This window comes from Mirounga angustirostris, unplaced genomic scaffold (assembly GCF_029215605.1).
Source record: "Mirounga angustirostris isolate CCGP_5_RB_7025 unplaced genomic scaffold, mMirAng1.0.hap1 SCAF_6, whole genome shotgun sequence".
NCBI classification, from domain to species: Eukaryota; Metazoa; Chordata; class Mammalia; order Carnivora; family Phocidae; genus Mirounga; species Mirounga angustirostris.
In genome coordinates this window covers 62,953,581-63,024,803 of record NW_026991714.1, presented here as the reverse complement: position 1 = coordinate 63,024,803, position 71,223 = coordinate 62,953,581, and the positions used below count along the sequence as shown (strand labels likewise).

At 42.7% G+C, this 71,223-nt stretch overlaps 1 long non-coding RNA gene across 2 annotated transcripts; it reads left to right on the top strand.

The window, feature by feature from the left end:
• Positions 1–20,451: 20,451 nt before the first annotated feature.
• Positions 20,452–44,216, top strand: LOC123846300 (uncharacterized). Of its 2 annotated transcripts, XR_008506298.2 has the most exons (4): positions 20,452–20,795; positions 30,982–31,118; positions 41,283–43,268; positions 43,530–44,216. It is a non-coding gene; the product is annotated as an uncharacterized LOC123846300 (long non-coding RNA). The 2 variants fall into 2 exon arrangements; XR_010412373.1 differs by lacking the exons at positions 41,283–43,268; positions 43,530–44,216 and adding an exon at positions 32,313–33,164 and having other exon boundaries at positions 20,456–20,795.
• Positions 44,217–71,223: the final 27,007 nt, after the last annotated feature.

Here is a 71,223-nt window from a genome sequence, read left to right as displayed (position 1 = left end):
TAATGCCCAGCCACAGAGCCCAGCCTAGAGCCCTTCCTGATTCCTGAACACAACCTGTGGCTTCACCCAAGCAGGGAGCCCAGACAGTGACCACACCCAACTGTGGAGCAGAGTCTTTAGCTCCGCCCAACTGTGGGACACAGCTGGAGGCCCTTCTCAACCACAGAGTCCAGCCTGCAGGCCTGCCCAACTTCAGGGTCCAGCTTGAAGCCCCATCTGATAACACAGCAAAGTCTGAGGACACATCTGACTGTGGAGCCCTGCTTGTGGCCCAGCCTAAACACAGAATCCAGTCAGTGGCACCAAGGGGTCTGGGACCACAGCCGGAGACCCCACCCAACCAGGAGTGATTGTAGAGCCCAGCTCACAACTCTAATTCATCACAGAGTCTAGCCAGTGGCACCACACTTCCCACAGACATAGCTTACAACCTCACTCAACTAGAGGGGATTGCAGAGGCCAGCTAGTGGCCCAGCATGACTGCAGAACACAGCCAACAGCCCTGCCCAATCAGGCAGCCCACCCAGTGGCCCTGTTTGAATGTGGAGCCCAACCAGCAGGCCCACACAACCACAAAGCCCAGTCAGTGGCACCCCCCCCCCCAAAAAAAACCCCTCCAACCTCAGATCACAAGCCGTGGCCTCTCTCAACTAAAGACACAAGTAGCAAATCCAGTCAGCCCATAGATGCTACTAGCTGATCCACCCAGTAACTCAAGCTGAGCTGACTGGTGAGGGTCTTTCCATGCCAAAGTAAACATGTAAAGTCTGGAAAAGTGGAGACCACTTACACAAATGTACAGATATTGACACAAGGAATCAACTATCATGAAGAATCAGGTAAACATGACTGCACCAAAAGAAATGAATAAGCTCCAATAACTGACCCTAAAGAAATGGAGATCTATGAAACATTTGACAAAGAATTCTGAATAATCCTTTTAGGAAGTTCAGTAAACTTCAGGAACACAGACAGGCAATTAACAAAATTAGGAAAACAAAACAATGCATGAACAAAATGAGAAGTTCAACAGGTAATGGAAATCATAAAAAGAGAAAGAAAGAAAGAAAGAAAGAAAGAAAGAAAGAAAGAAAGAAAGAAAGAAAGAAAGAAAGAAAGAAAGAAAGAAAAAGAAAGAAAGAAAATCCCATATAGAAATCCTGGAGCTGAAGAATACAATGACTGAACTGAAGACTTAAATGGGGAGCATTAACAGCAGGCTCAACTAAACAGAAGAAGGAATCAAAACTGTCTCTCAGAAGTGAAGGAGAGATAAAGACTTTCTCAAATAAGCAAAAGCTGAGGGAGTTCATTAAAAAACAACAACAACCAAAAACCCAAAAAACAAAATCTGCTAGAACTAATCAACAAATTCAGTCAAGTTGCAGGATACAAAATCAACATGCAGAAATCAGTTGTGTCTCCATACACTAACCATGAAACACTTGATAAGGAAATGAAGAAAACAATCTCATTCATAATAGCATTGAAAACAAGAAAATACTTAGGAATAAATTTAACAAAGGAGATGAAAGATCTGTATACTGAAAACTATAAGACTTTGAGGGCAGGACTTAAATAAATGGAAAGATGTGTTCATGGAGTAGAAGAATTAATATTGTAGAAATGTCTGTGCCATCCAAAGACATCTATATAAGCCATCTCAATGCAATACCTATCAAGATTCTAATAACATATAAAAAGAACAGAAAAAAACAATCTAAAAATTTGTATGGAACCGCAAAAGACCAAACAGAACAATCCTGAGAAAGAAGAGAAAACCTCAAGCCATCACTTCTTGATTTCAAACTATAGTAACTGATTACAAAGTAATCAAGTAACTTGATTACATAGCTATAGTAATCAAAACAGAATAGTAGGGGTATAAAAACAGACCCATAACTCAATGGAACAGAGTAGAGTCCAGAAATAAACCCATGCATACCTGGTCAACTGATATTTGACTAGGGAGCCAAGGATACTGAATTAGAAAAAGATAGTCTTCTCAATAAATGATGTTGGAAAAATGAATATTCACAGGCAAAAAATGAAACAAGACTCCTAACTTACACCCTTACAAAAATTAACTCAAATGGCTTAAAGACTTAAATGTAAGAACTGAAACCGTAAAACTTCTAGAAGAAACATAGGGGAAAATTTCCTTCACATTAGTCTTGCCATTGATTTTATGGATATGACACCCAACACATAAACAATAAAAGCAAAAATAGGCCACCCCAAACAAAAAAGCTTCTGCACAGCAAAATAAATAAACAAACAAACTAACTAACTAACAAATAAATAAGATCAACAAAATGAAAAGTTATCCTAGAGAATGGGAGAAAATATTTATAAATCATATATCTGGTAAGAGGTTAATATTCAAAATATACGTAGAATTCATACAATTCAATATTTGGCAAAAACCAAATAATCCAATTAAAAATGGGTAAAGGAACTGAGTAGACATAGTTCCAAAGAAGATATTCAAATGGCCACAAGTACATGAATCACTAATTATCAGCATCACTAATTATCAGGGAGATGCACATCAAAACTGTGATATCACCTCATACCTATTAGAATGGCTATTACCAAAAAGACAAGGGATAAAAATGCTTGTGAAGATATGGAAAGAAGTGAGCACTTGTACAACTGTTGGTGGGATTGTAGATTGGTGCAGCCACTGTGGAAAATAGTATGGAGGTTCCTCAAAACATTAAAATAGAACGACCATATGACTCAATAATTCCACTTCTGGGTATATCTAAAGGAAATCACATCATTATCTGTAAGAAATATCTGGGGGTGCTGGGGGGCTTAGTCGGTTGAGCGTCTGACTCTTGGTTTTGGCTCAGGTCACAATCTTAGGGCCCTGAGATCGAGCCCTATATTGGGCTCCATGCTGAACATGGAGCCTGCTTAAGATTCTCTCTCCCCTTCTCCCTCTGCCGCTCCCCACTTGCTCTAAATAAATAAATGAATAAAAAATAAATAAATAAAATAGAGATACCAGCATCTCCGTATTCATAAGCTTTGTTTACAGTAGCCAAGTCATGTAAACAACCTAAGTGTCCATCAATGGATGAACGGATCAAGAAATGTGGCATATATACATAATGGAATATTATACAGCCATAAAAAGTGAAAGAAATCCTGCCATTTGTGACAACAGGGATGAAACTTGAGGACATTATGCTAACTGAAATAAGAATCTAAAACAACAGCAACAACCACAAACCAGACTGTACATTGGCGGGTGTCACCAGGGGTGGATTAGGGTCGGGGTGAAGATGGTCAAAAGATATAAACATTCAGTTTTAAGATGAATAAGTTCTGGAGCTGTAATATACAGCACAATGACTATAGTTAACAATACTGTGTTGTATATTTAAAAGTTGTTCTCTTAAGAGAGTAGATCTTAAAAGTTCTTGCCACACCAAGAAAAACAAACTGTAAGTATGTGAGGTGATGGGTGTGTTAACTAACCTATTGTAGTAATCATTTCACAATATATACACATATGAAAACATTACATTGTACACCTTAAATTTACATGTTTAATAAAGTCAGTTAGATCTTCCAATATAGGAAAATTTACACAATGTCAGTTGCATCCCAATAAAGCTGGAAAAAATATATTTCCCTATCTGAACTAAAAATTTAAAACAATCTAGCTTCAAGACTATCTGTGTCTTAAAAGCTGAATTAAATAATTGGTATTAATATTCAATCATGGTCTATATAAACACAGACTAAAACAAGAGGTCATCCAGTTAATAAAAAGGTGAAGTAGCTGAGAAAAAAGTCATATTAATAAAAAAATGAGCATCTCAGTGAGACTTGACCCTCATCTTCATGGTACTCACCACAAAAAGGAACGAGTTGATAAATCACTGATATTGCTTCCTCAGTTTGAATGTTCCTGTCCTTGCAGAGACTTCAGAGGTTTAAAAATTAATAGTTGATTTATTAAAATTAAAAATTCACCAGTTCAAAAACCTCATTTTAAGGTTGAACCTTAAGCTTTTAAGTTCAACTTACAAATCTTTTTATTCTATTTATATGTTTGATACATTTTTACAGGCACTTTTAAGAAAACTTTCACTACACTTAATTGAATTCTCTTAAATAATTTAAACTGTATTTATAAAAATAATATACTCAATTTCTTCATTAAATGCTTCAGTTGTCTGATTAATAAACAACATTTTTTCAAGTACCTGCATTGCTCCTTTGAATCTTATAAAAGGAAACTTCCACACATGATGAATCATAAGTTCTTTGAACTGTTTTCATATTGTTTACAGCCTTGGTAATAGTCTCTTATATTTTTTAACTTAGAATCATTAAGTCAACCCAATTAATGTCATATTTTAAATTGAAATTTGAAATTAAAATGACATTCTTTTACATACTGAAATGTGCTTATTTCTCTTAAATATTCTAAATATTTGCTAGAACAAATGTACACACGTATTTTCCAAATGTAACTAAAACCTTACCATATTTGTTTGATTTATTTCAACATTTAACTAACTTAATTCTGTATCTTCCCAGGGTGAAAACAAACCAACAAACAAAAACCTTACCCACTAAAGAAACTTTGTCATCCCAACCCAAGCAAATATATTGAGGTTTCCTAAAGACTTAGAGTTACCCCTCATCAGATCATGGCACTTGATTCTTGCCACCATCATGACAAGACCAATGAGATCTCATTGTTGTCACTATAACATGTGTTCCTAAACTTAATAAAAGGACTGTGCTCTTGTCCATGTCCCAAGACTTAAATTCCATCATGATTTAATTTTCTCTTCAGTTCCTGAAATCTGCAATCCCCACCAAGATGTAATGAATTTTCTCCACTGCCTCAATTGGATTTGTGTTTCTTTGACTCTTTTGAGGTAACTGAATATTATCTTAATGGATCCTGAATTTCTCCCAAGTCTGCCTGCCCGATTCTGCGTACAACCAAAACCATGCTAATGGCAGCAATGTGTCACATTAAAGGCAATGACAGAAATATGCAGAGATGATATACCTAACCCAGCCTGATACATAGGAGCTAGCGAAGTAAGGATAGAAAATACCCTGGTTAAATCCGTGTTCAAGAGAAAACACCAACAGGGATACCAACAGGTACCAACAGGGATAATTTATCTGACAAGACTGAAGGCAGGGAGGTGATTGCAAATATCCTGGGGAGTGATGATATTAGGCAGTGAGAAGTATACACAAATGAGGGGGACAAATATACACACATTTAAGAAGTAAAATTAGCAAGATGCTGATAGGAGGGTAAGGAAGAAGAGCCAATGTTTTCCAAAATCCAAAGTCTTAAGCAAGCTTCCAAAACAGTTGAGTTTGGGCTGAATTCTTAATTTTTTTTTTTTTTTTTGGACTTTTGGTATTTTTCTTTTTTTATTATTAATTTTTTTTATTCTTATGTTAATCCCCATACATTACATCATTAGTTTTAGATGAAGTGTTCCATGATTCATTGTTTGTGCATAACACCCAGTGCTCCATGCAGAACGTGCCCTCCTCAATACCCACCACCAGGCTAACCCATCCTCCCACCTCCCTCCCCTCTAGAACCCTGTTTGTTTTTCAGTCCATCGTCTCTCATGGTTCGTCTACCTCTCCGATTTCCCCCGCTTCTGAATTCTTAATTTTTAAACAAATATCTGTAGGTAGATATTCCATGTGGTTGCTTGAAGTGAGAAGAGGAATTTCTGAATGACTGCTGTATTAAGTAGGAGGATCAAGCTGTTATTTTGTCATGAACATTCAAGAGCCCAACTTGTACTGTCACTCTTTCTGAAGGTTTTCTCCTTTAGCCTAATGGTCCCTTCCTCAGGAGGGGCTTCCCTATTCTCGGACTCAATAAAGCAGCTCCTTCACACGCTCACAACCCTCTTTCTGCCTTCCTTGAATCATATTTCCAAATTTATTGCTTGGACAATGTCTCTCCCACTGGATGAGAACTGGGACCCTATCTGTCTGTTTTGTTCTCTGATAAATCCCCAGCACCTAGCATATCAACAACTATTTGTTGAATGAATGAAAGGCTATGTGAATGAATGAATGAATGAATGAATGAATGAATGAATGAATGAATGAATGAAAGTGATAGACAACACAGGCCCCTGAAGATAGAGCAATCCAACATGTTCCTTACAATGGTGCTCTGGATTTTTTTCAGGCACGTGTGGTGCTTGGGAAGATGAGTGTCAGAGCAATTAAAATCATTGGGTTGGGTCAGGCAAACCAAACACCCAGGGCCTTTACCCTAAGCTGGGTGATCTCAATTCATTTAACCCCTCAATACTTCAGTTTTCTCATTTTTAAAATGGGAATGATTATGATATGGGGTGTAGGTATTCAGCTTTATTTCACATAGTAGAGGATTGTATATAAAATATTTTTAAGCAAAGCCAATGCCTCAAAATCAGCCATTTAGTATTCACCTCTATTTTACTTTGCCTTATATGTAAATGTATAGAACCTTTTAGAATGTAGGCAAGGGTGTCAGTTTAAGGACTACAAATAGGAGGAAGGAGACTGGGGAGAGGAGTCTTTACACCTGAGACCCTTAGAGCATGATGTGCAGCTCTCAAACACAATCAGAAGAAAAATAATTCCCTCATGAATTACGTTAACAAAATGATGAAAAGTAATACTACATTGGACACATTTAAGTAATATTATAACAGAGGGCGTATGAGTAATTTAACCCCAATCTCTCGTGTAAACATTTGTCACATGCATCCAGCATAATAACTATTTTGGGTATTACGTTTAAAAAATAACAATTGTAGTAAATATTTTTTATCACTGGGGAGTTCTGATGCCAAGCCTTACGTGAAAGGTGGCTTCTTGAGTTTATTGCCAGGTTTATGATACCTGATTTATAGTAACATTTTTAAAAATACAAATTGTAGACATGTCTGCTATCACCAGGGACTTCTGACTCCTACCTGAGACTGAATGTGGTCTCTCAAGTTTACTGCCATGTTTAGATTTTATGGCCCTCTGACTGATAGCAACTGGCAAAGTTACTATACGGCATTCTGTTTTGTTTTATTTATCATAATCATCTTTGAATGTTTATTTACAATCACATTAATATTGTACTTTAGTATTTTTGTGCCTCTGAACATTTCATGGCCTGCAGAAAGGAATCCATGGGACATCCGCTCTGCCAGTAATCCCTGGCTTTCTAAAGCAACTGATCTCATCCAAATTTATTGACATGGTACCATGACATCACATAAGGCAGTAATGAGGGGCTATATTTTTTTAATTAAGTAGATATAAGCAAATGACTAATTCCATCAAACACTTTTGGACGTTATTACAAATATTAAGAGGTCAGAATCTGAAATCAAAGGCCACATGTAGCCATCCACAGATCACACCTTGAGACTCCTGGTATCTTAGAGAGAGAGAGAGAGAGAGCAGGGGGAGGGGCAGAGGGAGAGAGAAAATCATAAGTAGACTTCATGCTGAGCATGGAGCTCGATCTCATGACCCTGAGATCATGACCTGAGGCAAAATCAGGAGTCGGACACTTAACCGACTGAGCCACCCAGGTGCCCCTTAGAACCTCCTTTTAGCAGCAGGAAGGAAGAGAGTTACCAGGAGGGGCCAGAGTGCCCAGTGTCCCCCTAAATGTGGTGCTTGTTGAATGCTATTCCCATTCCAGCTGGAACTGTCTTCATGAGAGCAGTTTCGGGGTGGGGGGAACGGCCTACCGGGGAAAGCCCCTCCCCAATGTGAAAGTTCTGGCTTGCCCATACTCTACACAGAGGACACACTTTCTCAGGCCAAGATGCCAGTGAAAACCTGTGACCCAACCCACCTGCCCGGTGGAAAGGCGATCAGAGCTCAGAGTTCTTGATGGTGCCTCACCCACTGCATCAGCAGTCAAAGGAGAAAGGGGCCTATCTGCCATTCGCTCAGAAGTGTGGGCTTTCCAAAGATAAGGCCGTGAATTCACTGTCATGCAAGGGTCTTTGTTTTGATGTCCTACTAAAGAGGAGTTGGGTTTTCAAAGGTCAGAACACTGGCCTCAGTGAGGTGGGCGTGGTTCCTGTGTGTAGGACACCGCATTTCGGGAACAGGGCTGTGGAGGAGATGCATGTGGTCAGCTGGAATCCTTCCCTGGGGTCTCTACCTCTCCTGAGAAAATCAGCGCGTCTGTGGATACTTTGATAATTCAGCAAACACAGAGAGCCCACCCAGCCTGCTGTGTCTTTAAGGGAGGTGTGACTCCTGATCTCACATTCGGCTTCTGGAGTCTGTGTCCTCCTGGGCGGCTTCCCCATTGCCTTGGAGGTAAATGCACAGACCACACTCACTCCACTGTTGCCTCTGGGAGGGAAGGGTGGATCAGCAGCACGTTGAGTATATTCATGTTCCATTGACCAAGGCCCCCGGTCGTCCATTCCTGTTGGCATGTCCGGTAGATTGATGGCTAAGGCCAGAAATTCAGTCTGTGGCATTTCCTCCCGGCTGTGCTGTGTGTGGCCCTAGGTCAGCCTCTTACCATTCCTTCTGCGTCAGTGTCTGCATCTGTAAAAGGGGAGGAAGGGCAGTGGGTGGTAAAGATTAATAACATGTTGCTGTTGAACTGATGGATGGGAGGCCCTCAGAGCCACACCTGCTCCTTAGAGGATGTGGAGCGATCCAGGACGGGAATCCTCCTAGCATCTTCTTAGATCCTCCACAGAGGATCCGCATCCCATTTCTGAACCAACCTCATTTTTCTCCTCCATTCTTGGGCGTCCCTGGCCTTATGACACTGGCCTCCCACTGCCAGGAATAGGCTGACATCCCCGCCAGGGAGAGGCTGAAGAGGTGGAGATGGGGAGACAGAGACAGACAGAGGCAGAAAATCAAGCCATGCCCAGGGGCTCCATGTTTGAGGGGCATGACATGCCTTACAGGAGACAGACCTGGGTTCAGATGTTCCATGCAGCCGTGACTTACTGCCCTACACTGGGTTGTTTCTCATCAATGAAATGGAAATGACAGTGGTGCCTACATCAGAGCATTGCTGGGAAGACGAAGCCCACAGAGCTCTTTGCTGGTGGTTGGCATTCCATAAACAGTAACCAGTTAGGATTATTACTGTGCTCACCCAAACCTGCAGCTAAATGTGGAGGGTTTTTATTTCTTCTTCTTCTTTTTAAGATTTTATTTATTTATTTGAGAGAGAGAGAGAGAGAGAGCACAAGCAGGGGGAGGGGCAGAGGGAGAAGCAGACTCCCCGCTGAGCAGAGAGCTCTACCCAAGACTCAATCCCAGGACCCCAAGATCATGACCTGAGCTGAAGGCAGATGCTTAACCGACTGAGCCACCCAGGAGCCCTGGAATTCTTATTTCTTAAATACCTTTTTCTGTAGACATCTTGTGGCCCAAAGTGGGAATTGAGATCTAGCTGGGAAAAGGAAATCTCGATTTATTTCTTGTACATTCTTTAGGCACCTTGCAAATTCACCTACCTTCCCAGTGATTCAGTGTGGCCCAGTCACAATAAAGCATCATCAGCTCTTGGTCTTCTGTGGGAGCTGATTTCCTCTGGAGAAGAGGCCCTGGGTGTAGCCAGAGGGCCTGGAAAAGCAGCTGGGCATAGGTTCATATGTGCTATGGAGGACGTGTGCCTGGAGGAGACTTCCAGGGGAGAGATCACACATTGCATGACGTTATGGTCGCTTGTCAGGTGCCTTCTCTGAGTTGTCTACTTCTAAGGGCAGGGACCTTACTTCCCAGGGGTTTGAAAGAGGTTTGTATGTAAAGTACTGACCTCAGCGACTGGCACGTAATTCTCACAACCTGGTACCTGTACACACTGCTGCTGATTTTGATGTTTATGACATTTACGATGTTTATATTCTTAGGGTTCGGCATTTAGGAGGCACTCAAGAAATGTTTGTCAGACTTTTTTTTAGGTCTGTGGTGATCATTTACAGAGTCTATTCCTGTACTGCCTAAGTGGTTTGACATTCTTGAGCCTACAAAGTAAAGAATAATGGAAAAAATTCTATTTTGTCTGAAACTCCAGGAAATGTTGTGGTTAAATCTAGGGGGATGGTTTCCCATCATTCACAAATGAAGGCAAACACAGAGGAAATTCTCACAGCCTCCCCTAAGCCACCCCGTGTCACAAACATCCAGATGCATTCATTCTCAGCAAAGTGGAAGTTGAAAAGTTGTTTTGGTTTCCAATGAACATTGTTCTTTCATATCCATTCATATTATGTGGAGTCATTTCAACCTCCTATTTTGTCGTAGGTCAAAGATTGGCATCATAGTAATAGAGGTGACTTTCACAAACATTTACTGCATGGAAATAAATGAAGAAACTGATTAACACAGATGGGTTTCAATGTCCATTTTGTCAAACGAGAACCTCACGAGAGGCCAACAGTTCCCACCTCACATTCACAAAGTCATGACCAAAATGACCTACATTTTCTCTTTCTTAACATCAGCCTGTATACATGTTTGAAAAGATTTTTGTCTTAGTTTTGTGATTCATTTTTTTTTCTAAGGCTCACTGTGGGAATTATATTATCACTGAACAACAAAAAATTTTTTTTTTAATTTAGTAGAGACTCAGACAGAACTTACTACTTGCTAGGCACTGCTCTAAGCACTTTATACATATGAATTCATTTATTCTCTTAACTCTGAAATAGTTACTATTTTTTTTAAGATTTATTTATTTATTTGAGAGAGAGAGTGTACATGCACGAGCGGATGGAGGGGCAGAGGGAGAGGGACAAGCAGACTTCCCGCTGAGCACGGAGCCTGACTCAGGGCTCAATCCCAGGACCTGAGATCATGACCTGAGCCAAAATCAAGAGTTGGCCGCTCAACTGACTGAGCCACTCAGGTGCCCCAAGATAATTACTATTATTATCAAGGTTTACAAAAGAGGGAACTGAGGCATAGAGAGGTGAAAGAAACTTGCCCAAGTTCACACAACTATGAAGTAACAGAGGCAAGCTATATATACTTCTCACTGCTGTATCTCCCTTCACACCGAAGATGGCCACTAACATCATGACCAACGACCAATGAAACACACGGGTGGGCTAATATCGAATTTGTCATGTCTATCAAAAATCATCAAGTCCATACTTTTACATTTTCTAAATGGTCAGAAAAATTGGAACGACTACCCAGCTTATTCAATCTATTCCATGTAATTTAACATATTGATGCAAATCATGAGAAAAGATTCAGATATTTGGAAATGGTTTTGTTGGCATGTGTGCCCATTTTGGTGTGGTACATGTATTAGAGAAAAAGATTCCAAAAGATATCTAAGGAAGCTAGGTACCAGAGAAAAGTATAGTTGAATTGCAGCTTTACTGCTTATCAGCTGTAGGACCTTGGAGAATGTACTTGACCTTCCTGAGCCTCCATTTTTCTTCTGTGCACTGCATGTAGTAACACTTAGCTTCGAGTTGTACTCATGATAGGAACTAACACAGGCACAGTGCCTAGAACAGTGTCTGGCTCATGGTATGTGATTAACACATGTTCATTCCATCCCCACAAACTTCCAGAGCTTTCTAGATTGGCTAGTAGAGTCCACCATGCTCAAAGAAAATTCCTCTTACTCATAATTCTACCACATGATGTTTTTTCTCTGAATATCTTTTCAACAATTATAAGAATTTGATTCCAATACATTAAAATTGTGAGTCATTTGTTCAGGGGGTAATTAGAAAATAAGGAAATAAAGTTTAGAAATTGAAAACAAAGATGCAAGAGTAGTTTTTGCAAGAAAGTCTTAGGGAAAGATAGGCAGCTAAGGGAAAGGAACTAAGTTCTTAAAATTAGTCTTTTTTATTGGAAAGGAGAAAATTGAGCTGTGTCAGTGAAGCTGTGAGATTTTGATGGCCAGAGTGACCTATATAACCAGGTGCATTGTAGCAAGTGGCATAAAGCCTTTTCCAATTTAATAATTCCAATTTCTATAAACACCACAAAATGTGGAATGTGAGAATCAAAATGGTACAATTTAAAATATTTGGGTGTTTGAATGGAGAATCAATACAGAATTACAGATACAGTATCATTATTATTTGCAAGAAGGAGGTATGAATATATATCATCTGATTAAAATGTTTGAAAAGGAAATCCTAGCAAACAATGCACTGTAGAAAAAAATATATTTCATAGGGGCACCTTGGTGACTAAGTCAGTAAGCATCTGCCTTTGGCTCAGGTCATGATCCCAGAGTCCTGGGATTGAGCCCTGAGTCGGGCTCCCTGCTCAGCAGGGAATCTACTTCTCCCTCTCCCTCTGCCCCTGCTCGTGTACTTTCTCTCACTCACTCTCTTTCTCAAATAAATAAATAAAATCTGAAAAAAATTAATTTCATAGTCTTCATTATTACTAGCAACATCATTAATGTCTATCATTCATTGCTATGTTATTTTATTTCAGGGGATATAAAAATATGTACAAAGCTTTCCTACGTTTAATCTGTGACCCCTGTCCCAATAAACCTATTTTTCCTACAAGATCTTAAGTTCCTCAGCTGTGGATTTTCTACCCTTCAAAGCAGGAAACCAACTCTTACCATCTGAGGACACACCAAGCATTTTGTTACATTATTTGTGTATTTCAGCCACCTTGGAAGGACTCTTTGCCACACTTGATTGGTAAGTCTGATGGAAACTTTGAAATTGTATAGCAGTGAGGAGGAACACTTTGAATGACTTGTTCACCATTGTTTTGGGTGCTCAATAAATACTTGGTGAAAGAATGGTGTACTGCTATTTTTCTTTTGGTCACTTGAAATAGCTCAACATCATTAAATACCATGCATGCCCCTCCTGCCAGGAAGTTGAGAGCCAAGCTCTGTCCTTGGTTGGTGTATTTTTTCTTGACAGGATGTCTTGACCTAATCTTCCCCCTCCTCTCAGCTACTGCTATGTGGTTTTTTTTTTTCCTTCAACCCTTTGTTGATGGTTTGGGGCATTGTTGTACCTATGCTTTTATTAAAAGTTTCTGAAATGCCCTTCCCTCTTTTAAAGATGCTCATGGTATATAAGTAATTAAATGGCAATTTCAAATCCTAATATAGATGAGCCCGGGAGACATTGTATGGTTCAGGTCTTTGTATTTATTCATTCCCTTTTTTCCTTTTTTTGAAAGTGTTGGGTTTTAGGACACTTATGCTGGACCCATGTTTCACTATGCACTTATTTAGCTGACTGGACACATTTATATTCAGTGATTTTTGCCTGCATTTATAGACCAGGTTTTTCAATAGTGCTATTGACTATTTAAATGAATTCTTTGTGAATACATTTAGATATGCTTATATTTGCATTTAATATAGATGCAAATCATGGCTCCAAAGATTGCATTTTAGCCTGTAGTGAGTTATAGACTCATAATGAATAGCAGTAATAGCATGAAAGAAAAATTCCTAAATTTATGTACAGGTAGCAAATGCTGAAATCATAAATTAAAAGACAAGAAGCAACTAAAGTAGTCATCAAAACTCTTTGCTTGCCTGCAACCCAAATCCTAACCTATATCAGCACAGAGTATATCTAATCGAGCCATGGAGCCTTCTAGAACCAGCCCCTGTATCTAACAACAGCAATTTCTAGACAGCTTAATTGAATTAAGGAGAAGATTATTCACTTGGCAGGATGTTGTGTGTGTGTGTGTGCGGCGGGGGGAAGTTGTTGCTCACAGCGCAGCCATATTCAGGCACAATTGGTTGCTGCTATCAATTTAATTAGTAGTACAGATCTTGTCTCAAATAGTTCTTCATTCCAGTATTTGGTGTTAAAAGAAGTATCAACCATCCTTGGTCTGTTTGATTGAGTGTGTAAGTTACTTCTCTGCTCTTCAAAGATCCCATGTCTTTTTCTCCCCCTGGCTCAAAGATGAACACCCACTATGCATGTAGCTAGGAACTGGGGATACAAGACGATGCAGAACCTCAAAATGTCATTGTTCAAAGCCATTTAGATCCATTTGAAAGAAATCTTGCTTTGCCTCCAGAGAACTTTCTTTTATGGCTTCACTGATAATTTCAGGTTTTGTTTTGAAAATGTGTGCATAAGAACTTATTAAAATGCTTATGTCAGAATCCTAGGATTTAAAAAATCATTATTTTACCCTCTGATTTCAAAATTGTTTCCCAAAATTGCTTCATGTTCCATTTCCCCAGATTGTCTTCTAACATGTTGCAGGTGGAATTGGGACTTCTCGTAGAGGTCATCCCACAGAGCAGGTTGGCTTCACAGCACCCTGAACTGGCAAGAGCCAGTCTAATCTGGTTTGAAGGGGCTCTAGGCACAGCTCCTGAGCCCCCAAATCCCCATCTCTCACCTGTCTTTTTCCCAATCTTTCAGCATCTCAACTTCGGGTCTCGGAGGCTGAGGTGACATCTAGAGTTCCCTTTTAAATGAGAACTCTATTGGACAACAAGACTAGGACAGGGGCACAGGGGGTGAGGGGCAGAAACCTGGAAAGAGGGGAGACAGAGGAACAGGAAGGGGGCCCAGGGTCCTCTACAGCTCCACATCTGGTCTATCTTACATCCTTTTATCTGGAGATGTTTAGAGGAGGACAGAAGGAAATATGTGGTTTCCCCTTCCCCTTTTTCAAAGGAGGGGTTTCCCTTCCTGCTTCTGGCGAAGTGTTTGATGGTCATTAGCATCCCTTGCATGAATACCCTCCAAAGACCTGCTAGGTCATAGCCATGGTACATATGAGCATGAGTCCAAGGAATGAACCTTCTTCTTGGGTGGTGAACTGAGCCATCTTGCCTCCAGGCTCAGGTCTCTTTGTAACTAGTGGCTTCACCAGCAGCGGAAACAGACTGATGGGTGGGTCCCAGAGCCACAGAGACTGCTTTTTGTGATAGCGCATCAGTATTTGATTGGGTATAGAATGGAGCCTCACCAATCCCTCAGCGAGACCAGGTAGAAATCTTGCACTCCTGTGCTGCTTTCCCAAAGGGGCTAGAGTAGCCTCTTGGGCACCTGGGAATTAATGCCTGCAGGTAGCAGCCCAAGCAAAGCTTTCGCTCCATAATTTTAGGGTTGTCAAGCAGACATGTTCTCATATTCAATGGTCCTTAGCTAAGATGAACGTAATTAAAATGAACATCTTTATTTGTATATACATAGTAACTGATGAGAGTAATTTGCTTCAAAATAGAAGCTATGACTGATAAGACAATCTATGTGTTTAAGCCACTTGGGAAATGTTGTAATTATGCTTTTCAAAGAACTTTTTATATGAGAGAATGTCTTACATGCGAGAATATATAACATTAGCCATGTACCTATGATTCTCTTCAATGTTTAACGAATAAGTATAATACGTAAAAATGATTTATGCAATAATGTCAATTCCATAGGGGCATTTGGGTGGCTCAGTTGGTTAAAGTGTCCGACTCTTGGTTTCGATCCAGGTTGTGATCTCAAGGTGTGGGATTGAGCTCCGCATCAGGCTCCCTGCTCAGCAAGGAGTCTGTTTTTCCCTCTCCCTCTGCTCCTTCCCCTACTCTCTCTCTCTCTTAAATAAATAAATAAAATCTTTTAAAAAATAATGTAAATTCCTTAAACAGAGGGTATTCTGGTCATCGAATACTCATTAGGGGCATAAAACATCCACAACAATCAATGGTGATGATTATGATGATGATGATGGTCTTCCATGTGTCAGGAGGCTGACTGGGGGTCCAGTAGACGCTCTCACTCAGGGTCTCCCAGGCTGATATAACCAGACAACAGTGACATGGGTGGGAGACACCTCAAAGACCTCCACACATGTCTGGTGGTTGATGCTGGCTGTCAACTGGTATATTGAACATGCCTTTTTTCCCCCTAAAGATTTATTTATTTATTTTAGAGAGAGCAAGAGAGCACTTGGGGGAGAGGCAGAGGGAGAGAGAGAAACCCAAGGAGACTCTGTGCTGAGCATGGAGCCTGATGCGGGGCTCAATCCCACAACCCTGAGATCAGGACCTGAACTGAAAGCAAGAGTCAGATGTTCAACCAACTGAGCCACCCCTGAACATGCCTTTGTAATCTGGAGCTTTGACATCTGGGCCTTGCTGACCCTGGACTGCCCCTCCCAGGACTAGCTAATTTCAAAAGATAGCAAATGGCTTTCCAGAGCCCACACGACTGACCCTGGTGCTTCTTCATGTTGTTCTGTGTGGTATGTCATGCCTCCCATTTACAGGGATCTGTGAATAAAAACCTCTTCCTTTATGACTCATTTTTGTGTCTGCAGATCTTACCATATCTGATTAAATCTTGGGTCCATTTGAAAACAGCTGGGACCTCAGCCACTGGCCAGGTCATCTCCACGTGGCATCTTCATGTGGCTTGGGCTTCCTCCCATTATGGCAGCTTTGTGGCAAGCGTTTGCATCCCAGAAGAGAGAGCCAAAGGGAAGCAGGATGGCCCTTCTAACTGAGACTCAGGAGTCTCTCAGCTTCTTTTCTGCCATATTCTCTTTGTCAGAAGCTAGTCAGTAAGGCCAACCCACATTCTAGGGGAAGGGAATTGGACTCCACCTCTCAGTGGGAGGAGTGCCAAAGAACTTGCAGCCATGTTTTAAAACCACCACAGATAAATTCTGTTCATGGTCTATTCATGGGTCCTTAAATAACCAATGAGCTCAGTTTGAGGATATTTTGCTCAGTTCAGATGTTTCCATGTTTTTGTCATCCACTTTTCACTATTTCATCATGGCCATGTGCATATTCAAAAAACTGTACCTCCTTTAAGATTTTATAACCCCACCATGATCTTTAATGCCATAAATAGCATTAAATTATTCAAAATAGTCAAACATTATTTTAAATTCAAATCTGAAATTTTATTTTCATCTTCCTGTCAAGCCATTTTTTTTTAATTAGAGAGAAGGGGGTGGGAGGGTCAGAGGGAGAGGAAGAGAGAATCCCAAGCAGGCTCCACACCCAGTGGGGAGCCCAATGTGGGGCTTGATCCCAGGACCCTGAGATCATGACCTGAGCCAAAATCAAGAGTCAGTTGCTTAACCGACTGAGCCACCCAGGTGCCCCTTCCTGTCAAGCCACATGGTTCACACAATTTGGAGAGAAGTATTTGCCTAGAGAACTAATTGTGGGCCAAAATTCAATACAAAACAAAACTTAAAAAAAAATTTTAAAGTCAATCAATGAAAATATTACAAAAATTAGGCTGTGCAGGGTGTGGAAAGTGGAGAGTAGATTTTAGCCAGAGTGCTGCTTAGAAGAATTTATGTTTCCCTAATCTATTTGTTGGTTTTATTTTCATTAGTTGATTTCAAAAGGATTTGAATAAAATGGTAGAGAGAGCATTCAATCTCCTAACTGATGCTTTATTAGTAATGCAAACTTCTCAATGATTCTTTTAAAAGACAGTAAATAGGAAGAGGGGTAGGATGCTACAGGGTGGTTTGGTTTCATTGGCATGTAAGACCAAAGTAACTGAATTTTCTTCAAGAAAGTATGATAAGGGCATTAGAGAGGTCCACCTCAGCATGAACACGGCTGTTTGGAGAAGCCCTGAAAACATAAGCAACATGAGATGAGTATTAAGGTTTGGAATGAAGGAGAACAGTCTAGGCATAAAATCACATAGATAAATCAATAAAACCAATGCAAGAAAAGAGATGTTGCTTAATAAAACCCCAGGAGGAGACAAAAACACTCTTCATGGAAACATGCATGAGAAAAGGTGGAGAGAACACTTTCCCATTAGTGGAGGGGTCTTGTGTGCAGAAGACATTGAAAGGCAGGCCTTTTTAGTACAGCTTGGTCCTCAGTTAAATACAAAGATTATTTTGAAATCTACAGATTCTGAAGGCTTCACCGCTTAGGGAATTTTTCTGATCATTGTGGAGGTATGGCTCTCCTCTTTGTGACATGCTCAAGTAAAATTACAGAAGGATCAACACTGTGTTTGATATCACTGAGAAAAATGAAATGGGAAAATCTCTAGGAAGCCAGTCTCCTAATCTCAAGGACTGACCATTTATACACTCAGCTTACTCAGCCAATACCACCCTTTTCCTTCCAAAAAGCCACAAGATCCATCCATATTGTTGCAAATGGCAAGATCTCATTCTTTTTATGGCTAAGTAATATTCCATTGTGTGTGTGTATATATATATATTTATACATCTTCTTTATCCATTCATCTATGGATGGACACTTGGGTTGCTTCCAGATCTTGGCTATTATAGATAATGCTGCAATAAATATAGGGTGCATATATCTTTTCAAACTAGGTGTTTTTAGATATATTTTTGTGTGTGGGGGGGTAAATACCCAGAAGTGGAATGATTGTATCATGAAGTATTTCTATTTTTAATTTTTTGAGGAACCATGGTATTGTTTTCCACCATGGCCGCACCAGTTTGCATTCCCACCAACCATGAACAAGGGTTCCTTTTTCTCCATGTGCTCACCAACACTTGCTTCTCGTGTTGTTGATTTTAGCCATTCTGACAGGTGTGAGGTGATATCTCATTGTGGTTTTGATTTGCATTTCCCTGATAATGAGTGATGTTGAGCATCTTTTCACGTATCTGTTGGCCATCTGGCTGTCTTTTTTGGAAAAATGTCCACCCAGGTCCTCTGCCCATTTTTCAATTGGATTATTTCTTTTCTTAGTGCTAAGTTCTTTATATATTTTGGATACTAACCCTTTATCAGATATATCATTTGCAAATATCTTCTCCCATTCGGTAGGTTGCCTTTTTGTTCTGTTCTGCTTCGCTGTGCAGAAGCTTTTTATTTTGGTGGAGTCCCAACACTTTCATTTGGCTTTTGTTTCCTTGCCAGAACAAATGATCTTAAAATTTGTATGAATAACGAAAGCAATCTTGAAAAAGAAGAACAAAGCTGGAGGCATCACAATCCCAGATTTCAAGATCCACTACAAAGCTGTAGTAATCAAAACAGTATGGTGCTGGCACAAAAACAGACACATGGATCAGTAGAACAGAATAGAAAGCCCAGAAATACACCCATGCATTTATAGTCAATTAATCTATGACAAAAGAGGCAAGAATATACACTGGAGAAAAAGACAGTCTCTTCAACAAATAGTGTTGGGAAAACTGGACAGCAACATGCAAAAGAGTGAAACTGGACCACTTTCTTACACTGTACACAAAAATAAACTCAAAATGGATTAAAGATCTAAATGTGAGGCCCAGACCCATAAAAACACCTAGAAGAAATCATAGGCAGTAATTTCTTTGACATCAGCTGTAGAAACATTTTTCAAGAGAGCACCAGTCTTAACTACTTCACTCCATAATTTTCAAACTTCTGCAATATTTTAGGGAACAAACATTTCTAAAACACTGTCTCTCCTACTTTATTTTTTAAAAAGGAAGGAAGAATTATTGGCACACATGTAACAATTGATTCCCCTGTATTCTTCACCTGTTGTTGTTGTCGTTGTTTTTAATCCTACAGTGTCAGAGACGTGCGTGCATTTTGTTGTGGTCTTTGATTTTCAACTATCTGAAAGTAGTAGTCAAGAAAAGCGAGCAACAGATTCAAAGAAAGAGGGAGAAGTGGTTCACACAGAAGCTGCTTTGGCTGGTGGGGGTAGGGAGCACTTACAAGTCCAAAGTGAGAATCTTAAGTGCCATTTGCCTGGAAAAGAAAGTATCAGAGAGACAGATGTTTCTCTCATTATTTTTATGAAAAGAGACCAGCGCTGCTCTGATAGGTCACTGTGCGAGAGGACCAGAGCAGAGCGGAACGCCTGTGTGTTACCTATTCTTGTGACTTCCGCTAGCGCCCAGGGAAGGAATTGTAGCTTGCATTTTGGCTTTAGAGGCCACAGCTTTTAGGAGAAAGATATTAAGCAATCGTTTGTAATGCCACAAGATCTTTGTTCTCTTTCCAACCAGTCTCTTACTCTGTTGCTCTTGAAGATAGAGACTTTGTAAGAAGCCAAAAACTAAGCAGGGAAAATGGGCAGTGCCGGGGTCAAATGTATAGCTCTCTCTTCTTTTAGTCTGTTTTGAAACATACCTGTCATTTTTTTTTAGATCCCAAAGACCCAGCTAGTTTATGTTGGGGTTTTTTTTGAACACTAGCCCCTTCAGACATGGGTAATGACTTTCAGGTTTTCTTAGTCAGAGACAATGTATCTTTTTCCAGATTCCCTCAAGCCCACCCTGAGTGCTAGATCTGAGCAATGACGGTCCAGGAAATGCTGCATTCTTGTGTGCGTTGGGCAGGATATCCTGCAAAGGGTCAAGAAAACATATTTCCCCATTGTCTTTGTTTAAACTGTAGAAAACCCTTGTGTCCAACTGGAGACTCTGTTCGTCACTGCCATGGCAACTAAGGAAGATGGGCAGGTCACTCTTTGGCACTGACCTCCACCCTCACAACAAAAGCAAATGAGAAGACAAGGTGTTTCTGAATGTGTCCCTGGGCTCCCCATGTCCCACTCCCCTCCATCCACCTCACTGGGAGAGTGGAAAAGCCACAGCCGGATCCAAATAGGAACCAGCCAGCAAAATAGGAACCAGCACACAGGAGGGGCAGTTAAGCTTAATAGCGTTTCTTATGATGCATCTCCTTGGGAATAACAGGAAGAGGATCGGTGTGTAGGAAGAGGGGAGGGGAGGCTCTGAAGTAGCCTGTGATCCTTGAAGTGATGGACTCAAAGCCTTGCCTCTAGGAGGCCAGTGTGACGATGGGGAGCCAGCAGATGGATTAATGACCTAGAATACGAGGTGCCAGTCCCAAGGTAGGTACAGCGTCTAACACTGAGTTGGCAGCAGTAAAAATAACAGTATTGAAGTAGGGAGCGGAAAATCTTGGATATGACTTTCCAGCTCAACAGCTCTGAGCTCTGCCCACCACAACCTGGAGCTTGCTTCCTGTGCTGCAATCGTCTGCCAGCTGGGCTTCTCTTACTTTTCAACCACTGCCTTCCTACTCCCCAGATGCCCTTTGAGCAGCTTGCCATGCTGTGACTTTACAGAATTTGTTTGGGGCTATTTAGAGATGGACATCCACAGTGAATACACTGGGGCCATTTGCTAGGTCAGTGTTTCCCAGAATGGCTCTATTACAAACCTACATTTCAGTGGTGTATTTCCTTATCTCTTGGAACAACTCACTTGCTAGGGTCCTGAGTGCGTGGTGGAGGTCAATGCCGACCTGAAAAAGCAGGGCGGGGAAGGCTGACAATGAAAGTGACTTTTATAGAAAGATATTTTCAGTAGGGTTGCACGTTGGTTTTTGACCAAGGACCTGCTTGGCTTTTAGTAAGAGTTAATGCTGATAATCTGTCAAGAAGAAAACAACAACAACAAAAACACAAAAAAACAAACAAGAAAAGAAAAAGGAAGACAAGAATAGGCAGTGGGTGTAAGTATCAATAGGGTTATGGCAGCTGGGTGTTTCCTAAGTTGGAGGGGAAGAGAAACCACTTGCCATACCATCACTAATGGGACCCTGTGGCACTCTTCTCTTGTCAATCAGTGAAGTCACCAGAAGGAAGCTCCAGGGCTCAGAATAGTGTTTCAGTTAAATTCAAAAGGTCAGCAGTAAGTTAACTCCAGTCTAGAAAACTGTCCATTAATACTATTAGGATGGAAAAAAAAAAATAAACCTCATTTTTTATTCTCATGCACACTTTCAGAAGTGCTTAAATTAGGCCATGATAAATTTCACACACACACACACACACACACACACACACACACAGTAGCATCCTGGAATGATGACTAGAATAAAAATCTAGATCCCCATCCTCAGACAAGTTCCTGGTTAAGGCCCTGAGTCCACTTCTCCATGAGCCTGCATGAACTGGAGGGGCTGAGGAGCACCCAGTTTCATATATTCTGTCCAAGATACTGTTCTAGATTCTGGCTTTTTCTACCAGGAAGTTATATAAGTTACATTCTCATCATTTAAAATTTAAAAAACCCCCACAAAATTTATAAAATATAGCAATCCAGGCAGAAGTTTACAAATGCCTAAAGATAAAAACTGTGGGATCTTATTTATATAAAGTACAAAACAGTCAAAGCTAAAGCTAATGTATACTGTTACATGTCAGGATAGGAGTTATCAATGTTTGGAGGGTGGGGGTGATTCTAAGGGGTTTCCGGGGAGGGGCTGATGGCATTCGGTTTTTATCTGGGTGCTGGTTACATGAGTATATTCAGTTGTAATAATGTAATTTTACGCACACTTTTTTGCATCTATGTTAAGCTTCGATTACATTTAATTTAATTACCCAAAGGTAATACAGACCTTAGTACAGAAGTTCCGAGGAATCACGGGCCAGGGGCTGGCCTTCATTATGGAAGATGGCGCCTTTGAGGCAGGGATTGGATTGATGGGAAAGCTTGGAACCCAGAACCATCTCCAGCATACAGCAGGCTCTCAGCAAACGGTTGCTGAATAAGTGAATGAATAAACAGACAAATGAATGAAACACATTTGCTAAACAAAAGAGTCAATGACACAGTTTTATAGCTCAGACAACCAGATGGAGCTTCCAACGTGTCATGTTCTAAACCTACTTCTCAGTGACTGCATTGTGGCAAGTCAACTTCCTGTCACGATGCAATTTTTATAAAGTTCAGGACCTTCCATGATGTGCTAATGGATGTATGGTTGTCAAAACACATGCAGATACACACACTCTCCCACATGGAGCTAAGTTTTGTTTGTTGGGTTCATGCAGGATGTGAGCTAGGCAGGCACCTGTCAGACTCCCCAAGCTGCCACACAAGTACTTCTTAGAGCGTGAGCCCCCGGTGGCACAATCCTGCTTTTTCCATCTCTAGTTATTGAGAGCTGGTCCAGAGCCTGGCGCACAGTCGATGCTCAGAGCATTCCTGCTGAATGAATGAATGAGCCTGAGTTCATGGGCCAGACTGATTCTATCACAGGGCCTTGTCCACCTCCGATGTGGGCTCGATAAGGATGGTCAAATGCTAATATATATATTTTTAATGTTTGGGGGTGGAGAGCGAAGGACAGGGAGAAACACTAGCCAATTATATGGAGACATATTTACACCAAAGATGAGAACATGTACTTCATTAGAACTTCTTATTTTGAGTCTAGGAGTTTTCTTGAGAAATTAAATTAGCATGAGAAGGTTGTTTGGTGGGGCGTCTGGGTGGCTCAGTCAGTTAAGCGTCTGCCTTCAGCTCAGGTCATGATCTCAGTGTCCGGCTCCCTGCTCAATGGGGAGTCTGCTTCTCCCTCTCCCTCTGCCACTCCCCTCTGCTTGTGCTCTCTCTCTTTCTCTCAAATAAATAAATAAAATCATTTAAAAAAAAGAAGTTTGCTTGGTGAACATGCTCAGGGTACAGGGAGCAGGCTGATCTTGTTCAACATGCATTTAAATTTTATTGAGCACCTATTACAACTCAAGCACTGTGATAGGTTCCAGGTACTTTCACATGTTATTTCATTCAACCTTACTGAATTCTCATAGTAATCTTCTAAAATTCATGTCATGGTATACAGGAGTTCCTAGCAGCATTCCTAGCATCATGACCAAACATAAATAGACAAGCAACAAGTGCTTATAGAATGAATGAGTAAATTAATGAGTGGAAACCCATTTCCCAGAAAGTAAGTGGCAGAGATGGAATTTGAACCCTGGTCCTGATCCCAAGGCCATCACTCTTGAGATAGGAGAGCTTGATGTGCTCATGGACATCACCTGCCAGTTAAGTTGGAATATCTCTATCAAGCCACTCTCTTCCCCAGCTAATTGTGGAGATATGTGGATGCATTATTTTTCTCATGCATGTGTTCATTCATTTCTTCAAGAAAGTTTTCATGAACACCCACTATAGGGCCAGCATTGTTAATTAATCACTCTGAGATTTAGATAGATGGTATGCAAAGCATAGTAATTGCTACTGTAAACTGTTATCATAAGAAATAACTATTTTGTTTATATTTTGTGATATTGTTACATTTTTGGGACAAAGAAATTAAAGAACAGCTCCTGCCCACAAGCAGCTTAGTCTAGTAGAGAAAAGACAAGAAGCCAAGTGAATATGGCAAGATTTTCTAGGGAATTTGTCTCAGTCATTTAGGCTGCTATTACAAGACTGGGGGTCTTATAAACAGCAGAGAGTTATTTCTCACAGTTCTGGTGACTAGAAGCCTGAGATCAGGGTTTCAGTGTGGTCGGGTTTCGGTGAGAGCCCGCTTCTGGGTTGCAGACTGCCAACTTCTTCTTGTCCTCACAGGGCAGAGAGCAGAGAAGGACGGAGGCTCTCTTGCGACTCTTACAAGGACACTGATGTCATCTACAAGGGCCTCACCCTTGAGAACTCATCAATTTCTTACTTACCTCCCAAAGGCCCTCCAGTCAACATCACATTAAGGGATGGGTTTCAACATATAAATTTTAGAGGGACACAAACATTCGGTCCATAATGGAATTTGCAGATGAGCCTTATGGGAATATTATTTTTCTTTGTTTTGCCTTTCTGTTGTATTGATGATTGCTGTCATTTAAAAAATAGTTTTAATATCCACCATGGTATTATGGTATCGTTTTGCTTCTAACGAGTGCAGGGCGGCAAGGGATGATATCATACCCGGTCAGGTAAGGCCGAAATCATCACCACCATGATATGGCCCTGAGGCTGTTTCTTATAGATATTGATGAAAATAAATAAAACCCGGTATCTCTGCCTTTTTACATAAGCCCAGGTTAAACTGGAGAAAATGTCAGAGAAAAGAAACAATTGATAAGTCCTCTGTATCTTTGTTTCTACTTTTACTTTTGAACATCAGGGGATACAAAAGCCCCAGTGTTCTTGTGTGACCTAGACCAGCCCCGTGGAAATATAAATCCAATTAAACTGTCTGTCCTCTCAACACATCAGGCAAGGTAGATAATTCTGGTTGCAACCTTACCAAAATGTGACTGTGCATCCACACAAAAACTTTGTTTTCATGCATCTCTCAAAGCTGCTTATAATAGTCCTAAGGAAAAGAATCCATATACAACTGTGAAGCCACATGTCCTGGAAAACATTCAGGAGACTTCTAATTTGGATCAGAGAAGGAATATTGAAAGAGTATCTCTGTCAAATAAAATCATCCATTCCAGAATCATCAGCATTTCTTTTAAGCATTTGAAAAAGGTCATGGAAGAATTGGCTAATAAGCCTTTTCCCTTAAAGACCATCACTGACATCTTTCAATGTATCTGGTCCGTGGTTTTTGTCCAGGAGATGTGCTCTGATACTATCAGAGAATTCTTATTTTGGGCAGGCCTTTTGGAAACCTCACAGGGCATTGACGTCTTCAAAACTGTTAGACGTATCTATCTATCTATCTATCTATCTATCTATCTATCTATCTATCTATCTATTTATTTATTTATTTGCCAAACAAGGGTCTCACGTGGACACAACATCTTGGTATTTGCTGAGCTGGTGAAGCACATGCTATGCTTGGCATCAACCCACCTGGTTTTACTTCTTTGGTAAATAAAGAGGCACAACATACCCATGTGTCTTGCTGCTTTTGACATTGGCATGTGCTCATATCAAAGACTTGGCCAACGATTTTGCAATCGTGTCCACTACTACATAACATTTGTTAATTTTATCAGCGTCAGAGCCTTGAATTATCCATTAACTATGTGTAATGAAGAAGAGAGACAATCCAAGAGACTCTGTCAAGGAAGGGAAAGAGAATATGACATTCTGCCTTAAGCCATGCAAATGCAGTGACTTCCCAAAAATCATGTCTTGAAGTATTTGGTTGGACCCTAGGCAGAAGTTGTTTTGTTGCTGTTTGCTTGTTTGCAAAGAGAAGAAAGAAAGGCTCTCTCTCAGAACATAGAGATGATTATTCACGGACATGATTTACTTGGCAGATCATTTTTTTCCATACTAATGATATCAGTCTTTCCATTCGAGGTTCATACTTTCATTATGGGTGTTGCTGCTCTGGAAGAAGAGAATGTGGGCAGACAGTTATGTCAACTTTCCAGTTCTGAAGGAAGTGTTTCTGTCACTTGAAGTTAAAAGGGCCAACCTTATAAATGTCTTTGAAGGAAAACCATCTACTGTGTGGTAATCAGCCTCCAAAATGGGCCCCCATGAGTCCCACGTCCTAGTATCATGCTTTTGTGTAGCCCCCTCTTACAAGTAGGGGTGTTGGTAACCAACAAGATATTACAGAAATGATGGTATACCATTTCTGGGACTAGGTCACACAAGGCATTCAGTTTCCATATTCGTTTGTGTCGATTCTTATTAGCTTCCATTTCTAAGTGTACTATTTTGTAAAATCATACTCCCATTCCAGTGGTGCATTTCTTCTTAGGCTTACGGCTCCCATGCACTGGGTATCTGGAGCCCCCGAGGAGGAAATCAGAGTACCAGCAAAGGGGACTGGGAAACTAGATGTAACTTCAGTGTCTGGCTCTATGTGGGGATGCTGCCTAGTGACCTGACATCATGGGAACGTCTTCCGACTTCTTTGATGTTGCCTAATTCTGCCTGCCCCTTGGTTGGGGAGAAAATCTGTTTAAAAAGAATCACTGAGGTTAAGACTTAATAACTCTGAGAAACAAACTGAGGGTTCTAGAAGGGAGGGGGGTGGGGGATGGGTTAGCCTGGTGATGGGTATTAAAGAGGGCACGTATTGAATAGAGCACTGGGTGTTATACGCAAACAATGAATCATGGAACACTGCATCAAAAATTAATCATTTAATGTATAATGATTAACATAACATAATAAAATAAAATTAAAAAAAGACTTAATTAGGGTCAGGATTTTATAACTCTACTTTCTGTGCAAAACACAAACAAATTTCATGTAGGTATGAGGAAAACAATTTTTAATCTTTCTCCCAGACTGAAGGGTATTTAGATATGTTCAGACTTCACATTTTACTTTCCTTTATTAATTAGTGGGGACATCTACATTAACACAGGATCATTAATTTATGATCTAGTGAGTCTTTTCCACCTCTAACTTCCCTGATGAAAGAGAATGAGACAAAAAGGAACTGTTTGATCAAGACTTCTCCCACAGATTTAAAATATGGCCCCTGAATAACATTAAAGATATTGATTTCACTGTCGTCTACCTAGTTTTCTGTGAGACAAACATACTAACCAAAAATAGAGGCACTAGGACTCGGATTTTGTATGACTACTTGCTCAATCATTAACGTGAAAGCATATTGCCATTCCCTTTAACTTATAAATAAAACCGACGTCAGCAATACCACCCCAAGTCATGCCATTTCTTGAAACTAAAATCACAGCTTCCTCTGAGGGGTCTCAGAAAATACAATTGAAATGATAAGTAGTCTTGTCACACTTACTCATTTGGGGCGCATCCTTATTCTTACATATCCATTTTCTTCCCTGTCTGGGTTTGAGAGTCGGTGAGTTTTCCAACACAACATTCTAGAAGCAGTCGGCGTCATGAATTCGGAATAGAATCCTCAGAAACAAAAAGAAACATGTATCACAAGTGTATTAGTTTTCTATTGCTGCTGCAGCAAGTTACCCCAAACTCCATGCTTTAAAACAATGTAAATGTGTTGTCTCATGGTTCTGGCTCACCGATGTCTGACCCAGGTCTTACTGGGCTAAAATAATGGCATCCACAGTGTCCTGTCCATTTCCTTGTCTCTTCCAGTTTCCTTGACTTGAGACCCTCTTTCTCCATTTTCAAAACCATCAATGGCAAGTAACATCCTTCTTGTACCGCATCACTCTGACCTTCTTCCATAGGAACATCTTCCTCTGAATCCTCTTCTACCTCCCTCCTCTGTGGTGAAGGATTCCTGTGATTACATCAGGCCACCCAGATCATCCAGACTGATCTCCCCACCTCAAAACCCTTAACTTAGTCATATCTGTAAAATCTTCTTTGTTGTGTACGGTGACATATGCACAGTTTCTGGGATTGAGAGGTGGGCTTTTTTGGGGGCCATTATTCTGCCTCCCACAATAATTTTTAGAGTGTCTAAAAATAACATTCCAACATTCATTTAGGATGCAGTGCCTTCTCCCTCCTGAAAAACTGTGTTTTATCAGTTACACGAAGCAAATGGATCCCCTAGGTCTGCACCCACGAAACTATCATCTAGGCAGACAATGGCAGCCGGCATGTCACGGGGGCATCTGCTTCCTTTGCAGTGAACTTCCCTCTGAAGAAAAGATGAGCAGGGAGGTGCACAGTCCATGAAACGGCACAGTCTAGAGAGGGCCCATGCCTTCCTGTCGTATGTTTGTTGCTGTTCTTCAGATTCCATCCCAGTACCAAGCATCAGTCCTGTGAGCGTTACTGTTACCTTGCGAGATTTTTATTTTTTAAAATACTTGATCCAAAACGAAGAAATTTATGTCTTAAATTTGTCACATATGAGAGAAAGAGGGAGGGCAGCCAAGAGTTCCTTCCATTTGGCATTGTTCTAGTGTCTCTCCCCAAGAGGCAGGCATATCATGGATCCATGTTTTGGAGATGATATTAACCACTTTTCCCAATAGTTACTAATTATGGACTTGAGCAAACAGCACACTACTTTGCCATGCCCTTTTCCTACTAATACTTATAATGTGGTTTCATATGCAAATTCATGTGTTCTTATTTGCATGATATATAATTGGTATTTTTATAAAACTGGAACAGTTTCATAACTCTGACAGTATGGTATATGCATGGTAATTTACTGCATATACGAAATTCATTCAATTTTGATCAGATTAAAAAAATATATAAGAAAACAGAATAACTACAATTACGAAGGACACATGTTGAACCAGCTGTAAGTTTCTGTCTGATATAGAGTCCATATGTGAATGTAATATCCTGAAAATGCTACCTGAGATTCCACATGTGCAATAAGATGAAACAGTGTCCATTTGGGCTTCTCAGATAGAAATCAGGGCAAAAGTGAGTAAAGGAAGATTTATTTCTTTGTTGGGCAAATGGCACAGATTTCCTTTTGATGGTCAAGTGTTTCCAACACAGTTAGAGTGAGCCCTGGTGTTGCAAACTCCGCCCTTCATCATGAACATTCTTAAAGTTACACTAAGGATAAATGGGAGACATGTGCAGTCCACATTTTTATTTCTATAAAAGTATCCTGGACAAATGAGAAGGAAAGACAAAGTGGGTTTTCCTACCCAAATCCTACAGGTGGTTTCAGTTACTCAATATGTGTGTCTAATTGCTCAAATGTTACCTACACAATATTGAGAGCAGGTACTCTTTTACCAAGTTTCTTCATTAGCTTCTGAATGTTGCCTGTGCCATCTTTAACATAAATCCCCTTTTCCTGCCTGCAAAGGCTGAAATGCGCTGTGTTCTTGTCTTACCCTTTGCCATCCAGTCTTAAGAAGCTGGATCTGACAAGCATAGCATTAAAAAAGGGGGGGGGGGCAGGGGACCATCACCAGCTGTTGCTAATAAAACAAATGCAGCCCCTGCATCAGTTGCTTCCTCCCCTAACTTCATATCCCCGTGGTGTTGGCAGTCATTGGAAGGGGGGTTACTGGGGCATTCCTCTCTCCAGGGAGATAATAAGAATATTAATATTAATGCACTAGCTACCCCTTCAGATGGGAATGGATAAGATGGAATGATTTAAAGAAGGCTTGATCAATCATTCCATTTCTTGGCAAGAAAATGATGCCTTTTGCATTTAAGAAAGAACATCTGGGTGGAATCACAGTGGTTGCACCTCCTTGATGGAGTTCAATTTTCCCTCCCGTCTGGGACTTCTGGCCCTGCGGGGGGACAAAAGCAGAAGTTTGAAATGCTTACTTGAAAATATGGGCTTACATTTCTGCAGTCTGTCTGTGACCTCGCTGCTGACTGATTTATTAGCAGGGTCTAAGAAGGCATCTGGGGTAGCTGGTCAACTTGTCTGATTCTGAAGCAAAGGGTGGCCACCCTGGGAGCATTTGTGACTCTGTGACCCCACATCTGGCCCACGGAGCTCCTTCTGCTCCCAGAGCGGCTTGAAGAGTGTCTGCAACCATGAGCTCTTTGGAGCAACGTGGACAGTTAGGCAAACCTGTCAAAGCCTGAGAGAGTCAAGAGGTTGCTGCCTGCTCGTGACCAGGGCATCAGCAAGGTGGCGGCACAAAAGGCCCTTGCACATGGCAGATAGACACGGGTTTCTCAAGACAGTAAATATTTCAAGGTCTCGCTCCTGAAAGCACAAGTGGAGCCTTGTGTAACAAACAAAGATGTGTGGCCTCCGGGAGGGGGTGGGGGACACTCTGCTCCTTTTACTGTTCTCTCTCTGAATAGTGATGACCCAGCATGGAGACATTCGTGACCTGCATCCCCTCTGCCAGATGCTAGACAACCATTAGGGAACTAGAGGAGCGGCCCTTCCAGGGACACGCCTGCCACGCATCCACACTCCCGGCTTTAGGAGTTCGGGGGGGTGGGGTGGGGTGGGGGATTGGAGCAAGGTGGGGCTCATCAGGGCAAAATCGGCACACAGAACAAATGCAGAGGATTACAGGAAGGCAAAGGCACCCGACTCAAATCAAAATAAAGAAGAGGGAGGTGTTCAAAGAGTCTTTCAACCGAATACCAGTTTTAAAGATCACAAGCACATCCTAAGTGACATCCCGCATCTTCCCAAAGAGCATTCGCTCGCACAGAACTCACCACTGCCCCAAGCCTTTATGTTTATCTGCAATCCTTAATTGTATAACCCCCTAAAACAACCTTTCCTGCCTGTAATGCGAGGCTCATGCTAGAACAACCCAGGAATGACAGTATCAGTTACTACTATTCCTAACCCCCTCTTCCCATTAGAACTATAAGCTCCATGATGTCACCGAGTCCCCAGTGCCTACAACCGCATCTGGCATATAGGTGTTTGATAAATATTTGTTGACTACATGAATGAATGAATGAATATAAATCTATTCTCTACCCTCTCAGAGCACAGAGCCTAAGAAAGTATTACACACATGACCAAAAGCAGAAAGCCGACATCTAACCAGGCGGTGAAATATGGGGTCAAGTTCCATCTCATAAGATGATCCATCACCATTGTTCCATTTTGGGGCCACAAGCAGGTGAGTTCTTCAAAGCCCTTCCTGGAAATGTGCACCCATACACGTGGTTTCTAAAGAAACACTATTCTACTCTTTAGTACATTATGTTATTGCTATGGAAACAGCGATATTTTAAAGAAGAACACTGGAACTTTCCAAATACAGTATTTATTCTTCTTGTACTAGCAAATAATGTGTTTCGCCTAAGAACTTGTTAGGTGGCCCGCAGCTAAATATAAAGGGACAGATTCTCATCATGTGTAAGTCTACTGGAGAATTTGGACCACCGGCTTTTCAAGATACATTTTAAAATAAACCCAGCACAAAACTCTAGACATAATTGGGGCTTTCAATAAAACACTTAATATGTCAGATTTGTTTTTGAGTTAGAAAAACTATTTATATTGGAGACCCAGAAAAACCCTCTGCAGGGTTACAAGCGTCCCTGTCTTTGGATTTTCAGAGGACTGACCCCACTCATTAGTTTTGTTTATAACCATCAATACCTCTGTAATGCTCAGCTGGATAATATGACCCTAACTTTCCAGGACTAGCATCACATTTTAACCGAAAGTTGCTGAGAGAAAGCATAAACCCAGCGTAGGTTCTAATAGCACAAGAGAAAAAGAACCAAAGAAAATCGGAGGAGTGTTAGCAAAAGGGGTCCCTCAACTCTAGCACACACGTGCAAGTTCAGTAAGTGCCAATTGATAATATCCTCTTGTACAATTTTGCCTTCCTTACAGATCCATTTTAAAAGCAAAACTAGATGGATTCATTTTAAAAACCTCTCTTCCTGCTGATAAAAATAAAAATTGAGAGCAATTTGCTGAGAGCCACAATTCCAACATTATAGTGATCATAATTTCTACCTTGCATTACATGCAAAATTGACAGCGTTGCAGCATTTACTTTTAGTTTAGGCAAGTTATCCCTGGGCAGAGGTGGCAACACTCCCCTTCTTTCCTAGTGATGGAAAGAACATAGACTTGAAGCCAGCCAGACCTAGATTTGTGCTCTCTGGTTGCTACCTTTAAGCTATTTGCCCTGGAGCAAATTCCTACCTCCCTCAGCCTCACTCAGTTCCATAACTTAGTGGATCACCCAAAATAGAACACACCTAAAGATCCTAAAACAGGTCTCACTAAACATTTAATTCTCTTCTTTTCCCTGATAATATAAAATAACCATTCCATTTCTCTTTCTCGTTTTCAGCCTGCTAAAGTGCAAATATTTTTAAAGCTTCCAGAAGGTGAAAGATATAAGAATCACGTTTCCATGGACATAGTTCACTTAAAGCAAACAGTTCTCCCACTGGTACTTTAGATCAACACTTAATTGACAAAATAAGATTGCTCACATTACTATAATTTGTGCTACGTGTCATCTCCTGTGCAAGAGCTCAAAGGGCATTACAAATACAGAATGCTTGCAATCTATAAAGATATAGGTAAATATTATGTTTCGTTGGTAAGGTAAACTGATAATAACAAAGGAAGAAATGTGCACAAGATTTGGTGACATCCCTGAGCAAATACCCAACTTCCATATTCTATCTACACTTCACGAGTGGCAGGAGGCACCACGTACTCCCCACCCCTCCTCTGTGACCTCGCTGCTGTCACAGGTTGACCATCTTACATGGGTCCCCACACACATCCTTCAGCACGACACCCCAAGCAGCATCCAGGAGGTAGGCGGAGTGGGTTTATCGGTTTAAATCCATCTGCCTTCCTTGAGTGGGTTATTTTCCAAGTGTTGTCTACATTAGGAGCGAAGTCACATGAAGGAACTCAAGAGTTTTTTTGCGCGCTTCCTTTCCGGTATTTTAAAATATTCATTAAAATATATCCTTAAAGGGGCACCTGGGTGGCTCAGCCGGTTAAGTGTCTGCCTTCGGCTCAGGTCATGATCCTGGGGTCCTGGGATCGAGCCCCACATCAGGCTCCCTGCTCATCAGGGAACCTGCTTCTCCCTCTCCCCCCCTGCTTGTGCTCTCTCGCTATCTCTCTTTCTCTCAAATAAATAAATAAAATCTTAAAATATATATATATCCTTAAAAATGTACTTATTTGTCAGTTTTATCATTGGACCCGGCACAATGAAATTCTCAATCCATTAATCTTCAGAGACAGGAAATTTGCTGAAAACCCTGCCTCTCTCCTCCTCAAGGAAGATAACATCCACCCACTTCCCCAAGAACCCCCTCCAACCCAAAACTGGCTCCATCTTTTTACTTACTGGGGTTCGCCACCAATCTTGTCCCCTGCTTGCCACCTCACCTGGCCCCCATCATACTTCCTTTTCCTGCATTTTCCCTGCTCAGATTTTTAGAGGAAATCACTCTCCCATCTGGCTCCGTTGCAAGCGCATGATTCCCCATTTCAGCCGGGCCCTCGGGACTGCTTAGCGATTCTACAGAACCACAGTTGGCCCCTTTCCCTCTCCGTTTCATCAGAGCTTCTAAATCTTCATCAGCCTTCTCGGTCTCCAACCCCTGGCTCCGTTGACTCAACAGATGCCAACCTGTCATGGAAAACACAGACGCCATTAGGTAGGGTCTCCCCAGGCCCTGTGAGCTCTGCCTGAACCTCTGCATGAACTCATTCTTGGCTTGGCCTCTCCTTCTCTCTCTGCACAATGTCCATCCCTCCCCCCTGTCCCTGTGCCCCTCACCTGATCCAGGACGCTCTGCCATTGTTTGCCTGCCACTCCCTCAACACACCTTTGAAATCTTTTCTTGGACAAATTCCTCTGAGCCTACGAATGAGATCAAGAGTGTTCCTCACCACAAATAAACAAGCAAGAGAGCAAGCAAAGCAGAGCCCTTTCTTTGACCCGAAGCCTGACACTTGAGTTCCGTCCCACCCCCGAGGGCTTTCTCCCATGCTGCCTCTGCCTGAGGTAAAATCCTACCTGTTCCTGTACCTCCAGATCCTGCCCACTCCTTCAGACACAAACCCACATGCATTTCCTTCCCGACCTCTGCGAATGCGAAGAGCCACTTGCCTGCATGAATTTCAAAGCACCTGTGCCCCTCTCCCCAGCTTTCTTGTGTCATGATCACTGGCTCTTCTGCTCCCAGAGCTCCTGGAAATCCAGCAAGGCCAGAATCCCTCTCTCATGCATTTTGTATTCCTCAAAGTGTCCAACATGTCTTGTGTACAACAGGTGCTTATTTAGTCACCCCCATTTTAGAGAGATTAGGAATCTTTAGCCCCATGACCTAAATCACAAAGCTTGTAAACACCAAAGTTGCCACAAATGTTAGTGTTCTTTCAACCCCTCGTGCGAGTTCCCTATTCTTAAACAACGTCCTGGAACTAGGTCCCCCTCATCTCATTTCTGTGGTCTGGAGCAAGTTTCTTTAAATGTCTACTTTCCAAAGGCTTTCCACACATGTTTGTTTCATGTTGCACGTAGTAGGAGCTAAAAAATGTTGACCGGATGAATAAGTGAATAGGTTTTAGCTGATGATATCCAGAAATAGAAGCGAGAAGCCTTCATTGATCTTGCGGTTATTTACGGTAATTGATGTTCACCAGGATCTAAGATTGGTTAAGTTCATTAACAGTGGAGATCAGAAGCCTTCTGGCCGGTGGGGGGCGGGGGTGGGGGAGCCCCACGGGCGGGTCACTCTGTCCCCTGCCTGTAACGCACGCATACTGAGGCCAAGTGCTGGCTCCACCCCGGAAGGCAGCCAGCCCCCCTGCCCTTCAGCCCGGCCAGGGATTCCATTCTACCTGTGATACAACATTTCCATTGGTAGGCAATTTACCATATTTTAAAAATTACAGTGTAATTGTCATCTGTTTTCCAAATCAAGTTGTCCAATTCTGATCCTTAGGGTCTGAGATAAAAGCCTCATCAGTCATAAGGAGAATGGTAGGAGATGATCTATTTCCCCTCCCACATTGCCTACCAAAGAAACAGCTCCAAATGTTGAGTCAGGAGAGCCATTCCAGATGATTAAAGAAAACCAGGCCAGGCCATTTTACGGGCCACCTTCCCTAAGACCAGGTGGAATGAAAATTTTAAATATAGGTACAGTTGGCGACCTCTCTGCTAAAGAGAAGCTAGAGGCCTTCGTTGATCTTCCGGTTATTTACAGTAATTGATGTTCACCAGGATCTAAGTTTTATTATATTTGACAATGATAGGATTATGTAAAAATCTCCTGGAACTGCAGGTATTTTCAGGAGATCAAAGCACAACCCCTATATAATAAGCAGTTTGCGAGTGCTGAGGAATGTACACTTTGTTACGGATGGTACACTTCGTGATTCTGAATAGGGCTGGTGAAAACAGTCACTTGAACCCAAAAGAAGAGTCTATTATCCAAAGAGTGTAAGAACACTACTGCACTTTAAAAAAAAAAGAGAGTTTTAGCTGCAGACAAGAAAGGGAGAGTATTAGCCCTTCAGCAGAATCTTCAGTAATTGCCTCCCTGAAAAGGCTCTAAATAGAGTAATCACATAAAGGTAAACGTAATGGTATAAAGAAATGATTGAGCACATTTAGGTGGGACAACTGAAGGCTGGATGCATTTGTTTTTCGTTCCTCACTGAAAGGCAGAAGCCGTGTTTTGTAGATGTAGGAAGGAGCCAGAGGATTAAATACAGAGATTAAAATACTTCATAATTGCTTTAGTCAAATGAACAGATTTTGTATATAAAAGGGACCTGTAGGCATAATTTAGGGCAGGTTTTGCATGGAAATGAAGTATCAGTTACAAATCCAGTACCCAACCACCTTACACAACTTGTATCCCTAAGATGGGTATTTTAAATCTCTAACTTATTAAAAGATGAAATGTTGGAATGTTGGGTAGATTGAAATCATTTGTCAGATCACGAAGTCCTCATAACATTTCTCAGCCTTAATAACACATCTGCTCTTAGAATGTGGTCTCTTGATAATAGCTGTCTGAAAGTGTCTGAATTTAGGGATTATTTGAGACAACAGATTTCCTTCTATTTGAAATTGAACGAGGCATCTGCTCCCTCACCGTTAGCTTTGTGGGATAGTCTCAAGGCATTCATAAAAGGGCTGTTCATTTTGAGCAAGACAAGAAGAAGAAAAGACCTCTGTTGACAGTATAAGATCGGCAAAGAGAAATGAAGAACTTTTAAAGGTAGTATTGTATATTTAGAAATAATACTCCATAGTTCCTTTTCTGATCTGGGGAGAACACGGTGGCTGGGATAGCAGGACACTCCAAAACCAAAAACTTAGAGAAGACTTTGCTGGAACGCCGAGTAGGGATTCACAAAACGGTGTCTGATTTGATTCAGTATAACCAACAGAACCTAATGGAAATGGACAACCACGATCATTCCAAAGACCTCAGGCCAAATTCATGTCCAAGCACAAGAACATATGAAACAGAATGGAAAAATAATACCTGAAAGTCACCTTCTCCATTTTACCTCCATGACAGAATATTCCAGAAGGTGAAATCATAACAAAACTTTTATGCAAGTTCAAAGGTAAACCATATATACAAAGAAAGGCAGGTTGTGCGTCGTTGAAGGTCCTGGACTGATAAGGCAAAAACCATTATCAACTTCTCGACTCCATTTAACTATAAAAGTTACCATTTATAGTTGGGCAAGTTCATTTTAAAATGATGGTATGCCCTTTCATTTCCACACACACCCACAAAAATATTCTTTACATTTAGAAAGAAGTAAAAGGCAAATTTTAGCCACGTTTCCTGATATTTGCATATTGTCATCCTACAGATGGCTCCACATGTCTTACATGTGGATACAATGTATCCACTTAATGGCTACGTCATGGCCAGGAGACAACACTTCAATTATAAAAACCACATTCTTCCTACGAATCAGTCCGTATTACATGTATATATGCAAACATGTATACAAAGAATTCATAGATTAGCTACGTGGCATTTTTAAGACAACTGGATTCTCAAATCACCTAACTGTCCAAACGTGACTGTAACAATGAAACATCAAAATTGAGCCCTGCTTGAAAAAAGTCCATCCAGGTTCCCATACAGGACAACACCTAACTGTTTTGGAATAATGAAAGGTGTGGTGAGAAACACTTCCCCAGTTGTCTTTTGGTTTTGGGGGGGTGTCCTTACTCGTTGATCTTTCTGCTCCATTTGGCACCACTTCTTACCTTCCTTTGGGGAACCTATCTGCCTTTGGATCTTCTGCCACACTCTACCTCTTGGCAGCTCTTGGATAACTCTTCCCCTGAATCCAGATTTTCTTCTTCCCCAGAGGAGTGCTCAGTGGTCCTGTGTGGGAGGGTCAGCCACCAATGGGAAGAATTTGGGTATGTGTATTGCCTTCCAACTGTCCCAGTGGCTGTGAAGTGCCACCGGCATTTAATGGGGGTCAGGTGGGGAGGGGCGGAGAGGAGCAAGAAGGCTAATTTTCTGAGCCACACAAGACAGTTCCACGTGACAAAGGTTTGTTTTGCCAAAATGCAAACAGCATCACACCTTTGAGAAACACCGAGCAGGGAAATCAAATTCTTGACCTCTCACTCATTATTTCTGAACCCCTACTCTGAGCCCTTTGCTTCAACGGGGCTCAGGCCTCTCCTCTACACACAAGACGCTCCAGTGCGCTTCTACCACTTGTCCTTTAAAAGCATCACTGCATGTCCCGCCTGCCAATTGCAGCCGGAGATCGCCTGGCGAGCAGGTCAGACTTAGATCCACCCAGAAGCCGGGCAGATGTCTAGTCTGCTTTGCTTCTTTGTCCTTTAGCCCCATGTCCAAATGATTGGGTTCCGCCAGTTCTCTTCCTCTACGATGCCTTTTGGAAATGCTTTACCTCCAGCGCCACAGCTAGCCTCAGCAGATGCCTCTGCTGACCCTCTATTGATCCCGACCAACTTCCCAAAGGAAATCCGTGCCCTTTACCGGCCATCCTATACACTGTTGCTACAATTGTTTCTATGGAACATTCCCCAACATTTCTGAAAATCCACCGTGACGAATCCTGCCTGTTCTCACTGTGACTGTCATCCCACCCCCAAGGGTTCTCACACCTCTTCCCCCATTTCACACTTCATCTTTCCTGTCCCCTTGGTAGCACCCGGTCCCAGCCATGCTTCTCCACCTGACAGCATGTGCGTGCATTTCCCCTTCCTTTCTCAGTACCTGTGTACCCATCACTCATGCTCACCCCACCTCCTTCTCCCTCCCTGCTTCTAGGCTCCAGTGACAGGACCGTGTGGAGCCACACTAGAGTCTGAGAAAAAAAGAAAAAAAAATCTGTAATATCAATCTTGTTCTTCAAAATCCTGACATTTTGTTCATTAGTAATTATTTTGTATTCGTTTTTTTTTTTTTTTTTAAATACTGCATTAAAATATTCTTTATCTTGATTACTGAGTTTCTGGCAGCCCCTCCCATTTTGCATTAGAGGCAAATGCCTCACTCGCCTCACCCTGGGCCCAGCCCTGTTGTGCGGCCCCCTCTCCTCCCACTCTGCTCCTCCTGCAAGGCCTCCGCGATGGAGGCTTTCAGTGCCGGGACCCGCCTGGATCCCATCCTCGGCTGTCTGCCGGCAAGTACACTGTGGGCGTCTGTTGCCATGGGAGAGCGCCTGTCATCTGCAGGTTTGGGGCATTTGGTCCCCCTCTAGGACCAAGGCTCGTGTGCTGTGCTCTTCCCTGCCCTCCACTCAGTGCATGCTCCAGAAAGAGCTTTGAGCCCAGAATACAAGAGCTGGACAGTGATGGGAACCTCAGGTCAGATATCGAGATGCGATAATAGGAATGCTGGCTTAGAGAACGGAAGAGAAACAGACCCAAAGTCTTCTTGTTATTCCACTGCTATTTTTCTTTGACTATTAGTTGTGGATAGGGTAGGTTTCGCTCATCAGGAATCCAGGAGGTCCATACCTAGAGAAGTAAACCGGTGGTGGAAACATCACAGTGTCAGGTTGACTTGGAGGCATGCCTGAGCCCCCCGGGCCTGTCCCAGGGGTCGCTTGCAGAGTATCCCGACCCCACAGACCCTCTCATTCAGACAGCCCACCTCTTCCTCTAGGAACAGGAGTCCGCACAGCTCCGCCCACCTTGGCGTGAAAGTGGGCCGCGATCAGATAACAAGGTTAAGTATTTCTGAGGCATGTGGCAGAATAAATTAGTTTCATCTCGCTAAGAAAGAAGACGTGCCCTATTTGCAGATTAACACAGGTGTGTCCGGAAGCGGGGCTCCAGGCACTGAACCCGCCCCTGGTGACACTGTTTGGCAAATGCATAGGGTCCCATCTTTGGGCGCCAACTCGATGCTCTTGCGCAAGTGCTCCTGGCCGCCCTCCCCTCTGGCACTGACCTGAGTTCTGACGTTCGCAGACCGGGCAGCTGGGAATGTAGGTCAAACCTGCTTACTTTCTCCTCTGCGCCTCCTGCGTCTCCCTACCAAATCCTCGCTCGCTCCCTTCCAGCTGCTTCCTCACCTTTCCCACTGAACCCCTTCCACGTTCCCAGAGAGGCCTGATGGGCCCCAGCAGCGCCAGAGCGAAAGCCGAGTCAACCTGACGGCAGTGAATTCTTCCTCCGTGTATCCACCTTTCCAAAGAGTGTCAAGGAATGATACTTCGTTACACAGAGCAAACACAGAAATTATATATGGGGCTGTTCCAGGCCCTTGTAAACTGCAGTCACTTCTCTAAGATTTGATTATTTTGAACATTAGACAGGCGGCAATAAAAAACCTCTTTCGGGCGCCTGGGTGGCTCAGTTGGTTAAGAGACTGCCTTCGGCTCAGGTCATGATCCTGGAGCCCCTGGATCGAGTCCCGCATTGGGCTCCCTGCTAGGCAGGGAATCTGTTTCCCCCTCTGACCCTCTCCCCTCTCATGCTGTTTCTCTCTCTCTCTCAAGTAAATAAATAAAATCTTTAAAAACAAAACAAAACAAAACCTCTTTCAACTAAAAAGGAGAAAAGAGGATATTAGTGAACATGAATGCTCTATTGCTCTTACATTGGAACCCACTTACCTGCACAGTTCTGATAAAGTTTTTCAAAGGGGGCATTAAATTGTCCCACAAAAAGGAGGCAGGTTCATTGGGAGGTGTAGGCTGCTGGAGACAGGGGCTGTGCTGCAGAGGGGGCTCACTCTGGGTCTCTGTGCTAACACCCTCCCCTCCCAGCACAGCCTCTCCCCGCCAGGTATTAGCTTCCCTGGTCTATTGGCAACCACAGCGCTTCTAATCAAAATTTTGAATCTACTGAACAAGGGTTCTCTTACTTTAAAAACAACTGGTAAGCATTCTTAAACCATCAATATTTGAAAAGCCAAGAAGAAAGACATTTGAAAATTATTACATATCTGTCCAAACAATGTTTTATGTTTTCTGACCTCTAAACGATGCGATTAAAAAAAAAAAATTTTTTTCCACGATGGTTAGCAGTTTGGCTAGCTCAGATGTTAAAACAAAACATATGGAATGTGGTTTTCTTTGTTTTGTTTTTTTGGGGGGTTTTATGTTTATTTTTTATTTAAATTCAATTAATTAACATATAGCGTATTATTAGTTTCAGAGGTAGAGGTCAGTGATTCATCAGTCTCATCTAACACCCAGTGCTCATTACATCACATGCCCTCCTTAAAGTCCTGGAATGTGTTTTATGGAAACACAAATAACATGTATACCCCCCAAAAAAGGAAGGAGGAGCATACGACCCCAGGAGATTACAAAAGAGTTTCGAGTTTTCGGAAACATCGAAGAATAATGTAAGAGAGTGTATCAGTTTCTTGTGGCTGCTATATAACAAATCACCACCAATTTGGTGGCTGAAAACCACAGAAATGTAACCCCTCACAATTGCGGAGGTCAGAAGTCCAAACTCAGAATCAGGAAACTGAAATCCAGGTGGGCAGCTGTGCTCGCTCTGGAGGCTGTACGGGAGAAGCCAATCCCTTGCCTCGTCCAATTTGGGGTGACTGTGGCCCTCCATTGTCTAAGGCCACATCACTCCAATCTCTGCCAGGTCACATTGCCTCTCCCTCTTCCATTTGTGTCAAATCCCCCTCTGCTCCGTCTTATAAGGACACGTGATTCTATGTAGGATGAGGTCCTCATCTTAAGATCCTCAAATTCATCCCATTTAGAAAGTCCCTTTCCCCATATAAAGTAAAGTTTAGATTCCATGGCTGAGGACCTGATATTTTTGTGGGCCTCTATTCAGCTGGCTACAGGAGGTGGAAGCCCAGTGCGAGCTTGCGAAAACACCAAGGAAGACAGCAATGGCTCATCGGGCCACATTCAGAGAGAGATGAAGAACAAAGAAAGACTGGGCCTATTTATCCTTTTTCATATCGCTTCTAGTTTTTCCAAAAGGGAGAATGGTCTTCACATTGAAAATGGCTGAACACATCACCAGATGAACACCAAGCTGAGTGAGGAATTACTAAATGTGTGTTGAGTCATTTCGGGTGAATTCAGACCCACAGGTCAGGGTCTAGAAGCAGTGGTCCCGGTGGGCTCAGGATTCTGCTGCCAAGAAACTTCTTGCATTGCCTGATTTCTCATTATTCAGGTGGTGGCTTCAATGTCAGTTCTTCAAAGGGTGGTCCCTGACCACCCTAAGGATTTGTCCATCCCCCCACTGGCCTGTGAACTCTACAGGACAGAGATTATTTCCTCTCTCGTCCCCAGTGTATACCCAGCACCTGGCATAGTCCTCGGTACATAGGAAATGCTCCATCACTACTTGTTAAGTGAATAGCTAACATTTTTGAGCACTTTGTATGTGACAAGCACTCTTCTGAGTGCTTTATATGTGTTAAGTCACTTAGGGAGGAAGCGACAAAGGGAGGAAGGAAAAAGGGAGGATAAGAAAAGAGAAGATAGACTGACAGATGTCTCCATTTTCAAAATCAATCTTCCAAGAAATGGAAGAACTAAAAATTGGGAAGCCCGACGTTTATCCCCAAAACAAATCCAGAGTGAATTCTTAAACAGAGACGTTGTGAACACAAGCATAGAATGAATCTATAAAAAGGCCTGAATTTAGGTTTTCCCAAATCTGTTGCACAAGTACAGGGTGTATAGAAATATATGTGAAACCAAATAAAAATGAAAACCTGAAACACTTAGCCTGCTGCAATCTTTTTTTTTTTTTTTAAGATTTATTTATTCATTTGAGAGAGAGAGCATGGGGTGGGACAGAGGGAGAGAATCTTAAGCAGACTCCCCACTGAGCATGGAGCCCGACACGGGGCTTGATCCCCCTACCCTGAGATCATGACCTGAGTGAAAATCAAGAGTCCGACGCTCAACCGACTGAGCCACCCAGGCGCCCCAAGCAATCTTGGTATACAAGTTAGTGTTATGCTCCAGCCAAAAGGGAGTGTGGGGATAACAGAGTTATGGGCAACATGGCAGGGTCTTAGAAAGAACATGAGTCAAGTTGACCTGGTGACTTTGAGCAAGTTACTTAGAATTTCTGAGGTTTTCTTGACTTACCTGTGTATACATGCCTGCAAGAGTTATTATGAAGATTAAAATACAGAAAGAAGGTCCTGGCACATGGTAAGCTTTAAATAAGGTGAGTTCAGCTCTTCCTTTCCCTTCCTTTGGTCTTTATTGTACTTTGTACCAGGCCAGTCATGGATGGAACCCTAAATTTCATTCCAGTCACTACATTTTAAGGAACACAAAGACGAACAACAAATACAGCTGGAGGAAAGATACCAGATTGGGGAAGCAGTTGGAAACAACATCTTATTATAATAATAGTATCTTGTGTTTCTCTAACATCTTCTAATTTTCAGAAGGTTTGATACCAGAGACAATACTATCAGGTAAGCAGAAAAATATTAAGATGACATTTTATACATGACTCTATAAATGCCTAGAGAGATTAAGGGCCCACCAAACATCACATCACTCATAAATAACCAAGGCAGGGCACAAGTGCAAGTATACTGAGCATTCACCTAGCAATTTCCTTTCTTTTACACTGTGTCCCCTATAAGCAATGGTACAAGGAACTGGGGCATATTCTGGAGATATCTAAGGGAAGACATGATAACTGCCTTAAAATATGTGAAAGATTGTCCTGTGGTAAAGGGACTAGACCACACGCTCAAGTACAGACCAGATCAATGAGTGGAGATCACCACCGTTCAAGCATTGGGTCAACTCCAGGGGGACCTTTGGAGCCATTGAGGTGAGTGACAGTAGACTCAGGTTGACTAGTGAGCTATTCAGGGATGCAAAGCAGTGATGTCTGCCTGGGATATCAGTTGCACTAGATCCAATCCTTTATTCTGTTGTTAAATACATAATTTTTGAGCAAAAAAACCCCCATTCTAGCCATTGTGGGAAATAAAGAGATAATTAAGCCGTTGTCCCCGACCATGTAGATCGCCTCAAATGCCCCCCACAGCTTTAGAAATCATATGAGTGTTCGACATTTTTATTTAAACAGATTTTTAAGACATTTGGGCGACACGATTGGCATCAACAGTGGAGACTTCAACAACTGACAGGGACGCTTATATCCACCTAAATGTTGCTGTATTTTCAATATTGAACGGACCTACGAACAAGCCCGCCTGGCCGCGTGAGCGTCCCGTTCATCTCTCTAAACTAGCACCAACAACATGACAGGGTGGTGGTGGCTTTGTCTTTCCACACCCTCCTTCTAAGGGACTCATCCCACTGATTCTCGGACAATCTCGGAAGCCAGCTGCAGTTGGTACGGAGGGCAGGTCACCTTCACTCTCCACCCCTCTGAAAGGGAAAAACTGTAACCATGTGCTATTCTAAAGCATTTCAATATTTGCATTTCTAATTCCTATAAATGCTATAAATTATAAGCATTTATTTTATGAAACTTGGAAAGATCGCTATTTGTCTCAAATTATACCAGTTACGCCGGCATCACACACCAGAACGCAGAATTATGGAACATATGAGACAGAAACCTGACACTCAGTTTCCTGCGATGTGTTAAGCAGAGAGGAAAAAAAATTGTACTGCTGTCTAAAAAGCTGGATAATCAGTCTGAAACCTCAAATTATAAGATTAAATCAATAAAGAAAACAATTGAAAAGGTACATTCAAATCAGAACCTCTGAAGAGAGTCCAAGGGACAAATTGGAGAGCTGAATAATGAGATAAAAGCCAACACTTTCTTAAACCACTACGGAATTTATAATCTGGATTAAATATGGATTTTGCTCAAATCCATAACTCATGTATATTTTTCTTAAAATAGCACACTGAAGTGCATTTGGGGTGTTAGGAAATTGTTGCTTCTGAAAAAAAAAAAAAAAACCAGACTACCATGCTTAATGGCACATAGAGAATAATATTTTCTATGATTGAAAAAAAAAAACCATGATTATATTTTCCAGTAAATTAGTTTAAAAAGCTAGATCTACTGGTTCACAAGCAATTTCTAGCCCCCCAGACTTTTCCAGGCCTTCCCATATTTATTAGTGTCAAAAGAATGATGCATCTAGCAGCAGTAAGTATACAGAGCCTTAAGAAATCACCAGAGAACAGTTTAATGGATCAAAGTTCCAAATTGTATTAAAATTCTTGCTGATTGATTTATCTCGGACATGATCTCTGAAACCCCTACTCCCCTCCCAAAGGACCCAAACCTATGATGTTCACTAATCAGATTGTTCATTGCAGCGGACAGCTAACACCTTCCACAGACATGCGTTGAGTAGATCTCAAATTCCTGCTCCAGCTGCTGCATGCCTGGGTATTTTGTTCTTTGATCAATGATTAATTACTTTAAGAAGTAAAAATTAAAAGCCTTCATTGTTTCAAAAAGCTATTATTTTATTTCTGAAGCTCTCTGGAGAGAGGCATGCCATAGATTTAAGGGCTGATCAACGATCAAAAAATTTCCTTCCCCCACAGCAGCAAAGAAGAGGGGGGGATTTTTTTTCCTCTCTTTTCAGTGACTTTAGAGGATTGACTCTTGTACCTCCAGACTAGGAAAGAAACTGGTCAAATTGTATTTAATTAACCAATATCAAATCAGGATAAAATCCTCCTGCTTGATTCACACCCTACCTTTGGCAATGACCCGTTTCTTGTCTAAACTGTCACTTTAAAGTTCAGGATAATGGGATCTTATCCAGGATAATGGGATCTCAGGCTTCTCTTATTGGAGCCTCCATACATTTGGCTCCCATGATCTCAAATGACTTGTTACTAAAGGAACATAATGCGAGGACACTATTTAGAATTGTAGAATGATTACAGAATCCTATCGCAAAAGAGGTCCAGACCCATCGTTCTCAATCTTGTCCACTTTTGCCCAAAGGAAAATCCATCCCATGGTTTAAAAGGCTAGGGAAACAGATTCTGTCCTTTTCCTTCGAGTCACATTCCTGCATCTCCCAACTTTCTACTATGGAAAAATGTCTTACATATTTAACCTAAACTCTTCATATTTCAGTTAATACCCATTGATTCCATTTAAGAATGGCATGGTCCCATTCTTTGTGTGAGACCATTATGCCCAAAGACTAGAATGAACAATCCTGCAGCTTTCAGTGGGATATTTCCCCCAAAGTCCTGCTCAAGTGTTCTCACTAGGAATGATATTCTTCAAAAGTCTATACTCCATGGTTAATGACTTTAAGAAATCTAAACTACATATTTTCAGGGTAAGCATGTTTTAGATGTCAGGCCTTGGTGTCTACTCTGACCGTGATCTTATTAGCTGTATGATCTTGGGCAAATTGCTTACTGAGTGGGACTAACACCTTCTACAGAAGTTTGGTGAGAAAAGACAGGGAAATAAAGCACAGAAAGTGCTTAGCACACTGCCTAAGTCCTCAATAAATAGTACTCAGAATCACTTCAATAATTTATAAGCTTATCAAATCTATAGATTTAGATGGTGGGTTGTAATAAGTGTATAGAATTACCATGGGCTGGAACATTAGCCTTTTTATGTAAGTTCAAAACTGAATGAGGGGCACCTGGGTGGTCAGTCGGTTAAGCATCTGCCTTCGGCTCAGGTCGTGATCTCGGGGTCCTGGGATCGAGCCCCTCCTTCGGCTTTCTGCTCAGTGGGGAGTCTGCTTCTCCCTCTCCCTCTGAACCTCCCCCCTGCTTGTGCCCTCGCTCTCTCTCTATCGCTCAAATGAATAAACAAAAAATCTTTTTAAAAAACCCTGAATGATACCCAGGTTGAGATTTAATATTGGTTCACATCCAGTGATTCTAAATCACTCCCTAATGGCACCATAATAACATGATCAGCGTCAGAAGTGCCTTAGTACCTTGGAGAGTTTTGGGAGAACAGAGGGTACAGGACTTCAGAGCCTGCTACCCAGGATGAACCACACTCTCAGGTGGGTTCAGGCTCTCCAGGCTGGTCCAGTGCTTTGCAGGTGCCTGTTACCTTTCCTGAAAAATGCTAACATGTTCTTTAACCCATTTAGGGAAGGGTAAGATGAGAGAGAAGGGAAACTGAGGGAGTGTGGTCACAATGAGATGATGTCCAGGAAGAAGATGAGACTGACTGTCGCAAGCAGCCTGATTTTGAGTTGGGTCCTGTTGGGGGTGCTGGTGTGAAATGTGGGCTGACCAGGGAACGGAAGAAGGGAGAGCCTCAAAAACACAGTCACAGGCATCATTTGGGTTGGAGAAAGCTTGGCTTATACCACATCTCAGAGCGGGCTTGATGGTGTGCTAATGTGTGCTGAGCTAGGAAAGAGCAAAACACTGGCAAAATTACACTTCTGCTTCCCAAAGCATCAACTATCAAATGATATTTTTTAAAGACTCTCTAGGCTACTACATATAATCAGGCACGATACTTCTAGTGTACTAGGAAAGCACTGTACTTCCCCACATTGTCCTTATAGTTTCCAAGCTTGGGGTTAGTAATGGAGTCTGTCCCCAACACAGGGACCACGGACCTTGCTCATATCTGCACAAATGCAGCTAAGAGCAATCAATTATGCTTGTCTAGTTCTGAATCCTCTGTGGTTTTTTGAGTGTTTCTGAAATGCACCCCGATGATGAAAATCTTCTCAGTGCTAAGTACTTAACGAGAATTTATTGAGAAAAGAGGAAAGGAAGGTTTCCTAATTTTATTTTTTAAAATAGTGTATGTATGTGTGTATATGGATAGATAGCCAATGATTAATAGATAGGTGAAGAAAGAAAGAAAGAAAGAAAGAAAGAAAGAAAGAAAGAAAGAAAGAAAGAAAGAAAGAAAGAAAGAAGAAAGAAAGAAGAAAGAAAGAAAGAAAGAAAGAAAGAAAGAAAGAAAGAAAGAAAGAAAGAGAAAGAAAGAAGAAAAAAAGAAAGAAGAAAGAATGAATAGTGGGTTGATCTAATGTAGCTACAGAATCAGAAAGAAAATTTTTCTTTTAAAAAGTGATTTATCAGGGCACTTGGGTGGCTCAGTTGGTTGTCTGCCTTCAGCTCAGGTCGTGATCTCAGGGTCCTGGGATCGAGCCCTGCATTGGGCTCCCTGTTCAGTGGGGAGTCTGCTTCTCGCTCTGCCTCTGCCCCCCACTTGGGCACGCCCTCTCTGTCTCTCAAATAAATAAATAAAATCTTTTTTAAAAAAGGGATTTATCAAAATAAGCTTTATAGTAGTCACCAATAAAGTAGACAAAATTACAAGGTTGACCATTTTTAAAATCTATGGTATCTCACTCTACAGACATTGCCCAAAAAAGGAATTTTGGTTTTAAACTTTCAAAAATTCCATTTCCAAAGGTAAATCGTACTTTAAATGATTATGAGATGTTCTTCCTATAGAAGCCTTGGCAAAGGGTACAAAATTTCTGTGGTTTGAAGGTGAAACAGCAAAAGAATAGAAGCCTGGTTTACCTACTCATTGGGCATTAAATCCTAGTTTTGACATAAGTCTCTTTTTGATGTTTTAGGGCCTCATTTCCTAGACTCAAGAAGTGTTAGAGCTGGAAGGACCTTGGATGCTCCCTGGTCCCATTTTCTAGTTTTACCCTGGAGACCTAAGACCCTCAGAGAAGTAGGTAACTTGTCCAAGATCCCCTAGTTAGTAATTAGCAGAGCCAGCCTAGAGGGAGTTCTCTTGAGTCCCAGTTCAATGCTTTTTCAACAACAACATGCATCTTCTCTTGACAGAAACAGACCTGCATCAGAAGTCTCCTGAGAGATGCCATGCGTTGTTTTTTTTTTTTTTTTTTAAGTGTGATGTGTTTTTAATTCTACTTTGAGAAAAACGCTGCCAAAGTGTTCTCTAGGGAGTAGAGCCTCTATAAGGAGAGGAGGGCTTTCATGCTTGGAGATAGCAATGAATAATCATCCATTTAACACCTAGACTGCATCCCAAAGGCCACAACCGCCCTGGGGAAGATGATCAGATGGAGAGCTCTGAATTGGGTTTGGGAGAAAGAGACCCAGGGAAAAGTTGAGTAGCTTAGCAGCCAATAGATGTTGGAGAAGAATTGAAAAGTGAGCAAGACTGGAGAATGAAAGAGCTATAGGTAGGTGAAGAGAAGCTCAGATCATTCTAGCTCATGTAAACATAACTATATCTTTATATATCTATAAACGAGCTGTTCTTTATATTCATTGAGAGCCCCTTAAAGGACTAAGTAGATACCTTTTGGTTCTCCTAGGGGGGCAGGAATGCAGCATTTTATTATGTGTGTGTGTGTGTTTCATCCATTAAACCCTTGGGGAGTAAGGGAGAGTGTGGGAGAATAAAAGTCCAGATGAGGTCAAACAAATGAAAAGCACCAAGAGATGGATAGAACTGAAACATAGTGGCCAGGCGAGACAAGCACCAAGACAAACTGGAGATCAGTTTCCTGCAGACAGATAAATTCTGAGGATTCCCCCCTGCCAACCTTTGTTTGAGAATAATCACAAGTCAGTTTCCTTTGTTTTACCAAAAAGGTAGCTTTCACTTAACCTAAGCCTACCGAATAAGTCTAGGTATTCTACTTGGAGCGCACCAAAGTTCCAGATCAGATCTTTTAAAATTAAGTTTATTTTTCCAAAAGTATGAGATATTAAAATATGTAGCATATTTCTTCCCCAGTAGCAGTTGCTGAATAGATGCTGGTTTAGGAGCTGTCCACTGGTTTGCTAAGGGACTGAAGATAGTAGCAGGTCTATAATAGCAAGTTACTGGCCTGTGTGTATTCAGGAAACATTCTTCAGCGTGTTTCCTTCTCTGAACAGAGTCTCAGAGTATCAGAAATCCTTTGAGGTCTCATCTTACATTGATTTGGTGGTTTTTTTTTTTTTTTCTATTTTCACTGATGTTGAGAAAATAGTCTTTTCAGCAAGTCTAGGAACGACGCGGTTTGACACTTCTTAAATTTTTCTCTGCACCCCTTGACCACAAAACAAGGCAATGATGGGAAAGAGCACATTCTTTGGGCCAAGTTCACGTTTATTCCAAGAGCAAGACTCCAGGGATGAAAGCAAAGACAGGCTGTGTGTTAAGTGTCTTGCTAAAGGCCTTCCATCCTTGTTTCTGGAAGCAGACTGGGTCCTGCTCAGACGCTGTCTGCTGCCTTCTGCCGAGAGGGGACTGCTCTGCAAACACAAGGGCCTGCGTATTCCTCCCGTTTCCAGAGTGTTCCAGGCAAGGGCCTTGAGTATGATTTTGCACTGAAAGAGCAGTCCCTAGTTCCGACCAAATTTTCAGCTATGACTTCCTCAAAAGAGAGCATCTGGAAAAACAAAACCATTTCTACATTCAACAGAAAAAAAAAATGTTAATCTCCATCCACATAAGTATTAAATTTCCATTACACGTTCCACAAACTCTCTACACCACGGCAGCCTGTTGGAACCCTTGGGCAGTGTGTGTCTCATCCTGTGATCCCCAGCTGACACCAGCAAACTCCTGAGATTTGTAAAGTGGCCACACCCTCTCTCGGCGAGAGATTTTTAGAAAAATGCAAAGGTGATGTTATATTTCATCCAAAAGAAATATGATTTTAGGCAAAAATGTTAAGTCTGTGACTTAAAACTCACTTTTGACGAATTTTACTTTTTTTCCCCTTTTATTTCTAATAAGTAGTTCTGAAGAGAAAACCAGTAATTTTCTACTATGGCCTCTTAAGCAATCCAAAAAGTTCTTGTGACATTATTATTATCATTGTTATTGTACACAAATCCAAGAAACTGTACTCCTGTGTTGTTTATTTGGAAGCGCTTACCGTGGATCATCTTTAAAAACACTGCGATGTTTTGTGATCCATCTGATTTAAAGTGCTTAGGATTCCGTCTCAACCAGCAGCAAATGACCTTTTTAAATACACCGAATTTACTGAGTCCATTAGGTTTATGATAGTAAATAAAACCTCTGCAATGCTTCATACTAACAATCAGGGATCATTTCTATAGTTCGTTACAATAATGCTTTCAAAGGATTCTGCCCTTAATGGCCAATTTCAGAGCATTCAATATTGTTAACAATCAATTTCCTGGATATTATTGTGCTGCAGTTTATACCTATCAAGTCAGATAGGTCAGAGTGTTACCTTTGCAGGCCAGTTGCAGGGTTCACATTGATATTCTGTAGAATAATTGCCAAAAATTGTACCGGGATGATTTTTTTTTTTAAAGTCTGATTTCTCGGCAGGTTACTAGGCTTTTGCACTGACACTTTTCTTTAACTTTCCCCCCCTCAGGATCAGGTAATTAAAAGGGTATTGATGCAAAGGGAAGCCGAACACCACATGGCTTGGCAAAGTGTTTCCATAAAGTCCTGTCCTGTAGCTGCGGATACAAACTCAAGCTGGTCATGTGCAGAGAACTCCAGCATGTTGAGCCCACTACCCCTCGGCACAGCCAAATGTTTCAGCAGCTGCCCTTTTGTCCTGTGTCTTAAATAAACAAAGAACAGATACAAATTAATGACCTAGATTTATGGCAAAACACACTGCCTTCCCAGAGCAAATAGCCTTAAAAGAACAGATGCTAAAATCACATTTCTTACTCACAGACCCCCAGAGAATATACTTTCGCGAGCATGTTAGTTTCTATTCTATAGAAATTAATAATCGGTAGAAATGTAATCTTGTTGTGCAATGTCACGCGTACCCCCGATTTCACGAACTTCCAGGTGTAGGCAGAGTGCACCCAGAGTTTATTCCATGAGCTGCTGCCCACTTTGTTCTAGGATCTTGAGAGCTTTATGTCACTTGTGCATTTTATTTGACTTTTTGATAAGAAAGATCAAAGGATCATTTCCTTAGGCTTTTAGATGAAGACTTGATTTAGTTAACATCGTCGCTACTGTGGTTCCCAGAAGAGTATCAGGAATGTCAGAAAATCTCCTTCTTTGTTTTCCTCTGAACCCCAGGATGATGGAATTGTAGGAAAAATGGGGTTGTATCTGTCAAACTCGGTTCAAATTCTGTTCTCTGCTTTTTTTTTCTTCCTTGGTTTCTGTTTTAGCCAATGCCAGCTACGCATAACAAAACCTGATAGAAACAAGGAAAACCTTGCTGCCGATTTTTCACCCAGAGACTTCATAATTTATGGCAAATGGGAATGAAGCTAGGTCACCTCTAGACAGACATTAGAATGAAAATGTACAGTATGTCATTGGCCACACGTTGTGCATTCTCTTTATCCCACACTGTACAATATTTCCAATCTTATTCAATAATTTAATATACATTTTCTTGTCAAGTTTCTTGGCAGCAGGCTCTGCAGCTTGCAAGATGGACCGAGAATGCCACAGGTGGGCTGATTAGCGGGTGGCATTTCTGAATTCTAACAAGCTGTTAGCATTATGTCTGTTTGCTTTAGGTACAGATGTGAAATGATTTGACAGTAGATTTCGAAAGTGTGTGAGTACATTTTTGTATGTCAAACTATGGAAATCTGTGTTTTTTTGAAATTTCACACATTGATGGTATGTATTGTATTTATTAATTTCAGAAAGTATATGCCACTGACATGGCATAAAAATTAAAAAGCAGTACCCATAATGTATAAAACGAACAGATTGAATAAACCTCCCACCCCCAGTTAATCAGAAAGTCTTATCTCGTGCTTCAGAAAAAGTCAGAGGTTGGAATATCTCAGCCAGGAAATAACAGTCTTTGAAAAGTTTGTTTTAATTGGTTTTACAGTGTGATGGTGATTTTTTAAAAGGAGAAAAAATAAAAAAGAAGCCAAAGGGAAAACAACGACCACACGCAGCAAATGGCGTGTAGAACTCTTGCCAGTCACATTAAGTGACATCTGCCCTTGTCTAAAATTTCAAAGGTGATCTCAGGATTTATAAAGGGAAGGCTGCTTGACATATGAAAAGGAAATTTAAAATAAATCTTCGAAATTTACATTTCGGTATATGCTTAAGGCTAGGTTCCCGACTTGAAGTCAGAGTGATGCCCAAAAGTTAGAGAGCAGCCTGGATGGCACGGACAGGTCACTGCCGGGATAGCTGGGGTGGGGTAGAGAGGAGAATTTCTTTCCAAGGATGGGTCAGCCCGGGCACAGGAGGACTTCTTGGGGGGGTGGTGACAATAGTGCCCTGGCCCTGTGGGGACAATTTTGCTTCCAGCCTATGGTAGAGGAGGAGGATGGCTCCGCCACTGCCCAGTGCGTCCTCTGCCCCAGTCCTCGCAGAACCTATCCCCGCTAAAAGCAGCCACACCTGTGCCAATGGACGAGCCCTACTGCGCTCGTAGATGCAAGGAAACCTCAGCCCCTGGCCGGTGGGCCCCCAGAAGCGCCTCCATCACATGCCCCGCGCTCAGAAGGAGGACCTCAGAATCTGAGCACAGCAGGTGCACAGGGCAGTCCCACTGCCTCCCCACGCGGCTCCGGAGGGGACACCAGGGATCGTAAGAGGCAGGAAGCCCCCAGAATCACCGGGCAGAATTCCGCCACCCTCGGCGCACAGGTGGAGGCTTGGGGTTGGAAGTGGGGGCCCGCGTGTCCACGTCGTGAGTGAGGAGTCAGCCGCCAGCGCCCAGCCGCGCGCAGGAGGCTGCATTTTGTCTCCATCACCATCGCTGACGTTAAGAGCTCTAAGGATCGTAGAGTAGCTAATAGGACACCCCGATTTTAAAGATCAGGCGCTGTGGCTGAGAGAGGGAACGTGTCACACCCTTACAAGCGGTGGTCCGTGGCTCTTGCCGGCAGTGCGGTGAGCGGTGCGGGCAACACAGCCCCGCCGGTGAGAAGACAGACGGGGGTGAGCTGGTGGTGGTCCCAGTAACGCTCGCGCAGCCAGTGCTCGTTGGGCCGGGCACTTGTCCCGGTGCTGAGAATAAGCAACCAAAAAACCGACAAAACCCCTGCCCGCGGGAGCCTGCCCACCTTGAGGTGCGAGGAGCGTTTGGTTTAAGAAGGTGAAAGGGCTCTGGAGAAACATGGAGCCCACAGGGTGACTCCACAGTCGGGGGGAGGGGCGGGGAGGGAGCCCTGGAGGAAGCAAGCCCACCTTCCAGGTGAGGAGGGCGGGGTGGGGATCAGGACCAGGTGCGGAGGTGGGAGCTATTCCCCGATATCCCAGAACAGCGAGGACTCGGTGCGGCTGGAACAGCATGAGCACACCCTGGAACAGCACCAGATGGGGAGAGAGGTGCACGGCTGCCCAAAAGATGCTGGGAGGGGAGTGGGTCTTGAGGCCATTGTAGAGACAGAAAACTTCTTCAGGGGCTGTCATGGGAACCTAGCTATTGTGAAAAGTCCTTATATTCCTATGGGAGAGAGCATTCCAAATTCCACATGATAGTCCTCTGGGGGAGCTTTTGGAGCCCAACTCATTTAAAACTGGGAGCCTGCCCGTGAATACGAAAGGGGCTGGGAACGGCACTGCCCATTCTCGGGTTCAAGCACCCTGAGTACAAAACTGGAACATTGTCCTGTAAAAAACAGTTCTCTTTAGCTTTTGCCATGATTTCCACCCCTGCGTATCATGCCTCCTCTTCTAGCTAGTAAGAGTGTGTTTCCCACTCACTTCCATCCATTTCAACATGAACAATGTTAACAACTAATAGTAATCCCAGCCCCTAAACCTTAGAGACTATGTTTTCTGGTCTGTTTTTTTAATTGTATTCTCATACAAGGACTTTGGCTAGTGAAATAATTTCTTACAATCTTCCACCACCTCAAATATATCCAAACCTTAAAAGTAATCAGAAAAAGTGTAAATGATGAAATCCACCCAGAGATCCTTACTAACCCAACCCAAGCGAGGATCGGTGTTGTTACCCCTTCTCTTTGATGCCTGGGTTTTTTAGGTGCTTAGTAAAAAGCCGTTGAATATTAAAAGGCATTTTCATCAGAAAAAGAAAGTGCATAGTAAAGGGAAAAAATTGTTTTAAATTTTCCCTTCCTGATACGATAATGTGGGTTATTTCCTCCTGCATCCCACAACCTATTCCAGAAATAGCACGTGCAGGAGGAATGTGACTCCATTCTCGAAGGGCATGGAGCCAACAGAAGACCTGTCTGTCCTGGGTCAGCATCTTGGGAGGGGGGTTAGACACAGAAAACCCACCGGGTGTTATTCCTGGGTGATGGGCTTTGATGTCTCCTGCCATCCAGGGATGCTTGGGGAGAAGTCAGTGTCCACAAACACTGCCTGACCTCCTGCGTTTGTCCAGCTGCTGCGGGTTGTTTCAGCCTCCCTGCCGGAGCCCAGCTGCTCCATGCTGCCCTCGCGTGCCTGACATCACTCACCCGAATGGCCAGGCTCTAAGCCCCGGCAAGTTTTCCTGAGGACTTGAAACTGACTCCTCCCCACCCCCAATATCACCAGGCACGATATCTTTAAAGAGCCCCAGTCATGAAGTAGACACCAGTCTGTATTTATTTTCAGCACAAGGGGAAAAAAAGTCTCCCTTAAAAAACAATACTGATATTGTTAAAGAACGGTTCTTTATTGCAACTTGCCCATCCCTGTGCAGCAAGAGAACACCGCTGGTTTGCCTTGCAGAGGACCAACACTTGAGTGATGCGTTCGGAGAAGTGATGGATTTGCACTGATCCACCTCCGCTCCCAGCTTGACTGGTCCCCCCGTGACCAGTGGCAGGCATCTGAGGGGTGCAGACTGACACTGTGCTAGAGCTCACTGGCCTCTGCACGGATCAAAGACTCATTAGCATCCTGCTCTCACCAAATCAACTTATTGGCTCAGACAATCTGTATTGCTTTAAACCTTTCGACTGCTATAAAATTTATTTGTCAATGAGGCAGCGTCAGGATTCGATTTTTGACAAGTCCCATCCAAAGACAAAAGGTATGCCATCCCAGAGCCATACGTACGGCATATGTTGTAATTCTCGTGGCTTTGTTTTAAATACAAATTAATAATCATTTCCCAAAGTACCAAAATCATAACTGGGTCATAAAATATGACAAATAGGCCACAAGAAAATGCAGAAAATATCTCACCTGGAAGATCTGGTGACAAACCACTCAAAATAGGGCTCTATGGTTGATGATGTTTCAAGAACTTCCTGAAAGATTTATGAGATTGTAGAATTTACAATGTAGCAGTGTATGCTTCCCAGTCTCCTGAATATTATTGTGTGGCTCGATGAACAAAATGAAAGTTGAGAACTCATAAGACATTGAGTTCTTTTTTCTTTTTTTTTAAAGATTTTATTTATTTGACAGAGAGAGACACAGTGAGAAAGGGAACACAAGCAGGGGGAGCGGGAGAGGGAGAAGCAGGCTTCCTGCCGAGCAGGGAGCCCAATGCGGGGCTCGATCCCAGGACCCTGGAATCACTACCTGAGCCGAAGGCAGATGCTTAACGGCTGAGCCACCCAGGTGCCCCAGAAGACATTGAGTTCTAATTTAGATTTGGCCACTGACTTAGTGCGATTCTGATAGAAGTCATTTTACTCCTCTGTCTCCTAATTTTTCCAGAAATAAGATGAGAATGACAAGCATCACTTATTTACCCTTTGTATAAACTGTGGAAAGAGCAATAAAAAAAACCGAAAAGACTCTTTATGAATATAAAGATCGAGTTACCAGATCATGGGAATTGTTTTTATTTATAACGGAAACTTCACTGTTGATGTGGAAAATTTTACATTTGGGCTCTGTAAGTTTGCCCATCCTGATGATTCTCTGTGTAGGCTCTCCGGTCTGCTGGACATAGCAAAGGCACCAACCTTTCTGCTGTTCATTTTCCTTTTAAGAATCCTTCATTATGTTATTGCCTGGAAGGAGAAGAAGACAGCAGTCTGTTTTCCAGTTGGAGCCTGATGCTATCTGTGTGGCTCTCGGGTACTCAACACAGGGAACCAGGCAGGCTTTGTAACTCCCACCCCGCAGTGAGCTGGCCCCCCAGAGAAGTGCTGAAGGGACTCCTGCCCCCCGTGGTTCAGCTCTACCTGTCCAATTCATGGAAACTTGCCATGACCAGACTTTTGGTTTTGTGATGTCAAATATAGTAATTGGGGAGGAGGGAAGAAGAACAGTCTTAGTTAGATCCCAAAAGGAAATCATGGAAGCTATATAGACATCTTCAGAAGGAAGGAAGAGAAGGAGGGAGAGAGGGAGGGAGGGAAGAAAGAGAGAAACAAAGGAAAGAAAGAAAGAAAGAAGAAAGAAAGAAAGAAAGAAAGAAAGAAAGAAAGAAAGAAAGAAAGAAAGAAAGAAAGAAAGAAAGAAAGAAAGAAAGAAAGAAAGAAAGAAAGAAAGAAAGAAAGAAGAAAGAAAGAAAAGAAAAGGAAGGAAGGAAGAAAAGGAAGGAAGAAAGGAAGGAAGGGAGGGAGAGAGGGGAGGGAGAGAGGGGAGGGAGGAAGGGAGGGAGGGAGGAAGGGAGGGAGGGAGGAAGGGAGATTTTTAAAAGCCTCATGTTGCATGGAGTGCAAGCAGGAAACAGCTGTTAAGTGGAAGGGATAATGGATGGCTGGCTCGGTGAGCAGTGCAGAGGAAGTGGCTCCGTGGTCCTGGGCAGGGGCGAGGATGCTCCTGCCAGGGAGAAGGGAGTACATAAGAGCAATAAATCAAGTCAGGAATTCCAACCATTGGGTTTGCAGCAAGGATTTGCTTCTCAGTGGGCTGCATTTTCTCACTCATTATTCTCTTCGGTGGAAAAGAAAAAAAGAGAGAGAAACTTTAGGGCCATTTATATTAGGAGCCAATTGGGGGTCACATGGAATTAAACACTGCCCATTTTAAAGCCAACCTCTAATGAAGGACCTTCTGCCTTTTCCTCTTTGCTAAGCATGTAATTAGGCACTGGAATTCCTCACCACACTATATATGCCACGCAATGGGCGTTGTTTATGGGACTTGAAATGGCCTTTAAGATGGGAAGATGCTCACTCTATGGGTCCTTAGGTATTTTCTGAGCCTAGATACTTCAAATCCCACATCCTAGCATCTTTCGTACAACAACCCCCTCTTTACTATTTTATGCAAATAATGGTATATCTGCAGGCATATTAACATTTTTAATAGTTTAAAATCTTTCATTTGAGTGTATATAGATTAGATTTTTCAGATGTCTTGCCATGGGTTTGTACTTAGTTATACAAGGTTAAATTTCTTTTAGATAAGTAAGCCAGTTCATTTCTCAAACAATCACAAAATATGTATAAGGGTTTTGAGTGAACAACGTGCTTTCACATCCAGATTGAGCATGTTGTTAGTGTTGGGTTGGGCTTTTTTTTTCATCCTATACATTTTACTAAAAATAGTTTACCAAAAGCAAAGTCTGCTTTAATTTAATTGTGCTTAAAAAAAATCCATCATCTGCCAGGAATTAGTTACAGTAACATTAGAATTTGAAACTATAGTCAGCAGAAGAGAAATCCCAAGGAAAATATCACCGTCAGGATGCAGAAGGGCGTCCATTTACTGATCTCTCCACCTTCATTTCCCATGCTGGGTATGTCACAGTTAATGGCGAAAGGGAAGGATCTGGAGACAACGTGGTGCGCTAGGAGGTGGGGTGGAGGGCTTCGCTGGGCGCCACGGGCTGATGGCATCCTCTTGACACTGATACAGAAAGAAGGGTCATAGCCATGCCAGGACAGTAGCAGCGGGGGCACTGCCACCCCCACTGGCACATGCCACTTGACTCAGTGCCTAAAGATAACAAAACAGAGCCATAGGAAAACAGAAGAATTCCATTAGCTGGAGCAGTCATCCTCCGGGAGAGGTGAGCAGCCTTCCACCTGCCAAAGTTCGTGAGTGATGAACACAGTCCCAGAAAATTCATGGATTCCACAGTTTTCAACCACCTTACAAGGTTTTTCTATGCCTATCAGCAATTTTAAATGTATGCTTCTCCATGGCCTCCTCCCCTGCCATGCTGAATTGGCAGCTTGGAAAGCCCGATCTCCTCTTTCCTGGAGGGGCTGCTTTCCTTAGTGAGAAGAGCTGTGTTTAACACTTAGTACAGAAAAGGAGAGGAAAATGAAAAAAAGAATAAAGTAAATAAAGGCTGAGGGGATGCAAAGAGAGAAAAAAATTAAAAAGTTGAAGTTAATCTAGCGCAGAGCAAAGGCATAGACGACAGGCATTAAGAATCATACCTGTTTTTTTTGCAGGAGAGCTTCTTGGCTTGCTCAGAAAAACTGTGGGAAAGAGAAATCAAGATATACAAAGAAAATATCCTCCAAGCACAGAAAAAAAGTGACGATGGCATGAAGATAAAATGAGAAGTACATGAAAGTCAGGAAATTTTACATATAACAAGGAACACCATAAGAAGGGTAAGTTAGATATCTAAATGCAGAAACATAAAGACCAAGGAACAACAGAAAAGGCAACAAAAGGTGAAGTCTTAATTAATCTAAATTACTTGATGATGGCATATTCCAGTTACCTGAACTTTGGGCTAACCTGATAACCCTTAACTGTCCTGGTCAGCGCAGATGAATGAACACAGTTGACTCTTTCCTTCAAGGTGGAGGAATTCTTGTGAACTCCCAATTCCCAGTTCCTGCTTGAAGCTCATTTTCTCCAGTTGAGTGCAGAGTTTAAGAGCATGGGCTCTGGGGGCGCCTGGGTGGCTCAGTCAGTTGGGTGGCTGCCTTCGGCTTAGATCATGATCCTGGAGTCCCGGGATCGAGTTCCGCATCGGGCTCCCAGCTCGGCGGGGAGCCTGCTTCTCCCTCTCCTGCTCCCCCCTCTTGTGCTCTCTCTCTCTCTCACTCTCTCTCTTTCCAATAAAAAAAAAAAAAAAAAAAAAAAGAGCATGGGCTCTGGAGTCACACAAACCTGAGTTCAGTTTGCTCACTCTGCTCCTTACTAGTCGTAGAACGAATCATATACCCAGTTCTAGTTTTGGAAAGTGGCTTTAAAAATGCCTCTGTACAATGGGATAATAACAGTAATGTCATCCTAGGATTGTCGTGGCCAAGAAATGAGATGATCCACGCAAATCACTGGGCACCATGTCTGGCAAGCAATAAATCTTAGTTGTGGTTGTTTTGGTATTATTAGGATTTCTACTCTGTAGGAGGAGATAGAAAAGATCTATCCATTAGCCCCAATACGTTTACTACATCATTTACTGCTATTATGAACTTGTGTCTGCCTTTCAAGTGAAATATATGGGAAGACCAGGAGAGGAGGGAGAATTTGATCAACGGAGGACTACAGAGAAGGAGGCTTTGTTGAAATGTCCAACAAGATGCATTCTAGTGTCTTTAAGCACAAAGTTCTACTTGTAAATTTTTTGCCATTGTCCTAATTAATAACATGGAAATCCACTACCACTTTGTTTTATGTCTCCCAACCCTGGGGTTCTAGTTTTTGAAATACCTCTACTTATAGCCAGTTACCTCAAGCAGAGCATGAGATTCTCAAATTAATTTTAAAACACCATTGAGCCTAAGTTGCTTTCTGAAGATAATACAAAGTAAATAAACAAACAGACTCTAAAGCAGTCAGCATAATTTTTGTGGACCACTGATCTGGGGCTACTGCAGAGAAGCTGGTTTTCCAAGGACCCAGGACTCCCCTCTGGCCACGGAGCCTGACCGCCTGGGAATGGGGGTTAGTACACGTGGACTCCAGGGGCTAAGAAACCCAGACTCAGGGGTAGACAGCAACCAGGGAGTTTTCTGGTAGAATCAGAGACGTGGATAAAATCCATGTAAGTATTTGTGGGTGAGGAAACTGGCTTCCCAGATTTTCTGGGGGAAAATCCTCTGGGTGTGTCTTAGAAAACACAGATGTTTACAGACTCCAGTTTAGGTTTCTTTTAGAAAATGGTATTGAGCAGCCCAGAAACTTCTCACGTGGTGTGGGGCAGAATGCACCATCGGAGCCCTTCAGGTACATTTTCCTTCCCCAGGACAGACCTGACTTAGAAGTGAGGAGTTGACAAAAATCACAGCCCAAGATGGCATGACAGCAGCTTGATTAATAACGATTATCACAACAGATGGAAAACTGTAGACAAAACTTTCCATAGAATGAGTCTACCACAAAATTTCTTGATGAGACAGAAGGATGCTTAACTACCACAGAATTATTCCTTACTTAACAGAATAAAGTTGCTGAATTTCTACCCCCCCCCTTTGGATAATTTTCAAAAATTTCCAGTGCCTTACAGTTGAGATTCGGACCCCTCGATGACATATGAAACATACAGCTTACGACGCGGACATGTGATACTGCTCAGGGGTGGCAAAGTGTGCCTTCCTCTCGAAATGTATGCGTGTGCATGTGTCCCTGAGAAAAAGTGACTTGCGTAGGTATTGTCTTCGGCAGATCATCTTTACAGCGGGTACACACACTTGGACCTCTGCAGCCAAAGGAAAGTGAGCTTTACACCCACCATCAGAATGTTTTTTGATCATTTGGGGGGGGGGGGTTGCTTCCTCCCTGCTTTTTGTTGTTTAATTTCGTTTACAGTGCAAATAGTCTCGGCAGACACTACCCATTAATTCTGGAAAACAGAGCCAGCATCTCTTTTTATTCCCTCCTTCCCCTCGAGGCCCAGCTCAGGATGCAATAGAAAGAGTCTTGCCCTCCTCCTTCCGTGGCTGTTGGAAGAAGGGGCGCCCCGTCCCCTGACATGTGCTGTAAGACAGAGAGCCCGGGAGGCCTGACTGGCCGCGCGACAGGGAGGTGGCAGGTGCCAAGGCCGCAGAGAAGCAAGGAAAGGCTCAGCTTCCGGATCCAAAGAGCCTTCCAGTGCTGAGTGAGGATGCCAGTTGGTGCCTGAGTCTTTACACACTGCTCTGCTCTCCCTTTCCCCTACCAAGGCAAGTCCGCTCCAGCAACTTTGCTTAATTGCCCTGTTCTTCGGAGGAGCTAGAAAACCCCCTTCCGCTGAGCAGCCCACAGACTGACCTGAAGTGCGAGCAGATTCCTGTACTAGTCAGAGTATTAATGATCCTAGTGAACTCTCGGTGCTCTTTCCCCACTACTAAAGAACCGGAATCAAGAGGAGAGGGCATTTGCTAAACAAAACTGAACATACAAACCCTATCAGTGAGAGGCTATAGGCAGGGGCACGTGGAGGTCCCTGAGTTTCTATACCGTTAAGTTTTCAACTACTGGTCCCTGGAAGGGTTCTGGGTGAAGACGGAGGGGCGTAACCAGGGGCCAGAAGATCCGGGTCTGCATGACCTTGGACTAGTCACTCACCCTGGCTCACCGTTTTCTGGCTGTGAAATTTGAGTTAAGGAATTTGCAAGTGTGTTGTAAGAATGCACCAGATACACCAGCAAAAGCACTCTGTAAACTCTAAGGGGCTATACAAGTGCAAGGCCTTGGTCTATGCCTAGAATGCATGACTGTGTCTCCTTGACAGGAGCCAATAGGACTGAGGACTGAGCAAGGGCTGGAGGCACCCCTCAGGCTCAGGCCATCTCCTCTGCATCCCTGGCCCATCGGCTGTGAGCCCACCAAAGCCAACTCCATGACAACAGGGCACTGTGTGCTTCCTATTGTATAGGCAGCTACCGTATGGTCAAGATTGTACGTCGTTTTGGGATCGGAACCTTCCTCTGGCCAGTGTGCATCACTGGGCAAGTGATCCAGCCTCACCAGGCCTCCCTTCCCTCAACCAAATAACGGCTTGTCCTTCACTGGGTTGAGGTGATGTTAAGTGACAGGATGCTTGTTAAGGGTTCACCCACGACATTGCGCACAGTCAGGGTCAATATATGCTCAGCCTTTGTACTGTGGGGTCTGGAACGCAGTGCCCAGCTGTTTGTTTGCGAGTACTGTCAGCGTTGTGTGAATTGGTGGTATTCAGCCACTCACTGGAGCCACTTTTTCAAGCCATCCAAGGTCTAATTTGAATGCTACTCCCACTGTAAACCTTTCCTGACATAGGGCCAGCCCCACTCCCCAGGCTGTACTCATCTAGGACTGAGCAGGCCCATGCTCACGAAGGCCCACACCTGCTTCAATGCTGTCTTTGAACAAGGGACCCTGCATTTTCACTTTGTACGGGGCCCTGCCAATTACGTAGCTGGTTCTGGCTCTAATACTGTGGTTTTGCCTCAATTCTGCCTTCTGAATTTTTTTAAAGATTTAATTAATTTATTTGTCAGAGAGAGAGCACAGCAGGGGGAGGGGCAGAGGGAAAAGCAGGCTTCCCGCTGAGTAGGGAGCCCAATGCGGGGCTCCATCCTAGGACCCTGAGATCATGACCTGAGCCAAAGGCAGACGCTTCACAACTGAGCCACCCAGGCATCCCTGCCTTGTAAATTTTATAATTTGTTGTTAACATACCCTTTGGAATACACGGTCAATCCTCATTATCACCAATTCTGCATTGTGCTTTGTGTTGGTCCCTTTACTATTTAAAATAGCCCCGTTTTAATGATGCCTTCCAGAGAAAGAACATGTTAGACAAGCTTGGTGCAGGATGAGTTATAGTGCGCTTGGCTGGGAGTTCAATGGTAATGAATCAATAATATATATCAAGTAAGGCATCTTTAAGGAGAAACACACATAAAACGAGGTTATGTATTGATCGACTAATGAAAATGCCGTGACCAGAGGCTCACAGGAACCTAACGCTAAGTTTCTAGGAAGCACAGCTCACTAGTCACTGAGTTCAATGTTTGTGCGATAGTGACAGAACATAACCACCACTAATAACAAACTTGCCGGTAGTTCCTTTAAGGGCAATGTCCCTGTCTTACACGTGTTTCCTTGTTCTCCTCCACATCATGTCTGCCCCACTGCCCAGTGCCCAGTAAAGTGCCATGAACATGTTGGTATGCAAAAAAAAAAAAAAAAAGAAAAGAAATTAACTGCATGAAGTCATGTTTCTGACTTTGAAGAGACATTAACAAATGTTTGTTGATTCTGAGACTTTACTGCTTGTTCCCTACAGAATCCGAGTCCCCTTGTAACATTGTGGTGATACGAAAAACTGCTCCACACAGCAGAAGCTGTAGGTTACTGTCAAGTTTTTCCTAGGTGAAATGAGAAAAAGAGTGCAGGAACAAATGGTCATGGACCAATAGCCCAAATCCTTCATGAGTCTCTGACAAAATATTGAAGACCTAGATGTGACATTTGCTAAGAAGAAAGATGTCACAGAGTTCTAAAGGGATGCATAGCAAACTGAGGGGTCTGTATTTCCAGGTAAACAATTTGGATATAGGAGAGATATTTCTATGTTTATCTATTTTATTTTGAGAGAGAGAGAGAGAGAGAGAGTGGTGGGAAGAGCAGAGGGAGAGGGACAAACAGACTCTGTGCTGAGCCCAATGTGGGGCTCGATCTCAGGACCCCAAGATCATGACCTGAGCCCAAATCAAGAATCAGATGCTTAACTGACAGAGCCAACCAGGAACCCCAAAATTTCTATGTTAAGTCGTTCACAAGTGACCCATGTATAAGAGATGAGCCGGAATAAAGAGCCTGGTGAGAAGTGTGAAAAACTTCTAGAATCAGCAACTTACTTATCACCTGTTTAAAGCAGGTGAGAGTACTGGATCCCAGGCTGGGAGTGACCTAGAACCTGTAAAATGCAGGAGTGGATGAAATAATTTGTCCAGTTGTCAATAAGATGATGCTAATGTCCATTCTATCATAGATGAGCCTGTCTCCAAATCTGAAGAACATGCATTTTCTATTGGCTGAGTCCAAAACCTTCTACTGAGATCCATCATGGTCCTCCTGGGGAGAAAAATAAATCAACTTAGTCACTTCATGCATGGCATTTGAGGAATTATGTGTATCTGAAGGGGTCAAAAGGAGTGAGCACGGGGCCCCAGGACACAATCACCGCTTCCGCCCCCCACCCCCACCACCATCCGCCTCCATACTCTCAGCTCTTGGCCCCTGGCTGCCTGCTCTAGCCCTCTGCTCTTCACTCTGCCTTTCCTTCTGTGGAAGCATGTCCATAGCTAGATGACGTGCTCCAAAGCGGCTTCCTTCAAAAGTAATTGGCACAGACCAACAAAGCAAACAAGTAAGACTGAGGTAGTCCTGTCCACAAGAAAGGTGAGGTTCAGATCTGATGGACAACACATCGATGAGACCAGCGTCAATGCATAGCAGGTAATGAAGAAACTGTTGATGTGTCCTGACAGTTGGTGAGTAGACGGTGTTAGACAATGTGTCTTTTGAGAAGAGAAATTAAAAGATCTTCACCCCCTTTGATGACATGTCTCTTTGGCTTTGGCTCGTAAATGGCAAGATGGTTATTTGAATTGAAAGGTGGTGAGAAAGAGGTGGGTCCAGCTGAAGAGAAGAGTGGTCGGAAAGGCAGGGTGATGATGTACTTAAAACTATGAATGAACAGTGGTGCATCGATGGTTGGAGAAAGACAAGAACAGGGTGAGAGGCCAGTGAGGAGGCTTTGGTGGTGGCAGACAGCTGGGAAGAGCCAAGAGCACAGAGCCAGTGTGAATGGCATGGGGAAGGCTGACACCAGGGCCCTGGAAACTGACTTGGGGGGAGGGGGTGCCCAGGAAGAAGGGGGATTCAAAGATGGGGATCTTAAACCCCAGTGACTGGGAAGCAGAGGTGTTTGGTGAGTGAGGTGGATAGGTTTTGGCACTTGGTGTTTAAGATGCTGGAAGCAATTGAAAATTGGCAGACTCTAGATATGACTTCATCTGAATTATATTTCAGGTATTAATGCACCAACTGTTCCAAGTTTGTTTCTTTGTTACCTACCAATATTTCTCCAAAAAAGTATGCCCAGACTTGATTTCTCAGACCTGGGGCAGTCTAGGCAGTGTAGCCTGGCTATGTTATGCTGGGAAGTGTCAGAGAGGATGTTTCTCCAAAAGACTCTGAGTGGAGATTGTAACATCTTTAGATTTCAAGTTACTTATGGAATTAGTAAAATCTTTATCTTATCTTTTTTGCCCCTCTCCTCCTCCCCCAATCTCGATCCTCCAACTACACACACATGCACACACACAATATTGAGTTTCTATTACTACAGTGCTAGCATCTGTGAAGCATAGATGCAAAGGTAAATAAGACACTGTGCTATCTTCAAAAAAAGTTACAGGGGTGCCTGGATGGCTCAACCAAGCGACCGACTCTTGATTTCTGTTTCAGGTCCTGATCTCAGGGTCGTGAGATCGAGCCCTGCGTCAGGCTCCAGGCTCAGCAGGGAGTCTGCTTGAGCTTCTCTCTCTCCCTCTCCCTCTGTCCCACACCTGGCTCACACGTGCTCACTCTCTCTCTCTCTAAAAAAACAAAATAAAATAATCAATCAACCAATCAATCAATCTTAAAAAAAAAGAGGTTACAATCTGGTGAGGACTCCAATTGTTGGCTACATTTATGCTTATTGAGCACCCACTATACACTGAACACTGATTTAGGAGGCACTAAGGGGCAATGCTCCCTAGTGATTAGACATGAATTTTAGTAGTGGTTAATGTGTAGACCCTGGAGCCAGATTAGCTGGACTCAAAGTCTTGCTCTACTGCTTATTCATTCTAAGAACTTCAACCAAATTACTAAGGGTTCTGGGGCCTCAGTTTTCCTACCTGTAAAATGGATGTAATAATAAGTACTTCAGAGAGTTTTATAAAAATTAAATAGGTCAAGGGCACCTGGGTGGCTCCGTCAGTTAAGCGTCTGACTTGATTTCGGCTCATATCATGATCTCGGGGTTGTGGGATCGAGCCTCATGCCAGGTTCCATGATCAGTGCAGAGTCTGCTTGTCCCTTTCCCTCTGCTCCTCCCCCTGTTCCTTCCCCACTCAAATAAATAAATAAACAAATAAATAAATAAAATCTTTTACAAAATTAAATAGGTCAATAAGTACTATCAACCATGATGTGTTAGGAACTTACACATGCTCCTAGCACATGATAAACACTCATAACTGTTAGCTGTTACTGTTAAATAGTGCCTTCATAAGTACAGTTTCATTTAATCCTTGTGTTAGTTCTGCAAAATTAGTGTCATTTTCCCCATTCATGAGTGAAGACCTCAAGACTCAGGGAGAATAGCTGACTTCCCCAGGTTGCCGCTAAATGAAGGATCCAGGTTGTGAATCCAGGTGAGCCCAGTGCTCATTCAACGATATTGCAAGACATGGTGCTACAGGAGGAATGGAAGTAAAGAACAATATCACAAATCTCAGTCTGATCTTAAAATCTCAAAACTGGAGACAATTTTTAAAGATTGATAATTAAATAATCAATAATGATGAGAGCTGCTAATATAATTCCCTAAATTAATCTTATTCTACAAATAACCTTTCAACATGATTTAATTGTGATAATGAATTAGATGGGTCAGGTATTTTCCTCTTTAGTTTCGTGAAGCATCCCCGGAGACGCGGCTTTATTGAAAAATTAGCATCTAATGTCCTATGGCTGAAACCAGTTTGTTAACATTAATAAATAAACTGATGGAGTTTTAGATGTCAAGTCATAGTCAAGCATGTGAAGACTTTGCATGAATGTTAACAAAGAATATATAGACACAGACACACACGAGGTCAGTTAGGAGTTTGCAAGGATGTGCTTGGTGTTGCACACAGCACATCATAAGGGTTGGCTGTTTCCTGCCCACCAAGCTCATGTGCAGAAGTCTAGGCCAGGCTGACTTTCCCCTGGGGCTCTCCATAGCGCTTTCACATTCTTCCCTTAAGATCCTTTTTAATCTGGTCAACCTCTAAGGACTAAGCTTGGATCAAGCTCTTGCTTAAGCCAGGTCAGGTAAGATGTTTGCCTGGAGTGGCCCTCAAATAATCCACATAATCCACACAGAGAACATCTCATAATCCAAAGGGAGAACATCAACCCTAGCTAAAACTGAAAGCCAGAGGTCAGTACAAAACCAGTTGTAAAAACCACCAAGACAGAGAGAATACACATGGAAAATGGGGGATAAATCTGAAATCAAAAAGGTTCAGAATGGTTCAAGAGAGCCACAGCTGGGGGTGTATAGGGGAAACCATTCCTTCCATGCAGGAGAATTCCAGACCCATGCTTACTGGATGCTTCTGGGTCTGGACAAGAAGGTGGCTGCTTATACGTGTGTGCTCTCTACACCGAACCGTAAGCCTCTGGAGAGCATGATGTGTACCTTGTCATTTTTCTCTCTAACTGAAGCTGTCATGACAGACCCTTAGCAAATATTTTTTGAGTGAACAAGGGAATTGCAACTGGTTGAGAAGGCCAATATCAGGACAACTACTACCTCAACCACTCATAACACCTATCACTTTCGGACATTTACCGTGTGCCCGGAACAGTGCTAAGCACTTGGCGTGTATGTAAGGCAGATGCTCTTCTTAGCCCATTTTATAAATGAAGAAATTCAAGTTAAGAGAAGTTATCTTTCACAAAATTGCATACCTAACAAGTGGCAGAAACAGCATAGCACCCCAGTCTGTCTGACCCTTCAGTCCATGAACTTGATGGCTCAGTTATACTGTTTTGGAAGCCCAGGCTTGTTTGACCCTGAATTGGATTCTAAAAGTTGGATAGAATTCCCTGTCTTTCCCTTCCACCCCCACCACTCACATTGAGTTCAGAGCCCCTCTTCTGTATTTTCTGGGCGTGTCCCCACAGGTACACTCAATACATTGTCAAATAAGTATGTCTAGATGAGCGTCTGGACCACAGGGACTCTTGTTCCCTTACATTCCCCTATCGTAAGTAGCATAATGCCTGGAAGAGAGTAAATGTTAAATAAATGTTGGTGGACCTGATTAATTATTGACTTCTGAATAATGATGATCATTTAGAAGACTGTGTTTACTGGAGACCATTCTGGTTTTGATCCGTGGATTCCCTCATGTCAGGACTGAAAGGTCTGACAGATAAGATAAATAATTATTTCAAATTATTGCCTTCTTGGGTGAAATACTGGCCCTCCCCTCTGCTGAGCCATCAAGAGCAGTGACTTTAGATGTGGGGCTATTGATTGCCCCACAAGCTTACTTTTTTAACTCAGAAGTACCACCTGGCATGAGAATGAGAGATCTGTTGTGAGGTGTTAATAGGACCTTTGGACCTCCAAGGAGGTGATGCAGGGAAGGCCAGGAGAGACAACTTTAAAATTAAAATAAAGGAAGAAATTTTCAACTATAAAAAAAGCTTTTAGTAAAAAAGAAAAAAAGAGGCAATAATCATAAGAGGATTCTAGAACAGTGGTTAACAGCAAAGCTTTGCAGTTAAACAGATTTGTTTCAGATTTTGATTCCTCTCTTCTTAACTGTGTTTTACAGGGCAAGTTACCGGTTCTAAACCTCAGTTTTCTTGTCTGTAAAAGGGTACTGATAATGTCTACCTTATAAGGTAAGCATTAGCTAATGCATGTGAAATATTTCCAGTAGCACCTACTATATAGCTAAGGCTCAAAAAAAGACAACTGTTATCAAACAGTTAAGGTTTATTCACTTATTTAATAAATATTTATTCAACACCTACTGCGTGCCAGGCACTATCAACAAATAATGAGCAAATGCAGACGGGGCCTGTGCCCTCATAGAGCTTCAGGGTGAATTGTGGAGAGGAGCCACAGTCTCTTCCCCCTCCCTGTACCCACACCCTTGCCATGCCCTTTGAGTGCCTTCCCGCTTTGAACTTGGCCGTGGGACTTGCTTCAGCCAATGGGATGTTAGCCGACATGCTCCCAACAGAGGCTTCAAAAATGCTTGTGCTTCATCCTGTCTGGTTGTTCTTAGAACCCCTGCCACCGTCACCATGTGACAAAGCCTCAGGTAGCCTGCTGCATGGCGAGAGACACAAAGGCCCAATTGCTGCTCTCTCCCTGGCAGACAGCTGCCAACATCTAAAGAGCGGGTAAAGCCATGCTAGGGCTATTGCCTCCGGTTGACCCACCATGACCACAAGCACATTAGGGAGCTCAGCCGAAATCAGCTGATATTGCCTAGACTGGAAAAGCTCCCTAGCCAGCTCGTAGAACTGTGGCTAAATAAATGGTGTTTGTTTTGAACAAGTTTGGGGATGGTTCCTTACACAGCCAAAGCTAACTGATACAAGCTTACAGCCTAGCACAGGGGTCAATAAACTTTTTCTGCAGAGGATCAGGTAGCAAATATTTTGGCTCTGGAAGCCATGAGGTCTTCATTGAAACCAGCCAGCTCTGCTGTTGTAGCCGAAAGGAGCCATAGATGATATGGAAATGAAGAGTCATGTCTGGTTTGGCTTGAGGGCTGTCGCTTGCTGACCCCTGCTCTAGCACAAGAAACAGACACTATTCAAATAATCACAAAGAGAAATATGTACACATAAACTATAAGAGCTGCTATGCAGCCAAGGTGCATCATGCTGTTAGAAAGAATAATTGAAGAACCTGGCCCAAGCTGGTAATGCAGATACAGCATCTTGGTTAGATTCCCCCAGAGGTGAACCCTGAGACGAGGATTTGAGTGTAAGCAATGTGTTTGGGAGGTGACCTCAGGAAGCGTGAGAGGGGAGTGGTGACCAAAAGAAGGCCCATATGGACCAAGTTAGTGAGTAGGTTACCCTGTGGGCCAGTAAGGCTGAGTCTACTGGGGTCTCTTGGAGATGTTCTAGGTCACTGGGCGGTGAGGAAGCTGGGTTGGATATTCTCCAGCTCCCGTATGCCATCTGGCAGGTGGCTCCTGGAGGTGTTCGTTCTCTGGTGTTCTGGCCTGCCCGCATCCCCCTGCAGCCAGCAAAAGTGCTCAGGCAGAGAGTAGCAGCTCCCAGTAAGAAGCTGAACTGGTAGTGAGGAGAGCCAGGCATGTGGGCAGGCACTGACAGCATCTACTGCAGAAGCTTCCCCGTGGGAGTCAGGTCTGAGTTGAGCACTGAAATGGGGGGCTTTATAGGCGGAGAGACCATGGCTGATGTGGGGATGTGGAGGAGGTCACTTAGGGAGGAGGATATGTAGAGAAATGAAGAGAAGTCTGAGTGTTTAGGAAAACCGACATCTAACGTAGGATGAGCCTAAAAAGAGACTGTATTCATTTCTAGGGCTGTCATAACCAAGTACCTCAAATTCGATGGCTTAAAACAGCAGAAATTTGTTACCTCATGGTTCTGGAGGCCAGAGTCCAAAGTCAAGGTGTCAGCAGGGCATGTTTTCTCTGAAGGTTCACGGGGAGTGTCCTTCCTTGCTTCTTCCTAGCTCCTGGTGACTTGTGGCAACCCGTGGCACTCCTTAATTTATGGATGCATCATGCCCCTCTCTGCCTCTCTTGTCACATGGCTACCTTGCCTCTGTGTCTGTGTCCAAATTTTCCACCAGTCTTTGGATTAGGGTCCACCCCTAATGACCTCATGTTAACTTGATTCCACGTACAAAGACCCTATTTCCAAATGAGGTACATTCCTAGGTACAAGGAGTCAGGACTTAAGCATCTTTTGGGGGGAAATGATTCAACCCACACCAGAGACTGAGAAGGAGCAGCCATGGACAAGAAGAAAGCCCGGACAGCATCATGCCATGGACACCCCCACAGGAAAGCAGCACCTTGTGGAGGAGGGAAGGATCATCACAAATATGATGAAGACTGGAGTTCACTGGATTCCAAGACGTTCACTGGATTTAGAACCATGGACATTGGGGTTCTTGCCAAGAGCTGATTCTGTGGAGAAATGGAAGAATAACAGTGGTGAATAAGAGACAAGGAAGTGAAGAGAGTGAGCACTGAACTCTACCAAGATGCTGGGCGGTGAAAGGGAAGAACCAGAGCCAGGGGTTTATCGGGTTGAGGGAGGATATTTTTTTTTTTTAAGATTTTATTTATTTGCGAGAGAGAATGAGAGACAGAGAGCATGAGAGGGAGGAGGG